Source organism: Hyalella azteca, unplaced genomic scaffold (genome assembly GCF_000764305.2).
Source record: "Hyalella azteca isolate HAZT.00-mixed unplaced genomic scaffold, Hazt_2.0.2 contig16309, whole genome shotgun sequence".
Taxonomy (NCBI): domain Eukaryota; kingdom Metazoa; phylum Arthropoda; class Malacostraca; order Amphipoda; family Hyalellidae; genus Hyalella; species Hyalella azteca.
Window position 1 is genome coordinate 3,123 of NW_025946133.1, and position 54,106 is coordinate 57,228.

General features: G+C 35.3%; 2 protein-coding genes across 2 annotated transcripts; both read right to left on the reverse strand.

The window, feature by feature from the left end:
• Positions 1–19,616: 19,616 nt before the first annotated feature.
• Positions 19,617–34,970, reverse strand: LOC108669590 (insulin gene enhancer protein ISL-1). Its single transcript, XM_018156967.2, has 7 exons — positions 34,759–34,970; positions 29,804–29,902; positions 29,334–29,485; positions 28,714–28,807; positions 27,748–27,823; positions 20,764–21,048; positions 19,617–19,778 (listed from the first exon to the last, which is right to left on the reverse strand). The coding sequence occupies exons 1-7, from the start codon at positions 34,968–34,970 to the stop codon at positions 19,617–19,619; spliced, it is 1,080 nt and encodes a 359-aa protein (XP_018012456.2).
• Positions 34,971–46,150: 11,180 nt separating this feature from the next.
• LOC108669591 (pyridoxal kinase) lies at positions 46,151–50,994 on the reverse strand. The gene is made up of 7 exons (XM_018156968.2): positions 50,853–50,994; positions 50,139–50,238; positions 49,460–49,609; positions 49,003–49,123; positions 48,160–48,311; positions 47,537–47,658; positions 46,151–47,185 (listed from the first exon to the last, which is right to left on the reverse strand). The coding sequence occupies exons 1-7, from the start codon at positions 50,955–50,957 to the stop codon at positions 46,997–46,999; spliced, it is 939 nt and encodes a 312-aa protein (XP_018012457.1). The 5' UTR covers positions 50,958–50,994; the 3' UTR covers positions 46,151–46,996.
• Between the last annotated feature and the right edge of the window lie 3,112 nt (positions 50,995–54,106).

Consider the following 54,106-nt stretch of genomic DNA (forward strand, 5'->3'; position numbering starts at 1 on the left):
CCCTCTCACCACACTCAGCCCTCTCACCACACTCAGCCCTCTCACCACACTCAGCCCTCTCACCACACCCTCTCACCACACTCAGCCCTCTCACCACACCCTCTCACCACACTCAGCCCTCTCACCACACTCGCCTTATCTTATCTCCCCCTGTACACCGCCGATAAGAAGGCATCGCTGCCGCTCTTCTCTGCATCCTTCAAAAGAAATTTATGAATTTTTTAGGACTTGTTGGTACCCGCAAAATGCCTTAGCCCGTAGAAATTGTACTTGTATTGTTAAACACAATTTTTAATCGGTTTTACTCCTCATAAGTTTTGATTAGCTGTGCCCGAAAGTGTTATAAATTTTCACATTACTCATAAATTTGAATATTTTAATTGCCAAGTGTAAGCAGTTTCATCATAATTAGAATATAAACATATTTTTTTGACGAATTTAAACAATATAAGTAAATAATATCTCAGCGATATGTCATGATTATTCGCTTCTTTTTTATTCCGTAACTGTACTTACACCTTCGCAAAATATATGAACGCGATAACGAAGCTTTTTATTCCGTAACTGTACTTACACCGTTGCAAAATATAGGAAACACGATAACGCCGCGGAAATGAGTGTAAACAATGAATAATGTGCTGTGTTATCTGTGTTTTGGCTCTCCTAAAGCTGCGTTTGGGAAGTAACACAAAAATACAAAAAATACGAGCGAGCGGCGCGTGAAGGGAAAACTTTGTATGGCTCAAGTGGACCTGGCGCTGAGATAACTTATCCTGTATACTGCCCCTGCTCCTGTGTGGCCAACTGTGTGTCCTACTGTGTGTTGTTGTACGGTCCATACAAACCTCTGAAGGTGTGCAACTTGTTTGTGCTGCATGGTCGGAGCACCTGTTGAAACTTTTCTTTATATGTTATAAATGTTATACTTTATATGTCATGTTATATATGTTAACTTTACATGTTGTATTTTTTCTTTATATAGTACAGTTCATACATCGCTCTGTATGTACTGAATAATCTTCTATCTGTTGCACGGTCCATATGCACGCAATGGTATGTTTTATAATCGCTTCATACACGCTTCATACACGCATCCGTGTGTAGTAAAGTCTACAATGTTTTGCCCAGTTCAGGAGCGAATCCCCATTTTGGGAAAATTTTTTGAGTAAAACTCCATAAAATCCTTTGCATCTTTTTCATTGAAACTGTGAAAAAATTGTATTGCTTCTATATCTTCATTAATTTGCGATTAGGGCAATCAAAAATGCTTAATCCTGATTATACCCCTGGGGCCATACTTTCAAAATTCGCTAAGTGAACGTAAGTACTTACGCTCTATTTTCTTGTCTATGATTGGTGGATTTGGCTTGAAAGGCCGTCAATGATTGGCTGATGAACTTACGATCTCTTTTTTTGAAAGTATAGGCCCTGTATTATAGCATAAATTTGGATAACTCAATAACTTGGCGTAGTCTACGTTAAAGCTTATTCAGTGTATCAGTATCTTAGTTACTGGTTAACTCTTGTCTAGTGAGTTCTAGGATAAGGTTTTCATAAAGGGTCTTTCTTCCATCGACGTTTCCTGTACGTCTTAGAGTAGCGCTTTAGTGAGTCCCGCTATTATTTGTTGGTTTTGGGAAAATTGTAGTTCGTATGCGGTGTAGATAAAAAATTTACGAAGATCCTACAATACATATCTTAAGAAAATTGTTAATGAATGAAATGCTGTAACAGTTGTTGGTTTTCATAGTGTTCACAGGCACTGTGTTTAAAAGGAATTGCTAAAAAACTTATTTGAAAAAGTTTTTGGTGTAAGAATTGTATATATTTGTATGAAGATCATTTATTTTGTTGGTATACGTTGTTTGAGAACTGTATATATGTTGTCTTTTCTACGTATATTGCACGCGTAATTTTTTCTTAAATTTGTGTTATAATGTTTAAGTTACTCTTCGATTTTTTCTCTCTGTTTTATTCTCATCCGGTGTCGGTCTATAGCACTTTCAATTAATCAAACCTTTTTTTTAAACAACAGTAAAACGATATCATAAAACAGTTTTTGTTTGTACAGAAAATTGCCCAATTTCAATGTGTAGGAAGTGGGTTGTTTGGCGGAAGACGTGTCGCTCTCGCGTAAGTTCCGGACTGCGCCGGCACTTGAGTTTTTCCGGCGCATTGGCGTCCACCGATTTTCCGCCAATTCTCCGCCGATTCACCGCCGATTCACCACCGATTCACCGCCGATATTTCGCCGCGGTGTCTCAAGGACCAGACACTCGAGGTGTTGTGAACACTCTGTGGTTTAGTAGGCAGCGAGAGCGACCACTTGAAAATACCGTTGTTCCGGCCTCTTGGAACACGGACAACGAAACTATTGCTGACCAGCAGCCAGGCTGTAAAATACGAGAGCTTATATCATTAGTTTGCGTAAATTAGTTCACCAAGAATTTAAAAAGCAATGAAAACAGCAAGTAAATTCACCATATCATCTTGGAAAACATTTTCTATGATGATATAGTGAATTTACGTCTTGAATTTACAATGATGATTTGATGAATTTACGTCTTGGATTTACAATGATGATATAGTGAGCTTATTTGCGTTTTTTCCTTTTTAAATTCATGCTAAATACGATAATTCTGATTTTTTTGTAACTTAGCCGATAAATCCCAGCGAAATAATTGTTTACAATGTTATAATCTCAAGCCTAGTATTGTTATAACGTCTATCAGGGTTGTAATTATTAACTCTCTTATTATTATAACTCCTGTCACGGTTATCGACAAAAAAAGAGTTTTGTGTATTTTAATTTTTTTTGCGTCTTTGCAGACATTAGTTAAAATAACCTAAAAGATAGTTACACCTCCAAATTTTGCATTGAATATTGAATATACAATAAAATATACAATAAAACAATAAATTGCATTGAATACACAATAAAAATATTAAAAATGTGGGAACGATGTAGATCAAAATTGTTGAGATTTTGATCTGTTGCTTCTAATGGAAGCATATTTAAATTATGTTTCATGTCTTATTGCGAATAAATTGGTCAGAAATTACTGTATAATTTAAAAATATGTATATAAGTGACTATACTAATTACTTAAAAATTACTGTATCTTAATTGGTGATTGATTAGTATTTTTACCAGACATGAATTTAAAGTCATAATCAAATAAATGGATAGCCCGGGACAGTGTAAGATATATGGCTGCAGCATTTATGGCTGCAGCATTTATGACTGCAGCATATATGGCTGCAGCATTTATGGCTGCAGCATACGCATATGGCTGCAGCATTTATGAATGCAGCATATATGGCTGCAGCATACGTATACGGCTGCAGCATTTATGAATGCTGCATATATGGCTGCAGCATACGTATACGGCTGCAGCATTTATGAATGCAGCATATATGGCTGCAGCATACGTATACGGCTGCAGCATTTATGAATGCTGCATATATGGCAGCAGCATATATGTCCTCGTCGTCTCATCAGGCGAAGTGCTGCTCTGGCATCACAGCGTTTGATCTCCGCCTGTCTTTATGACTCCATGTTCTGTACTGAATTTATCGTACAGCTGTACGAACAGTTTCGTACAACTCTGCGAACAGTTTCGTACAACTCTACGAACAGTTTCGTACAACTCTACGAACAGTTTCGTTTCGTACAACTCTACGAACAGTTTCGTACAGCTGTACGAACAGTTTCGTCCTTCCTGCAAACATTTTGTTCATATGCCAAGAGTGCAAGGTTAGATGTTCCTGAAATGAAATTAATAAAAAACTTTTGAATTCAACTTAAAAATTCCCCAAAACCTAGAAATTCATTCACTTCAAAACTGCACAAATACTGTTAAAATTTCACGAATATCAGTTAAGCCATATCTGAAAGAGAATTAGAATAAATGACTTTTCAACTTCAACTTTAGCCGTTCCCGTCCAGCCGTTTCTTAAATGCACTTCCAGTTAAAACTTTAAGGATTCAACATCAACATCACCTCGAGGATTTCATTCGCTTTTCAACTGTGCAGTTGCTGCATGCACATTGCACGACTGTACGGCTTTTACTACACGCCTGTACAGCCTGTAATGTACGGATCTATGTCCTTTACTGCACGATTGTACAGCATTTATTATACATCCTGTACAGCCGATACTGTGCGTCTGTATATAGTCTATACTGCATAGCTGTACAGCCTGTAATATACGGCCTGTAGAGCATTTTATGCATTTCAGAACAAGAATTGTGTTTAGTGAGTCAGTTCCATCATGTGTAGTTTTACAAATACTCGACTTAAAACTTGATATTTGTGGCTGATGTTGCTAAGTGGACGTATATATTGCAGATTTTGAAGTTCCCATTTTCGTTCCGTCTACTGCTAAAGAAGCTCCGCAGAACTGCACTCATAAAAATTAGTGATGTTCTGTCCATATAGCGATACACTTTTTGGCCTTGTATGGGTCATCTTGGCTCAGTTTAGCCGACGGAAGGGCGTACCAGTTTTACGTCCGCTTTCTGCTGGTGCAGTGGGTAGGAATTTGCTTTTAAAATTTTAGTTAATTTGCGATTGGGGCAATCATATGAGCCTAATACTTATTTTCATCTGATTTGGATAATATGATGAATTAAATTTTCTGAGTGATGAGAGACACCGCTGAGCGAGGTGTGAGCTTCACTTGTGGCTTGACTGGTGAGATTAGAACCTTCCGTGGGCAACAGGGGGCTCTTGTGGGAGGTCTATGTAGGGAGGTCTATATGGCAACAGGGGGCGGTTGTGGGAGGTCTATGTAGGGAGGTCTATATGGCCAGTAGCGCGCGTCGCGGTGCCGGTAATAGCACTTTGGGGCGCTATATCTGGCCCCAGGAAACTTTATATAGCTCTAACCTTCATATACAATAATGATAGGCTTTATAAAACACTTCTCACTCTCTGTTAGAACTCAGAAAAGTAACGGGACATATTGTCCAAATCTCGACTCACTTTCTGCACGTGGCCCTGTTATGCATGTATGCAAACTTCGCCAGGTTGATCAACACGAAGGCCATATATGCACCAAGGCCATATATGCATGATCAACACAAAGGCCATATATGCACCGTTTAGTGAAGATAATCTTCGTAATTTCTCTAAATGCGTGCGCTTAGTAACCTGCTTTACCCAGTATATTCGTCACGAGACTTCGTAATGTGTTTGGAGAGCTCAGGGGCCATACTTTCAAAATTTGCTAAGAGAAGGTAAGTACTTACGCTTTATTTTCTTGTCTATGATTGGTGGATTTTGCTTGAAAGGCCGTCAATGATTGGCTGATGAACTTACGATCTCTCAACTTCTTTGAAAGTATAGGCCTGGAGCTGAAATATACTATTGACTGAGTAGCTGATACTCGTATGCTTTATGGTCCTTATCTGTACACCTGGCTCTGTTGATGCATTTTTGATGGAAATTATTAACACAGACTGGCTTTTTATTGCATTTTTGAAGAAAAGCATGTCATTTTTTAAGAAAGGCATTTTTAGAGCGAATGGCATGCAATTCGCTGAATTAATGGAATGTTATGTTTAAATTCCCCGGACTTTTGATATTTCATTAGCAGTATTTAGTTTTGAAATTCTTTGAAATGAATCAGCATAAAATATCATTCATTAAGTGTGACTAATTAATTCGCTCATTTAAAACTTCTGACATTCAATAATTACATTCATTAACTACGAAAAGTAATTTTACCTTGATTCAACTAGCACCAGTCGTTTATCTTACAAGTTTTTTTGCTGGCAAAGACAGTACAAATATAAGTGCGATTATCGATCTGTGGCAAGACTGGACCTATACTTTCAAAAAAGTTAAGAGAGCGTAAGTTCATCAGCCAATCATTGACGGCCTTTCAAGCAAAATCCACCAATCATAGACAAGAAAATAGAGCGTAAGTACTTACGTTCACTATACTTTCAAAAAAAAGTTAAGAGATCGTAAGTTCATCAGCCAATCATCGACGACCTTTCAAGCAAAATCCACCAATCATAGACGAGAAAATAGAGCGTAAGTACTTACGTTCACTTAGCGAGTATCGACCAGTGGCAAGACTGGTCAAGAGTTACGATGATATTACCATGAATCGTCCTCCACGTACCTCCGGTATTTGCCTTGGCGTAATAAAACTCTCATTGATCCTGGAATGATTGAGACATCCCGGTGCAGACCTGCAATTGAACCCAGGAGAGGTAATAGGGAAATAAGGGGAGCGGCCAAATGGGTCCATTACGGGCAAATTCTGGATTTTCGGCTATTTTCGTGGATTTATTGAGATTTGAATGTATATTCGTATTGATGAATATTCTATGTTAGTAAATGTTTTATTAATTTATTAATACCGGCTGGAGTAGGTAAATGGATCCATTACGGGTAAATTCTGTATTTTCGGCTATTTTCGTGTATTTATTGAGATTTGAATGTATATTCGTATTGATGAATATTCTATGTTAGTAAATGTTTTATTAATTTATTAATACCGGCTGGAGTAGATTTAAATTTTCCCTTATTTATGAAACCATTTAATAAGTTTTTCCAGCGTAATAAAAAAACACATTACAGTTACTCCTACAAATAGAAGAATTCAACGCGTTTGCGTTCACTTTTCTCGACATTCACCAAGTAATTTATGCGTATAGGCATAAGCATCGCTCAGCCTCGACGTCATCAAGAATGCAAAGCTTTTAATTGAACTAACAGGCGAGAGCTTGAATGTTGCGCTGCATCTCTCCATATTAGATGGTTCTTAATTAGCGCTCGCTTCCTGCATGCGTGCTGACACGTGGCATTACCGAGACAGCTCGAGAATCATCGATGAATTTCTCAACCCTTTAGCGACGGACAGCTCGAGAATCATCGATGAATTTCTCAACCCTTTAGCGACGGACTTTCTTAGTAAATTACACTACATTACATCCGATGAATTTCTCAACCCTTAATTTAGCGACGGACTTTCTTACAGTGTAAATTACCACATTGCATCCGATGAAACCCTTTAGCGACGGACTTTCTTCACAGTGTAAAATACACTACATTGCATCCGATGAAGCTCTCAACCCTTTAGCGACAGACTTTCTTGCAGTGTAAATTACCACATTGCATCCGATGAAGCTCTCAACCCTTAAGCGACAGACTTTCTTACAGTGTAAATTACCACATTGCATCCGATGAATTTCTCAACCCTTTAGCGACGGACTTTCTTTACAGTGTAAATTACCACATTGCATCCATACAACGAGTACATTACGCGTACATTTTTTTGCCTAAGTAACGTCAGAGTATCGCCTTAACTTTTAAGCCAAAACTCCCTTTTCTGAACTTTCTTAGAATTAGCATAGATAGGTGGTAAATAGCCTATTTTCGTTAACTCAATATAAGCAGCGCTCTTCAGCTTCATTAACTATTTCAAGTTTTACGACTTTTTTTCGTAATTTGTGTTTGTTCATTCAAAAAATATTCTTTCTGTTATGAGCTAAACCAAAAATTTTTTCTAATGATTGGGATAAATCATCAGAGTATTTTAATCCATATTTGAGAGTAACAGCCCATTATTAAAAAAATATTCTTTCCGTTAAGCAACATTTTTTCATAATGATTGGAATAAATCATGAGAGTATTTTTAATCCACATTTGAAAGCAACAGCCCATTATTAAAAAAATATTATTTCGGTATAAGCTTAAGCAACATTTTTCATAATGATTGTAATACATCATGAGAGTATTTATAATCCATATTTGAAAGCAACAGCCCATTATTTTATACAACTTGAAGCATAAACACGCTGTTATGACACGTTGTTGTCACATATTCTCTCTCGCCAGCATCAACGAAGTATCAAACAGGAAACCATTAAATTCACAAGCAAATATCAAGAATAAAAAAAAGTCAAGTAATTAATATATTTTTATTTACAATTTTTCGAAGGCCAGCTCCGTCGTCCGTTCAAAACATCAAAAATTTGTTTTACTATATCATCCATTGATATAATTGAATTAAACCCTACCAATGGTATGAGAAAAATATTATTAACAAAAATACGAGTTCATTTGTTTCTTGTGAATGATTTAGAAGAAAGTGTATATAAATCCTGTGTTTTGCATCCTTATTATTTTCAAATAATTATTTTCTGCATCTTTATTATTTTATAATAATTAACCAGCATGAAATAGAACATTTATATGGCCTATACTGCAACGCAATGCACGACTCACTGCAGCTAATGTAGACAGCCTGCTTCGAAGACACTAACGCACAAACGTATATGCGTTTAAATCATTTAACTCTAGCTTAAAATTACAGTACTCGAAACTCATTTGCAACACCGCGGCCATGAGCCAGGATTGGCCAGCTGTTTGCGGTCTCGTGTGAGAGAATTGCAGACGCGTTCCCAGGGTGCGAATTATCGGCGTGACCAATGGTCTTATATGACACTCTCATGCGGCCCCCAGAACAGCTACCGGCAGCATATACACTCTGAGAAGAAGTGATAATCTTTCTCCAAAAAGTGCACTTCTCGCCTTTGTTTGGGCCATCCTGACCCAGTTTTGCCTGGCAAAAGACCGGATGTATCAATGCTATAAGCAGAATGTGTGTTACTATATGGACAATACGACTCGTTAATTTTTGTGCGTGTAGCGGCCGCCGGCGCAGTGCCGTGAGCCGGCGCCGTCACGGCGCAGCGGACGACCGTGTGGATCTCGTGGCGCGGCCGACATTCCTGCCCTGATTTATGGAGAAGACGGCGATGATTGTGACGCGTTTTTAATGATGCGCATCATGCGAGCTTATGTTAAATTATGCTTGAATTGCAGTGGAATAAGATGTTTACGCGCCCGCTTAAGAACTCACGAAGAATGTTAGAAACTTAAGAAACTTAGAGAAAGAAAAAGAAAAGAAAAGAAACTTGAAGAAAGTGGGTGAAGAACTTTTGAAGAAAGTAAGAAACGTAAGAAACTTAAAGAAAGAAAAAGAAAAGAAACTTGAAGAAAGTGGGTGAAGAACTTTTGAAGAAAGTAAGAAACTTAAAGAAAGAAAAGAACTTAAATAAAGTGGGTGCGTAAATAAAATATTTACGCGCCCGCTTAAAAACTGACGAAGAAAAAATTTTTAAGGTATAAAAAAACTTTTTTTTAAGACGTAAAAAGAAAAAGATTCGAGAATCGAAATGCAATGTTAATATAAGTTTATTAAAACATTAATTCAGAAGCACCGAATTCACTCAAGTACGGTCGGATTTTCATTCACAGCAAGAATACAAATATCTCAAATGAAAGTAATTAGCGTTAAAACAAATTACGATAGTAGTAATATTCATAATTGATTCAGCATTTTCACGACCGAATTTTGAGACTTGACGAAATCGTTATAACAATTTCTTATCAAATTCAGTTTGTATATGTAAAGTTTGGTTTAGCAATGGGCAAATCAAATGATACATGCAATAAAATTATGGAAACTCTATAAAAAGATGCATGAAAGCCTTCTATAATTTTTAGACCACGAACAAAAATTTTTTTGAGACAATATTTTGGGAAACAAAGCAAAATTAAAAATGTTCAGATGGCATGATATTATATACTAGACACGATTTAATCTCGATTAATAAACGCCATCAGTATGATATAATATAAAAAGGTTTTTAAATCACTAAACTGAACAATAAGAAATAACTTTTAATAATTAGTCCATGGAATGTTGACAAAAGCAGGCTGATCAAATAACAATAATTTAGCGGACAATTAGTTAACAATTATTCAATTTTAACAGTGAGCCTCTCAATAGCAGGTGACTAGTATTTCAACACTCTATAAAGAAACATATTAGATTTTTTAGAAATTATATAAAATGAGAAGCACTTCCGCGGCTGCATTACAAAAATAACAATTTTAGTCGTAAAACATCCGATCGATGGACCTTGATCTCTTCTTGGTCATGTGTTGATTGACGAGGGAAGTTGACTTACAGGCACTCACAGAAATAAATCCAATTTTGTCCAAATAGCGAAGCATTTTCAGCCTTTACGTGTGTCATAATGACCCAGTTTGGCCCGGAAAAAGGGCGTACCAGTATATAACGTACGTTCTCGGCTTGTGCTGCTAGGAACAAAGTGTCAATATAAGTAAATTTATTGCTCACTATTTTAACCCATTTATCTTTCTGAGTGAGCACCATGGCTTCCAGAAGCCTGGAAAGAGCAGCAGTATTGCTGATATATTCCTCATAAAGAATAGTCTTTGATGAAGTATATTCCTCATAAAGAATATTCTTTGATGAAGAAGTCGTCAAGTCTTTGATGAAGCAGAGAGAATGGATCAAAGACTGCCTCCACAATTGCGCTTCACTGATCACTGCATAAGCGAAGCTCTTGGTCGCGCTCGCCAATTTCAATGAACGAGGGTGTAAAGTGTACGAGGGTCTACACTTGTGCATTTATGAATATTATTTATTCAAAAACATATATTCGTTATGCAAAGATACAAATATTATATATGAAAAGATATATATATATATATATATATAAGAGATACAAAGATATTCAGTATATCACGTTTGCAAGTATACATTGCTCCTGCAAAAATAAAACTTTCTTATGCACAGGGATATTTCACATGTACAATTGTGCATCTAGAAATATTATTCGGGCAAAAACATCATAGTTTTGTAAAAATATAAATTACCTAAGCAAAGATATATATTACAAATGCAAAGATATACATATAGATACAAAGATATATATCGTAAATGAAAAGATATATTACTACTGCGAAAATAAAAATTTCTTATGCAAAGACATATATCTCTTGTACAAAGATGAATTAGTTAATATATATTCTTATTTATAGACAAGGATACCACAGACTTGCAATTGCTTCCCTCGACGATCCTCGGGCATCGAAAAATATTTTCACAATTTCTATAATTTCATTTGCAGTGCAGATATCAGGATTATTAAAATCCAGAAAACCGTAATTATCGTATATTTCACTATGAACGCAAACATCATAGGTTTAGTATAATGGGTAATGATAAAATGATTTACTCATTGTGTTTAGCACAATTAATGGATGATATAAACTGTAGCACATGGAATTATCCTTTACCTTATCTGCGATTAAATTTACTTTGAAATTGAGGGATGTTCTTGTTTTTTTTTTCTTCTTCAAGAAAATAAAGGATGATACTCCGTCCACTTCGTAGGATCCATGCAATGCCTAAATTTGACACAATTTTTTGTTGATCAGCAAATGGTAGCTGAGTGATGCACGAAAATAATGATTGTTTTCAGTTTATAACAGAATTTGAGAGATTTATTTAGACAAGTTAAGATATGGCTGTGAAATGTACTTTCACTCTCTATTTAAGGCATTCAGTACCGTATCGAAATTGATTATATTAAGTCTTATTCTTTATGCGCCAAGCGTTTGACGTCACAATGGAACTTTTCATGGAGAAGAGTCCAGCGTCTCGCCGTTGTTGATGTTACATTGAATAGCGTGCCGACACTAATGGAAAATTTTGGCTGAATTATGAGTGGCCACTGAAATGATTATACAAGTCATGGATAATATGCATTTGATTTTATGTAAGCATTCTACGGGACTGTGCTAGCCGAGGCTGGCGAGAAGCATAACACTATTGTGCGGTGTCGGCTAATCCGATGTTATCTCATCTAATCCTTTGCCCAAGCGGGCCGGGCATGGAGAGAACCTGTTCCTAAATAACCTCGATTGCTTGTAACAATTGCCTTCTTTTCTGAATTATCAACAACAATTTTACAATTTATTTTCTTGGACTAATACGTCATTCCCTCCTTTATTTTATAAGGACTAATTAAACTTTTTGTATGTCCTTAGCTTAATAATTACCGATGATTTCTTTGAATTATCAACAATTTTACAATTAATTTTTTTGGAATAATACGTCATTTCCTCCTTTATTTTTTAAGGAATAATTAAACTTTTTGTATGTCCTTAGCTTAATAATTACCGCTGATTTCTTTGAATTATCGACAACAATTTTAAAATTCATTTTGTTGGACTAATACGTCATTCCCTCCATCATTTTATCAAGATTAATTACACTTTTTGTATGTACTCAGTTTAATAATTACCGATTATTTCTTATCAAACTTTTGTTCTTTGGTAGCTTGCACATTAATCATTTTGTCGGGCTTATCGTTTGAATTAAAATTTGAGGTAAAACAGGTCAATATAAAAAATATGAACGAAAATCATGGCATGTCTTGAGAAATTTCATTTCATTTCCTATATTTCATTACACATTTCTTTCATTGACAATATAATTATTTTTTATGGAATAAGCGAACACATTAAAATTATGACTTTCATGTGTGACATCTCTTATCCGCTTCCTACATGTAGGTTAGAGGAGGTAGGGTCAACCTTAATAATAAGTGTGGGGAATTCATCGTAGGCCTTTTGATCATTGAACGTGTAGGAGGTCCGGCTTGAACTGTTTTGCATCCTAGAGGTTGAGTGCTACCCTAGACATATGGAGGTTACAGGCAGTTGTTAAGTGAACGTGTAGGAGGTCAATTTTTACGCTCAAATGGCTGAATCAACATCATTCAAGCACACGGATTGTTTACCAAGATAAAAGTTTAAATCAGAATCTCATTTAACACCAAAAGGTACACCGTAGACTAAGGTATTTTACCGAGTCGCACAATTATGCTTTATGTGCTGCTGTCAAATTTTTGGACAGTCATTGCGTGAGGAGGGACAGTGAAGCTGTCATATTCATTCACAAGTTGACGGGTCACTGGCAGGTGCCTGACGCATTTATAATCTTCATTATTGCCGGGGCATTGATTTGATGACTTAAGGCTTTTTCGCTTAGTATAATTTCTGAAAGGAGTTTTACATTTTTAGCGCATTTTCTCATTTATGAAAAAAATGCACTATTGTACTCGTCATGTCCGTCTGTCTGTCCGTCTGTCTGTCTGTCTGTCCGTCCGTCCGTCTGTCCGTCTGTCCGTCCGTCCGTGACTTCACGTTTTCGTCGACGAGAAAATGCGCTCTCTGTCACTCACTGCAGTGAGTACTGAGACATATTTTTAAGGATTTACTATTCGAAAAAAATTGTCACAGATAAGGAAAGTGTTGTAAAATAATTACTTTGAGAATTCGTAAAACTTGTGTTCATTTTTAATAGGAAAACATCATTCCCGAGTTCGATGGAGACTGTAATTGTTTTCAATCCAATTCTAAAAAATATAACTCAGTACTCACTGCAGTGAGTGACAGAGAGCGCATTTTCTCGTCGACGAAAACATGAAGTCACGGACGGACAGACAGACAGACGGACAGACAGAAAGACGGACAGACAGACGGACAGACAGACAGACGGACAGACGGACAGTCAGACAGACAGACGGACAGACAGACGGACAGACAGGCGGACAGACAGATGGACGGAAAGACGGACGGACAGACAGACAGACGGACGGACAGACGGACGGACGGACAGATGGACGGACAGACGCACAGACGGACAGACAGACGGACATGGCGAGCCCAATAGTGCATTTTTTCCATAAATGAGAAAATGCGCTAAACAGGCCGTGTCTGTCAGTTTTACGTCCGCTCTCAACTTGTGCTGTGGGTAGGAAAGTGTGAGAATGCTTGGACAATGTTACCCATTCATTATTCTGAGCGTTCTTATATGATATTCTTGCCTGATAATCTCTTTTGATCGCGGCATCCAAATCACAGAAATCTCCTCTAAAACTTCACAGCTTCTATGAAACTTCTTCTAAACTTCACAGCTTCTATGAAACTCTTCGTTGATAATCGTGGGTAGACTTATTCCGCACTCCCATTGATAACCGTCAGAGATGACTTTGGCGATCCCAATATTCAAACTGTATAATAATACAAACTAATGCAAGAGATAACTTTTCAACAAGATCTGGATTCTTTACCGCAGGTGACGATGTATGAATGTTTGCAGAGAACGTAGCATCTATTTTTTATTTTTAGAGAGCTTAACCAATCCGCTGTTCATTTTGTCCTAAACCCATTTTACTTCAGTGTGCTGGTAATCGATGCGATTCTAATTTCGAACATTTACTCCATTCATTAATTATAATTATCAAGGAATTTTAAATGAAGAATTCAAGAGTAGGTATAAATAACCAGCGCTCGGTAAATTCATTAATTCTTTTGAACAACCACAAGCGCTACTAACCACAAGGGCTTTTTACACTTTTCAGACAATATATATCATTTATTTTTTGAGTGTAATTACTACGCTAGTACTTGGAATCTACGGCGCAGAGATGGGTAGTGTTAAGAAGGCTTCGAAATTTTTCGATAATTTATTGTAATTAGATCATCTGATGTATAAAATTAGATTTATGTACATTTAAAATTCAAGTTAAAATGAAATCAGTTCATAAATTTGAGAGTCCAATGTTTGATAAAAAAATCATTTCACGATTTTCGGATTTTTATTTTTTATTTTTTCAAAAAATCGAAAACAAGAAGCGAAGCTAAATAACAGGCATTAAAATAAAGCATGTGAATGGCCATGGTATATTTCACCACGCATAACAATGTGAGGTAAATGTACAGATATTATTCATCACATTAACATGGAGCTTACATATAAGTATAATCTATACACCACCACCTCAGTATAGGAGCTGTATAATTTGTTTGATTTGATTGTAAGGTCTCATTAGCTTATTCATTATTCAGGGTTGTATGAAATAGATATGAAGTCTGTATTAAAGGAGCTAATGAGGAACTTTAATGGGGATAATCTTGTCCACTTTAATCAGTTATTAATTATCAGCCTGGTAATTAATCACTGTAATCGAGTGATGATGATGATTATGGCAACCGTACATCGATTAGTTACTGTTATTCATTCTTCGTTTGATGAGAAGGGATGAGAAAGCAATGGCAAGTAATCAAAGGCTATGAACATTTGACATGAATGACATGAAAGTTGCGTCTAGGTTAGCACATTTTATACATTAACATTGAAGCAAAACTGAGGGATATTCACTCAGCGAAATAAGTTAGCCATTGTCCGAATATTGATACACTTTCTGGCCTAGTGTGGGTCGTCCTGAGCCAGTTTATTTCGCTGGCAAAAGAGCATATATCAGTTCTAATTTAGCTCTCTGCTCGTACTGTTGATAAGAAAGTGAGTCACTATATGGACACCATTACCCATTAATTTTCCTGGGTAGAGCAATACAAAAAGCACGCATGAAGAAATAAAACCAGAAAGATAAGAAGATAACAAAATGGTCAAGATAATGTAATAATGTTGGATCTAACAAACATAAAGCAAGTAACATTCTGCTGACACAGCACTAACAGATTAAGTACATTTACAAACTATGTACAAATATGCATATTACATGTACATTATTATCACACGTTAAACACATCATAGAAAATCCTTCTATTACAAATATTCAGAAGATTAAATATCGCTGTTTTTAAAATATTAAATGTTACACCCATAATATCTAACCGTACACTCATGCTTTATCTTGATTAACGTTTCGAAGTTAAATTTATGTTTGCGTTTAGTAATAAAATATCGCTCGAGCTCGCAATAAAGATTTTAAAAAAAGAAAATTATTTAAAGAAGAATTCAATCCGATACAATCGTGATCGAGTTATTCTCACCAAGATTGTGTTCAATTTGATGTGACTCGTCGTTATCGTGGAGCATTTGAATGGTGTTATCCAGGCAGCAAAAGATTAGCATTTAACCTTGCTAATTCCATGCAGTCCCATCAACGGGTTTACTGATAACAGCTCCACGATAAGACTCATATTACCAATGAAACTTGAAATTCTTGAAGCAAATGTTTATGTATCATAAAAGGAATTTTAATCGAGTTTTTTGGAACTATACACATTTTTTCTTCCATTTTAGATACAATGGCCCTTGTAAATGTTCAATTTGAACATTGAATAATCTTTAAAATAAAATTAATTTCGATCAATCAAGGTAGTTACACTTTGTGCAACTTACCTTGAGTCCTCGTATAAAAATTGCACGCGGTTCTGCCTTTTCAGAATGCATACTAAGTAATTTTTTCTAAAAATCAACTTCACTAATAATGTAACATTTTGTGTTTTCAAGTCAAATCATTAATAGAACTAAAAATTATGAAAAATTTCTTAGAATTTGAAAAGAACGGTGATGATTGAAAAGAGATGGATACTGAAATTTCACAGCAATACAATTACTTGTATATTCTTCACATATTCCATCAATATCTTTCCGTTCCCTCAAAATTTATATTCTTCACATAAATCATCCAGCTACACATCGCTTAAAAATTTACACGTAATCATTCATTCATATGCCACATTTTACGGTATATAGCCAGGGGGAAATGAAATTTTTAGCCAAGCCCCGCTATTAAAACAACAATTCTTTCATTAACCAACCATTTTACATGATCTTTGTCAGCAGACCACGAGCAAAATTATAATTTAAAATTAACCTACCATTTTACCGACAATTTTTCGCAGAATTTAGACCATTCCATTAGTAGCACATTCTCTAACTTTTACTTAACCAGTAACCTTCGCTCTCTCCTACCAATACTCTAACATGACACAAATAAAACAAGACTATAGCCAGTAATTTGCCATGTACCCAACCATTTCATTAGTACCCACCCTTCAAATTTTAGTTTGACCATTTACCTACCTTTCAATCAGTAAAGTACCATTCATAAAAAAGTTCAGTCAGTAACCAACGTTTCATACAATACTTACGCCAGCAACATGCCTTTCATACAATATTTCCACCAGGAACATGCCTTTCATACAATATTTCATTCCGTAAGCTACCTTTCATAAAATATTTCATTCAGTAAGCTACCTTTCACACAATATTTCAACCAGTAACATACCTTTCATACAATATTTCACTAAGCAACCTACCTTTTCATACAATATTTCAACCAGTAACATACCTTTCATACAATGTTTCAACCAGTAGCATACCTTTCATACAATATTTCTACCAGCAACATGCATTTCATGCAATATCTAAACCTGGTTAAGATAAGTCATACAGAAACTCAACCAGTGACTAGGTTGTATTCATCCAGTGGTTTCAGTGAATTAATATTCAACTTCAATAAAACATGGCCAAATATGTAAGCTCTCAAAAAATCAGACAAATACACACTTGTCATAATAGACCAAAAATGTTTAAATGGTAAAGTTAAAATATAATTTAATAAAAGTTAAGTAGTTATTTATGACATTTTATAATATGCTAATGCCGTGGAAAGGATGTTTCCTATTTATTTTTAATGTCAATTATATATCATTATTATTCAAACTTTATAATTTGACTATCATCTCTTCAAAAGACTGAATTAGTCGACCTAATAAACATTTTTGTTCCTTTGAACACAAAACCTGTTCATGTTCAAGTTCGGATTAAATATTATTAATGTTCATTAAATTAATGTTCGTTAATTAATGTTCATTATTATTTAATTATTTATTTATTTCATTATTTAATGTTCATTAATTAATTAATTTAATTTTGTTCATTAATTAATGTTCAAGTTCGGATTATACATAATTTTGAAAAAATAATATTCGAGACACGATGAAACCAAATTCTATTTGCATTGAAATCGTTAAATTATAAATACAGAGCATTCATATCAACTCGTCGAATGCAGAGAAAACCAAGGTTAGAAAACCACCAATAAATAAGTAATTATTTAGGGATGATATAATTAAATAATGGAGATTCACAGCCTGAACGATAATAATATTCATAACCATGGTTGCATAAAACATCAGAAATTACTTAGAAATTACATCAGAAATTACTTAGGACTTTAATTTTGAAAATAAAGATATTGAATGCATTGACTGTAATTATTAAATTAAGTTACTGAATGAATTTATATTGTTTGAATGTCCTGGAAGAGATTTGACTAAATTTCCATTCAGTTACTACTACAAATAATTAACGTCTGTAGATTTGATGAAAACGCAAAGAAAAATTTGTAGTTATAATTGATCCTGTAATCATTTTACCCCTACATTTATAGGTTTCAAAAACTTTTCTAGAAAATCCGAATAGATTTGTAACACTATAACAACTTAAGCGTTTCAAATAATCATGTTTCGGCACATTACATGAAAACGATGTAAGAAAAACTTGTTTAAATCTAAAATATAGTTTCAAAATAAATGAAGAATTGGATCTGCATCACGCTAAATAAAATCAGTTCGCCTTCAATTTAATCTAACCATTTTTTAAAATATTGTTCACAACGATATTGTTAAGCTCAATGACCGAAAAAATACAGAGGATGCCCTAATAACCTGCTTATGATTTCAGAAAAATATGGAATTAAACGATGACATCAGAAATTAATTTTACATTGGTAATAAATTGCTTAATTTCTTATGTATTTTACACGATGATCGATATACAAGTTACAATCTAGTGTGGATACCACACACATTCATTTAGCTCATCAATTGAAAGGAGAAGTCAAATTGTATCCTGTAAGGATAATCTTACCGGTTAACTCATAAGCATCGTGGTAAAAAAATCAATTAAACGATCTCAACTACAATGTTATGGAGAAATGAAATTCAGATCTCGCTCCACTTAGAAAGTATGTCGAGCAAAACCAACATTAAAACACTTAACAACAAAAATATAAGCATGTTTTTCACTCACCTTCTTCCTTGTTCCGCCCATCATAGTTCTTCGAAGTTTAGTTTAAATGAACAACAACGCAAAGTAAAGAACAACGGAAATGTACACAAAACTCTTGTAAACTTGGTTTCGTTAAAATCTATACCTCCAAAGTCTGTTAAAAAACAACAGAAATGAGAATTGATTGCCTTCTGTCGCCCACCAACCGGAATTAAAAAATACTTCACTCTCAAAGCACGATTCAAAGAACATTAAGTACGTGAAGTGCTTAAATTAGTGATGCTATTCCTATTAATTATTCGACTTGAATAGAAAGAACGACTTGGTTCGACTTTATAATCAGGGCCTGTGTATGGACCTCGATGGCTTATGTTGAAGGTCAGGAAAGTGTTTATTCTTGGTCGATGTTGCTACAATTGTACACGCAAGACATTTCTGCGCGTCTAAACTGCTCTGTTTAATAATGCGCGTCTAAACTGCTCTGTTTAATATTAAAATTTCAAATTCTCTCACGACAATTCCATCGTTCACTCCAAAACTATAACATCGAAATGACCGCTGCCTAAACAAAAACAATAAGTGCCTCAACGGAACAAGTTACTTATGTAACTACAAGAACACACGGGATTACATAACGCATAATAAGTTGAAGTTATGAGCGAGCCTGCATCAGGGGCTAGTGCTCCACAGATCTACATGACATAAGTTGAAGTTATGCTCGTGCCAGCATCATGCAGGAGCAGGCTCTCATAGAGGTCTACATGACAGAGAAGTTGAAGTTACAAGCGTGCCTGCATCAGGGCTGGTGCTCACACAGGTCTACATGACAGATAACAAGTTGAAGTTATGCTCGTGCCTGCATCAGGGACTGGTGCTGGCGCTCATAGTCTACATGACAGATAACAAGTTGAAGTTATGCTCGTGCCAGCATCATGCAACGGAGGTTGGGGAGGTTGTTGGGGGTGCAAGTGGGTTACCAGGGGATGGCTCGGCTGGCACAGTATCTCAGAAGCTGGGATCATCTCCGTACCAAAACCGTGCATCTGAAGACGAGAAGAATTTCTTCCTTATGAAAATCGTTCTTTGTGCTTCTATATATTTATATATATAATATTTCTGGGAAAAGAGGTGGTCCCAGAAAGTGACATCTTTGCCTTCTTTGAAATCTAATTAATATAGCAATGCAAGTTGATAAAAATCATAGCATAATTTTTCTCAGTTGGTCATTAGTTTATCTAAAGCTCCCTGCTTATCTAATAATATCGCGAATATCATGAATTCTAAAAAAATCCCTAACCGTAGGTCTTCGAACAACTGCGTTTCATATGAATTCTATGATTGGAGTTCATTGGCACCATAGATCACAAACCATGCATATAAAACATATAGCCTCTATACATATAAGCAGACCATCTATATATTCCAGTAGTCAGCATCGATGTATGAAACATATAGCCTCTGTACATATATGCAGCCCTCCTATGTATATAAGCAGTCAGCATCGATGTATGAAACAGATAGGCTCTATACATATAAGCAGTCCTCCTATATATATAAGCAGTCAGCTCCCGTCAGTATTTGCCATCAGTAACTCTAAACTACTCGGTCGGCTTGCCGTGTTAGCTCGGTAAAGATATTCTGGAAACATTATCTCCCTCAGCCTCGCTTGCCTAGTAAACAACCTCACACGAACTGTCCCAGCTCACATGTCCTCGACCTTTCCCTTCTACACGCACACATTTCTGGAAAAGTCCTCTCTAACCGTGTGTTTTCATTTGTAAAAATGAGGATTTTGTACAGGCACGGTTTGTCTGTATCGGTGATTGCACATCATATTTCTACATGAATCTTTGAAATTTTGGAATCAATCAAAACAAAAAGTATCAATATTATTGAATTATCTGGCTATACGCGAACACTTGTTAAACTGGATTATTTTACAACGTCATAACCGTACTGAATTCAAATATAGTTTTACTAATGAAATTCAACGCGGAATAATTATACCACAATTCAGCTGGTACGTACCTGCGACATGAGTTGTTGATACTGCTGGTGTATCAAAGGATCAATTCTGTCGGGGTCATGAGCATGAGCGAACTCCGTGAGTGCTTTCCATGGCGGGTGATACCCTGTAACATCAACAGGGCCTGACACTCCTGCAAGAGGGCCTCCGTCGTGTCGCTGGGGGGAAGAAGCGACCATAGGCACTCCTGATAAACCTTGCAGTACCATCTGTTTCTCCTGCAGAGTAAGGCGAGCGCAGAGGTGTTCGTGGTTGACAAAGGGCGTTGTCGTGTTTTGGGATGGGGTTCAAACCGTGGCGGTAGACAGTTGCATAGTTATGACAGGGTTGATTTCGAGGAGGCATCAATAGTTATGTTGATTGTACAGGGTTGATTTCGAGGAGGCAATAATGGTTGTGTTGTTTTGACAGGGTTGAATTTGAGGCGGCATCAATAGTTGTGTTGATTGGAGATTCATTTCGAGGAGGCATCAATGGTTGTGTTGTTTTGACAGGGTTGATTTCGAGGAGGCAATAATGGTTGTGTTGATTGGACAGGGTAGATTTCCAGGCGGCCTCAATGGTTGTGTTGTTTTGACAGGGTTGATTTCGAGGAGGCAATAATGGTTGTGTTATGACAAGGTTGATTTCGAGGAGGCAATAATAGTTGTGTTGTTTGGACAGGGTTGAATTTAAGGCGGCAATAATGGTTGTGCCGTTTTGGCAGAGTTAAATTCGAGTTGTCAAAAGGGTTTGTGTCGTTTGAAAAGGTTGAATTCGCATTGGTTGTTAATATTATTGTGTTGTTTTGACGTGGTTGATTCCATTTTAGCAGATGCAGGTTGGTCATGTTATAACGCGTTAGTTGGATGAGGAAGGTGACGACGAATTGAGTCGAGGTTGAAGTGGGAGACCCAAATCAATCCATATGATCCAGTTGTCGATTTTTGCCCAATTTCGTGAAGCGTGAGAACGGTGAAAAAAGCAAAAATATTATTAAGGAAATAACAAGTTAATGGCTGCAGGAAGTTTGTCAATTAAACTTGAACTCAGGCTAACCTACTTAGAATCATAATTCTTGAACTTTCAATTATGGATGTTCATTAATTAAATTTGACTCGTATTTAAAATTTGTGTTAAATTTTAATATTCAATCTGAATCGTAGGTTCAACTTATCGCGGTGCAGGAAACTCCTAAATTCTACAATAAGCGTAGAATAATCTTTCCTCCAAACTATGTGCTAATTATATACGTATAACAACGTATATACGTTTTAAGTCTAAATAGGCACAGTCCTAAATATTTGTGAGAATTTTAATTATAATTGAATAGATATTTTTAAAAATCAGTAGCAAATAGTGTTAGTATTTAGAATTAACGTAAACCTTTATTCGTATTTGAACCCTTTTATTATTTTAATTAGCACTCACTAGTAAATATAAAAATAGTAAGTTTTAATATTACCGAAATTAAATAATGTAAATATTACAATTTACGAAGAAGTGGCATGTAAGTAAACAATTTAAATAAACATTCGTTCAAGTAAAACCGAAACCAGAAACAAAAAAAAAAGAAACTCTATAGAAGAAAAAAAGTGGAATGGAAAATCAAGTTTACTGGTGAGCACAAACATGGCCTCTGAGATATGAAGCACCCTATAGGCAATCAGACTCAAATTACTGTGGGACCGACCGTCTATATACGTATATAGGCTCGCTGCGCCCGCGCGAGACACTATAGTGTCTCATGGTCATGAGACACTAAAGAGATGTTCATGAGACACTAGAGTGTCTCATGAACATCTCGAGTGAGATAACTCCTGAGACACCGTGTCCATTTAATTATTATACGTCAATGTTATGTAAATTTCAGCATGTTAAACCAATTGTGGTAAATATATATTCAATGATTTAAATGTTGCGAATTCTGCACTCCGATTTGAATTAGACCGGAAAAAGTATTTCAGTTATGCAAATCGAAGTTGAAGTACGAAACTATATATACTGCGGCCGGTTGGGTCGTGTATTGAATCAAGGGGAGTGTTTACACTCATTACACACGAGATGGTGTGTTAGATCAAGACGGTACACACCCTGAGTGCTCGGTAAACACACACACGCTTGGTGTACATACTAGACGGTACACACGCTCCAACTCCACCCATCACCTTCACACCCCTCCTCTCTGTCTCTATCTCTTCTTTGTCTGTTCTGATCTTCCTGAACCATCCTTTACAAACTCTTACATCAGTTTTCTTTCCCACCTAACTCCCCCAACCCCACCATCTCTCATGTATACCTCCCCTTTCTGGATTAAAAACCTCTCATCAGTCATTCCCTGTGACGTCCCGCTGCTACGAGACTTTTATTCTATATGGTCTTTGTGTTACTTTTAGTTCAGACTTTTTTAACTACCGTATCTTCGGCAAGAAAAGCAATACCAGAAATATTTGTTAATTAACGTTTACTTTAAACCTACATTTACTCGCTGTTATAAGTAAAAGAATAGTAGATAGAACAAACGGGATGAAAGTTTATGCCTTAATAACCTTCATAAGAGGTGATGATTTGTAGACGATGAGATCTTGATTGCTACCGAAATATCCACTTAAATAACCAATCGATAATGAAACCTGGTTTTACAGTGACAGATAGCCCGCTGAAAATTTTCAGATTTCCTGAAAATTGTACCCTGCAGATAAACTTTATCTAGATGACATTTTTTATCCAAAATTAAATTCTCTTTCAATCACATTTAGTTCGGCCATTTTATTTTTGTAGGTAGAGTCATCATAATAAATCAGATTGATTTAAAATGATTTTTCATTCACCCCTTTTTTTCAAAAAAGGATATGTACGAATATGCATTTTACTGTGACATCTTTTATAGGCTCATATTCAGCTGGATTAAAAACGAGTGCTAAAAGAAACAAAATCACCCAGAATTCACTACCTTTACCAACAAGTTCCAATCCGTTTTTTCCCATCCCTATCCTCCCTTTGGTCGTTTACTGATCTTATATACACTATATTTCACTATATCTCCCAGAAATCACCACTTACCAAGTTCCTAGCTATTATCTCCGGTTTCTATCCATTTCTGAAAGTTAACTGATCTGATATACACTATATCAGTCAAAATTTACCAACTACCACCTAGTTCCAAGCAATTATCTCCAGTCTCAATCAATCTTAGGTCATTTACCTATCTTATATACGCTATATACACCATATTATATACACTATATTGTCAAAAAATTACCAACTCCAGTCTCTATCCATCTTAAGTCATTTACCTATATCTTATATACACTATCACTCCCAATTCACCAACTCCAGTCTCTATCCATCCCACCGGTATTTTCCCCCGATATTCCCGAGCCAGCTCATTTCAACCGCACCCGCCCCATCGAGTGCCTTTATCCCGGCGCAGGCATCGCCCCACAGAGCGAGTAATTCAATAGCGCATCCCGGACAACAGACGTGATACTTTGTCTCTCAGTTTGAAAAGGTAAACAAAATGGAGAGTTTGGTCACCATTCCATGGGTGCTTTATATGGTCACAGGAATCCTATTTGTTCTGGGACTGTACGTGGAGGAACCAAGAGCTTGTGTACGTGTGTGATGTACGCGAAACGTTCTCAGTAACGTACATGCGCAATCGTGCAAAAATAGTTTACAATAGTTTGGAAAATCTAAATTAAAAAATTATTTCGAATGCAGCGTCCTGGTATCGTAATTTAGTGGCATTACGAAAATGAAAGTTAAATTCATTTATTTTTAGAAGTGAAAGAATTCGTTCACTTGGACGAGATGGAAAAATTTGATTCTTAATAGTAAAAAATAATTCATTATCAACTAATCCGCGTGAGATTTATTTAAAGTAAATAAAATTCTACATAGTTACTATATGTTCCCATGTGTAGAAATATTCATAGTAACGGAGTAACATGTCCTAAGATCGGGTCAAAAAACACCCATGCTCAAATTTATACACTAATTTGTGTAGAAATATTCACAGTAACGGAGTAAATGTCCTAAGATCAGGTCAAAAAACACCCATGCTGAAATTTATACACTAATTTGTATGGAAATGTGTTCGGAATATTCATAGTAACGGAGCAATATGTCCCTAGATCGGGTTAAGAAATACCCATGCTCTAATTTATACACTAATTTGTATGGAAATATGTTCGAAACATTCAGAGTGACGTCGTAACATGTCCTTAGATCATATAAAAAAATCACCCATGTCCAAATGTATAAAGTTATTCGCAACAATTTCGATTTGAAGCATTTGTAGTTAAGGCCTAACATACAGTATGATAGGTATGAGGGGCAAATAACATCCTAGCCCTAATTCAAACACTGATTTGTGGGAAATGCGTTTGAAACATTCGTAATATAACGACGTGTCATGTCCAATGATCGAGTCAAAATACACCAATGCTCAAGTTAACACAATTATTTGTACTGAAATTTGTCTGAAACATTCAAAGTAACGTCCTAAACAGCCAGATTTGCGTTAAAGATCGAACAGCCAAGTTCGATCTTTAAATCGATCGTTAAAGTTCGAACATTTCATTCAGTATATTGTATGAAGATCTGTGTAAGAAATCTACATATTAAGGGTACCGAAACTGGGTCAAAGCATCTAGACTCAATTTCATCCTAAACCTTGCAGGGGAATCTGCAAGAAATATCACATTAGCAGTCGTTTAATAAAGCCAGAAACTGTAAGAAACAAGAAAGCCCAGTTAACCTCAAAATTTTCTGTCATGGAAATCTCGTGACTGAGAAACTTCGAGCTCAAAGCTCCGCGCCTACTTTTTTTAAAATTCTTAGAACTATAATAATAAAAAATAATTCATGATGACACTGGAGCTTTTTTCTTGTCTATAAATTCATGTTGAACTAAAGACATGCATGGTGTTGAAAAATTTTATGGAACCACAGCGAATAATCTCTGAGCGATTTAATTAAATTCCTCATTGCCTCTTCACTTACAATTTTCAAGAGGCTCACCAAAATTTTTCAGCCTCAAAATTGCAAACAAATCTAAAAAAAACTCTAAATGTTTTTATCAAATTATGCTAAATCTATTAACCATTACGAATGGTTAATAAATGTCTCCTTGAGAATGTTAAAATTACTTACAAAAGCTCCAAAACAGTGCATTTTATCATATAGTTATCGAAAATATACCAAATGTATTGACGAATTGGCTCTAAAACTTCGATAAAAATAATAAAACTTTCACTATGAACAAGCGAGTATTTCAATCAAATTCACATTACTAACCAAAACATTGAGACAATTCTCACATATACGTTCATAAGCTCATTTTTATGTAATATTACTTGTACATTTTCCAACATGACTCCAATTACCTATACACAGAATCATTACCTATTCATCGCTGAAACCCGGTCTTACAATGAGTCAGTAATAACTATAACGATCATAAGGCACAAGTTTATACAGACTGGAATAGCTAGCTAGACTGGAGTGAGCTGGAATTTCAAGTTAAGGCTTATCTCAAGTTCTAGGTAGGCCCAGCGATTGGGCCTATACAGCAAGAAGAAAGCTGCTCAAGCATACGACGTCAAAAACCTGAATAACTCCCCAAGCAAACATCACCAGATTGTCACACGTTTCTTTTCTTGTCTTAAACATTCGCGTATGAGGGCACTTTCATGTGCACATTTGCGAAATGATCCTAAAATTATCCTATCATTAAACAATTGTAATCCTATTATCAACCCGTCTTTATCCTACAATCATCCTATTGTCATCCAATAAGCATCCTATAATCATCCTATAACCTTGAACCTACAACATCTTCAACTTCAATTTCTTGCAGTCGTTCAATTTCTTTCTTCAATTTCTTGCAGTAATAGTATCCAAAAACACAACGCCAATAAAAATGTCCATTTCTGTATTCCAAATAAAAGTGTAAACCTCATTTCCCGGAACCGGGTAGCTTTTAGGTGTCTTTTTTTATATATCACACTATATTACTGGACAAGACAGTATAAGATCTTCATGGAATTAATATCAAGACACCTTCAAATACATGGAAACGTAATCCATAGCTACGATGAACAGGGGATTCAACGATTTTCATTTACATATTTCACTCTGACAGTGAAGCAAGTTTAGGGAACTCTAGTCAAACGTATCATGGATATCACAAAATTAAGTTATGAGTATAGTTCTATGTTACTGAGTATTACGAAACCGTATAAAGTAGAAAAATAATAACACGAGGCAAATACATGGAAAATTAGTAACAGATGAGATAATGATAGGCTTCCAGTTCCAGAACAAGCGATGCTCGGCGCAGAAGAGGCGAGTTAGTTAAGTCCTAATTGCACAAAATAAACACAATTTATAAAATGCGTAATGAATGACATCTGCGGAATGAATGTTCCGCGATTAAAACTTATGCAGCGGTCAACCTTTACCGCCAATTTAACTCATATTTAAGAAGAAATTAGTATAATGAATAAAATATGAAATCTTATAAAATAAAATATGAACTTATACGAAGATTTTCAGGAGTGGCAGACTGTAACGGGGCAAGTACACGAATGAGCCGAGATTTTTTTTCACTGTACCTACAGAGTATGGAACCAAGAGTACTAATGCACTTCGCTTGATATACAGTAATGATATAAATACCGTAGTAAATTACTGTGAGAGCCTTCAATTCCTGACATAAACAACACATTTTTTCCGTGTTGATAGGTCAGGAATTGGGTGCTTGCGAATGGTCTTAATACTTTATTTGCTGTCACACTGACACTCAAGTTTAAACAGGAGTGATTTACGTTAAAACTCCTTTCACATGGAAATCTCAGAGAGGGTTAAACTTTAGTTTTTGAAAATAAGATTCAACTTTACGAATTAAAATTTCTCATAGAAATGCCCAGGGGCTGTTCAAATATATTCGCTATTTCATTTGGCTTGAAGTGATAATATTTTAGTGCAGTTTGGTCCCATACCTGCGGTCTCAGAGCCCTCTGCTGCTCTATCCTAGCTCGCCTCTTGTCCTTGAAGCGCTTGTTCTGGTACCAGACTCTGACGACACGCATCGACAGATATTCTTTTCTTCCTTTTTAGTCCTTAAATTCCGATATTTCTTTATCTAGTCGGTATTATGCGCTGTAGGACCACCAACTAAACGGTTTGTTTTAAAAATAATTTGTGGTTACTGTGTGATTATTACCTAGATATTGATGCTAGGATTCCGAAATAAGAAATTATCTGTGATAGAGTTGTTTTCAAGTGTCATTCAAATTATCGAGGAACGAGACCACAGCTGTATTCAAGTTTTTAAATGACCACAGTTGTATTCAAGTTCAGTAATTTTAAGAAATTTGCTTTTCAAATCAAACAAAAGCAAGTGATTGCTCTAATTTTTTGAGGAAATTTTATTGTTTACATTAAAACAAAAATAGCCTCCGTTCATTTTGAGACATATAACGACTTATGCTCTCAGTTAATCGTAGATTTGGTGTGAATGTTGACACAAATGTATATTCTATCGACACGTCTGTATGATTGAATTAAAACGAATGCACTTTCTTTAATTCCAGATGATGAAATGAAAATGTTGACCACACTGTAGGTATATTGTAACTACACATATCATCTACTATCGTTAATTCCAGATGATGATGAAATGAAAATGTTGACAAAACTGTAGATATATTGTAACGACACATATCATTTACTATCACTAATTCCAGATGATGATGAAGTGTAAATGTTGACACAACTGTAGGTATATTGTAACGACACATATCATCTACTATCATTAATTCCAGATGATGATGAAGTGTAAATATTGACACAACTGTAGGTATATTGTAACGACACATATCATCTACTATCACTAATTCATATGATTACTGCATAATTTCACATGGGCATAATTGCAACTGTATTGTACCCAGACAATCCCTCACCTGAGGGTCTGAAGCTGCTTCTCGTTCAGCACGGTCCTTACCCTCGTTGTCTTGCCCTCTCGTCTCTCCTTGCGCAGCGGTTTACTCTCCGTTGCTGCACAGTTTGAAAATTCCCAGTGTTAATACAACCTCGTACTTGCATTTCATCTTCATTGAAATAAAATAAAGCAAAATTAGAGTGTCCTTTTGAGAATTTAAATTATTTGACGAAATTTATCATTGAGATTAAATTTGGATTTTTAGTGCAGAAGGTCGACACATCGCACTTAATTTATACCAGCACCTCATCCAACACGGAGTGTGTGATTATAAATTAATTTTTCTGACAAATACGCCCACATTTGTATGATATTTATTTAAATAAGTGTACCTATATATAATTCCATCGCAAGCATGTCAGCTTATTTGTCCACATTAATTGACATAAAAACGTGCTTTTATAATTAGGCATAAAACGGATCACATCATAATTATATGGCAGTCAATATGTTAACTTCTTTAAATAGGCATGTAACGAATCATAATATAATAATTAATAGTATGGTAGGCTATATGTCACATTTCTTTTAATTATGCAGGCAACGAATTACATTATTTATATAGTATAGGTGATATGTTACCTTTGACTTCATTGTGGTTGATGTTGGTGGTGTTGTTGTTCTCGGCATTAGCTTTCTTCTCGATGGCGTCGAAGTCTTGTTTGCAGTACAAGCCATCGTCTCGTAACGCGAACTCGTCGCCGGGGAGCAGTTGTTTTCCGCACGCCACGCATCTGAGTCAAAACTTACGCTACTCAGCATCAATCTAAAACATCAGCTGACTACGGGACAAAAAAATTTCTACACGTTCAATTTTTCCACTTATTGACCAGAATATTATTTTTAGCGAGTTAGTAAAATATTTTTCTATCGTAAATGGATTTGGTAACCAAACTTTCACATCAGTAAGAATTCATGTCGACTTGGATGCATCTTCGAGCCAGGGATTCACGTGAAAAAAAGGCATGAAAAAACAATAATAGTGAGTTATATCTTTAATTAACTTGCATAAAAAACACAAGCGTCATATTAAACCGGAACTTTCCATTTACCTGAAACAGTCGAGGTGATATATTTTAGATCGCGCCCTCATCACGAGATCTTTCCGATCGAACATCTGCACACACTTGTCGCACTTGGCACCGAACAGTCTGCATGAAAGGGAGACGTATTGGGTTTAGAACATGCAACATCCAAGGGCCAGTGTTAAAATTTAAACATGGGTATCAGCATCAATAGTTGTTCATCTTGCGAATTACAAATTTACAGTGAAACAAAAGCTGTAAAGGAGTTATTGGAAGAAATGCAATTCTAAGAAAAACATGCATTCGATAATTCAATTCCTCTCAACGCAATAGCGAAATTTAGTTATCGAGCTCTGTATGACACTCAATCAAAAAATACAGTGAAAAAGACTAAATTAACAAAAAGTATAAATAAATACGAACGTGAGAAAGAAAGAACGAATGGAAAGCTGGTTGCCATTATAGAAAATATAGACAAAAAGTTTAAAGACGAAGAAGCATAGAAGACGGAAAGAAAAGCAAGAAAAACGCGAACGTATATACAGGCAGCAATTTTCGAAGCCTGCCAACGGTTGTTCAGAGTTCTTTGTTCAGCAGATCTCAAGTAGGATGAACAAAGGCAGCTTTGAGGATCTTTCCGAAGTATCCTTCGGCTGTCGCACAAGACACCTTTGTTGTAATGCATGCACTTGTTCTACAGCTGTGTGAGTGTACGGCTGTGTAAGTGTGGCAGCTGTGTGAGTGTGACAGCTGTGTGAGTGTGACAGCTGTGTGAGTGTGACAGCTGTGTGAGTGTGACAGCTGTGTGAGTGTGACAGCTGTGTGAGTATGACAGCTGTGTGAGTGTGACAGTCACGTGAGTGTGACAGCTGTGTGACCATGACAGCTGTGTGATCATGACAGCTGTCTGAGTATGACAGCTGTGTGAGTAAAACAGCTGTATGAGTGTAACAGCTTTACATACTTAAACTAAGGCCTGCATGCATAAGCATGTGGGCTTATTGCATTCTAATTGCTGCATTCCTACATCGTCATTCCTGTTGCTGCGTTAATATACAGCTGAGTTTCTGCTGCTGCGTTTAATCAGCTTCGTTCGATCGTTTCGGGCTTATTCGATCGTTTCTGAATCAGCTTTCAGGCTTTTACGTCCGTTTCTGTAAGTCGTGCTACGCTGGTCAAAGTTCAACTTTCAGCGAAGTTCTTTCACCATCCCTTAGGTGTACCGATCTTGCGGAAAAACTATTCTAACCTACTTGGATATTTTATTACATATTTTTTCACGTTATAATGATAAATATTGATTTGCTACAATATAAAATACTGAATTATTACAGTTGCGTGCCATTGGACGCGTAGCAGAAGCTACTCGGGTAAAAAAATTTTTTTAGACTTTAACATACATCCAACTTAGAGGTTACGCGGCATATAGTTTTGCTTTCTGTAAGTAGGAAAAATCAGCAAATTATACGTGCCACGGCTTCAATGGTCATACTTTCAAAAAAGTTAAGAAATCGTAAGTTCATCAGCCAATCATTGACGACATTTCAAGCAAAATCCACCAATCATAGACAAGAAGATAGAGCGTAAGTATTTACGTTAACTTAGCGAGTTTTGAAAGTATATATGGCCCTGGGGACTCAAAACCTTAAAGAAATTTGCTAGAAAAAATTAATTGATTTATTCATAAATTGACCGTTAAGTCAATGAGCTAACGAGTTGACGAGTTACACAATTAAGGCGGGTTTCTTTTTGAACAAGGAATAGAAAATATTGATTTTATTGTTGACGAGATATTAGAAAATCAATTAATTTTTCTTTATTTTTCTAGCAAATTTTTAAGGTTTTGAGTCCTCAAGCTCATTCTTCACGACATCGAAGGTCGTATACTCGAGACGTCACCGCGCAGCATGTACGTGTGATGAACCGCGTCCGCAAGACCTGCGCGAGTGTAAGACTCATATTCTCGAGACCATAACAAACAATGGAGTCGCGCTTCCAATTTGTTATATCCTCAAATAGCTCCTCAACTTTTAGCGTCGTCGGCACTTAGACTCTTAACCCTTCACTGCCCCATGGCTTATGAATTCTTGTTACTTTTGGTGGTTTAGGTACAAGTGAGACGTATAGGTCATGATTGGCTTTACTTTCAAAACTCGCAAAAATGCACGTATAGCGGTCGATTTCTCGTCAGTTATTAATTAATTAGTGGGTTTAGCTTGAAAAGCCGCCAGCTAGTGATCGACTGATGATGTTACAATCTTGTAACTATTTTAGAACAGCTGTAACTATTTCAGAACAGCTGTAACTATACAGCTGAACAGCTGGCTTGGTCACAAACGCAGCGAGCGTTATATTATTTTCTGAGGATAGATTCTGCAAATAATTCAGAGTAATGCCCATTGTTTGCTTACCTCAAAAAGACCGTTGGTTGCATTATATATAAATCAAAATTCATGCATTATGATTAAAATTTACATATTAAATTAAATATTAATTTAATACTTAAATTTAATAAATAATTAGTTAAACCTGAAAATATTATTTATTTTAAGAATAATAAGGTTATTTTGGTTTCAATAATGAAGGGATTGATGAAGCGAAATGGAATGGCTATGGAAAATTGTAATTATTGATCTGTATATCAACAAATAAAACCAAGGCTTATAAATCTAACTTACGACTATATGCTAGGTGACTAGCTACGTACCTAACATAGTCACGCTTGCAGTAGGTACGACCCTCCCTGACGAAGCAGGTGCAATACTCGTCCAGGAACATGTGACAGTCGGCACACTTGAGACACGCGGCGTGCCACTCCATGTCCGGCGCCACGCGTAGGATGTATTGGTCGTTGATGACCACATCGCAGCCACGGCACACGGACAACCGGCCTGTCCGCTCCGCTGTCGCAACATACATCTCAGCGTCAGCTCAGAGTTACATATTATTATAATTGCTACTTAATATAAGAAACATACATCTCCACATCAGCTTCGAGTTACATATTATGATAATTGTTACTTAATGTAAGAATAACTTTGATGTGAAAATCAAATATTTTATGGTTTTGAAAGGTACATGGACAGCAAGCCTGTTCGCTCCGCTGTCGCAACACACATCTCAGCGTCAGCTCCGATTTATATGATATGATAATTGCTATTTAATGTAAGAATTCAGATGTAAAAAAACGAGTTATATGTTGTGATAATTGCTACTTAATATAAGAATAATTTTGATGTCACAATCAAATATTTTATCGGTTTGATAGTACACAGACAGCCGGCCTGTCCGCTCCGCTGTCGCAATGCATACATCTCAGCATCAGCTCCGATAAATCAATATGAAATATGAATATGAAACCCACTAGTTAAAATAGGAAGAATTATCTGTTAAAACAGATAATTCTTCTGTTATCATAAATGGTTATCAAATTTCACCATTAAGTATGTATCATCTCAATAACGTATACGTTATTGAGATGATACATATTTAGTGGTGAAATTTATGACAACCATTCTTGCGTAAAGTACGGACGGGTCTCCATACATGGCATAATCACATCGCACAAACGTTAGCTCGCAAGCCAATTCAAATAAAATTGCTTAGAAATGATTTGTGATGGAATTATTGGAATAACACAAACAAGCATAATATTCAAGTTCAAAGCTTCAGTAGTCACCTAGCGTAACCGGGAGTAAGCTGCTAAGATTAAATATAGAGATATCTCCAATTTTTTCAATAATTTAAAAAAATATTCACCGCCAAAACGTAAACATCGACCTTAATGCCCAACATTGTTATTTTTGAATAAAGACAAGACCCGATCATTTGAATAGTAAAATTTCGAGAGCAATAACAAAATTATGCAGGGAATTGGGCCACTGGACGTTGAATGAACTGAAACATGAAGTAAAATACGATGAATGCGTTAACCGATGAAACACGTTAGTAGAAAATTACCAATTCTCCTTAATAAGGTATAAGGATTCGAAATGTTATACCCATGGCCACATGTGTTTAAAACGGTAAAGTTCTTAAAGGTAATTTAAATCACACCTTGGTTTCATAAAGGTAATATTAATTCAGTTGGTATTATATTATCAAAATATTGGTATTCTCATATTAATTAATCATATTATTTGTAATTAGTTTGGTTAGTTTTATTTGCAATACTCGGTCAATTCTATCCATATGTTAAACTCGTATCTACGCTGCCACTTACAGAGGATTCTATTCACATGCCAAATTTACTAAACTCTAACAGGTTACATATCACCAATGAAATAAGCGTCAGAGCTATAAAATCGCTATGAACACATGTTCATGTCGAGAACATTTGCTGCCGACATGCTCACGTTCATACCACATCACTCAGATAAATTAATGGGTTGTTGTTGACTAAATATTGATACACTTTCTGTTTAAACCACTGATACGATCTTTTACCGAGCTAAACTATATATAAGTCGTACGTGCGATAACCCGCAAATGGGCAAAAAATTCATCGTCGTTTGAACAAAGTTTCAATCATTAATCTGAGCACATATATATTCTCAACATGTTCATGTCAATTCTTTTGTAATTTCAAAATTTGAAATTATTTTTAGCTGGACGAGTCAGTGCTTTGCTCATTTATGTAAAATTAAAATAATAATATAATATGTAAAATTAAATGCCATTGTCACAAAAGCTTCAACATTTTTAAAGCTAGAAATGTAATCAAATAAATTCCATTATTTTTATTAATTATACTGGAAATTGTACAGTGTTAAACAAAATTTTACTTTAAATGAATAATTTATAACATTATTTACCACCCATACTTGCACAAACTAAAAATTAAGTGGTAATTATTTCTTCTCTCAGATGTTTCGTAGTTTCAAACTTTTCCTAAAGTTGAATGATTTTAAAAAATATCACCAAATAAAATCAAGACTTATAAATCTAACTTAAGACTAAATGCTAGGTGACTAGCTACGTACCTAACATAGTCACGCTTGCAGTAGGTACGACCCTCCCTGACGAAGCAGGTGCAATACTCGTCCAGGAACATGTGACAGTCGGCACACTTGAGACACGCGGCGTGCCACTCCATGTCCGGCGCCACGCGTAGGATGTATTGGTCGTTGATGACCACATCGCAGCCACGGCACACGGACAGACGGCCTGTCCGTTCCGCTGTAGCAACATACATCTCAGCATCACCTCAGAGTTATTTGTTATGATAATTGCTATTTAATATACGAACAATTATGAGATGTACTGGTCGTTGATGACCACATCGCAGCCACGGCACACGGACAGCCGGCCTGTCCGCTCCGCTGTCGCAACACACATCTCAGCGTCAGCTCAGAGTTATATGTTATGATAATTGCTATTTAATGTAAGAATTCAGATGTAAAAAAAAACGAGTTATATGTTATGATAATTGTTATTTAATATAATAACAATCCTGATGCACCAATTAAATAATTATTGTTTGACGGTAAATGGACAGCCGGCCTGTCCGCTCCGCTGTCGCAATACACATCTCATCATCAGCTTAAAGTTACATATTATTATAATTGCTACTTAATATACGAACAATTATAATGTGAAAATTTAATATTTTATTGTTTTGAGGGTTTATGGGTAGCCGGCCTGTCCGCACCGCTGTCGCAACACACATCTCCGCATCAGCTCCGAGAAATCAATATGAAATATGAATTTGAAACCCCCCAGGTTAATAAGAATAATTATCTATTACGTTATTGGGATGATACATATGTAGTGCTGAAATTAATGATAACCATTCTGATGTAAAGTTCCGACGGGTCTCCATACATGGCATATTCGCATCGAAAAAACGTTAGCTCACGAGCCAATTCAAATAAAATTGCTTATATAAATGATTTGTGATGGAATTATTGGAATAACACAAACCAGCATAATATTCAAGTTAAAAGCTTCAGTAATCACTGAGCGTAACCGGGAGTAAGCTGCTGATACTACATATGGAGATATATCAAATTTTTCAATAATTTAAAAAAATATTCACCGCCAAAACGTAAGCATCGACCTTAATGCCCATCATTGTTATTTTTTAATAACGACAAGACCCGATCATTTGAATAGTAAAATTTCGAGGGCAATAACAAAATTTTGCAGGGAATTGGGCCACTGGACGTTGAATGAACTGAAACATGACTAACAGGTTACATATCACCAATGAAATAAGCGTCAGAGCTATAAAATCGCTATGAACACATGTTCATGTCGAGAACATTTGCTGCCGACATGCTCACGTTCATACCACATCACTCAGATAAATTAATGGGTTGTTGTTGACTAAATATTGATACACTTTCTGTTTAAACCACTGATACGATCTTTTACCGAGCTAAACTATATATAAGTCGTACGTGCGATAACCCGCAAATGGGCAAAAAATTCATCGTCGTTTGAACAAAGTTTCAATCATTAATCTGAGCACATATATATTCTCAACATGTTCATGTCAATTCTTTTGTAATTTCAAAATTTGAAATTATTTTTAGCTGGACGAGTCAGTGCTTTGCTCATTTATGTAAAATTAAAATAATAATATAATATGTAAAATTAAATGCCATTGTCACAAAAGCTTCAACATTTTTAAAGCTAGAAATGTAATCAAATAAATTCCATTATTTTTATTAATTATACTGGAAATTGTACAGTGTTAAACAAAATTTTACTTTAAATGAATAATTTATAACATTATTTACCACCCATACTTGCACAAACTAAAAATTAAGTGGTAATTATTTCTTCTCTCAGATGTTTCGTAGTTTCAAACTTTTCCTAAAGTTGAATGATTTTAAAACCTAAAATCTTTAACGTACACGCACACTGCAGCAGCGTCATGTCGGGCTTTCTTTTTCCGTCAATCACTACCTTTTCAACGTATTAGAATTATGAAACTATAATAATAGCTTTGCTGCAACAAACATAACTTCCACTTTGTCATAGAATATGCTTAGTCATCCTTTTTCAGAAGTGAAGCTCAGTCCGTAATATAAAAATTCTACGCATTTACATATTCGTCTGGTAAACTATTGTTGGAATAACTAGACCAGTACGTGTTATAATTACACAGAGCACAGCTGTTGATGGCCGGACGTGACTTCAAGTGGAACACATTTACGATCAATTCTTCAGATAAATTCCAAAAACATTGCGTTGCCCTCAATGGTTATCTAAAATTACCATTTTAAACACATGCTTAAGATTAAACACATCTGATTCTTTTACTTTATATTCTAAACACTTCCAAACAAATTTTCAAATAAAATTTATATGAATATAAACTCGAAAGGTTCAATATCAAAGCATTTCAGAACCAGAAAAAAAACTTTAATCTGAATCAAGTAACTATATTACAAGTTACCGAAAGAACGGATTTCATATTAATATTAACAAGTTAACCACTACATCAAGATAATTAATACTGTAAAATTAGCTTTAATCTAATATTATCATCACATATAATCATACTCATTCAATCTAATAGACGTTACAGTTAATAGTCACAAATAATAATGCAATAATTTAGTTAGGCCGATTCTTTGTTCGACAATACTACTAAGAAACTGGTTTTGAATCCACAGTCCTGTTTGCATTATATTCAAGTTTCGAAACTATGAAATAAATTCAATGCATGATACACTGCGAAAAATTTAGGAGGCATTCCGAAATGTAATAATATAAAATACATGTAACAATATAGATAATATGTATATATATTATGTAATAATATATAATATAATAATTCTTGGGCAACGTTTAAATAAATCTACGTGATGTGCTGCGTTAAATTTCAGTGAAATGTTGAAGTAAATCTGAATGGTATGCCGAATTGCTATTCAATAGTTGCTATTAATATGAGTGATATACTGAAATTAAAACGAGAGGTATACTGAGATGAATTTTGCTAAATGGATTCGTATTATGCATGCAAAAATTAATTCATTTATTATTGTTGGTGAATTGAAGCCGCAAGCGACACGATGAAGTGAGATTCAGAAGGCATGAAGAAAAATGAATACTGGACACAGACGATGAAAGACATTCTGAGTAAAATGATTTACATTTATTCAAAATTTTTATACGAATTGATGAAACACATATCATGTTGCACAAAACTCAATTAATCCTATTCCTACAAAGGAAAGTTAATTATAGATGAAATAAGTTAAAATGTTGTTCTACGGTATTAGCACGTTGACTACGTATTGGTACATATGCGTACCACAAAATGTATTTCTCCAGGACGTAGTGGTACATAATTCAGGTTGCCTAAAACCGGCCAAATCCGAGAACAAAAAAAGGCCAAAAAAGGCCGATAATTCAATGTATACTAGTTTATTTGTAGGTTCCGCTATAAAAATTCCATTTATTTTCTTTTTTGCAGTATTTAAAATTTAATTAGGAAGTACCCTTATCATAAATTTTAGCCGGCCAACGCAATTGAGAAAAACTAAATCACGGAATTTGTCCGGAAAAAATGATCGACTGGCAACCCTGTTTAAAAAAAGTGCAAAAAATGAAATAATTGTACAAGATGAAGCAATCGTAGTCAACGTGTTAAAAATAATTCATTTAAACAATTCAGCCAACATAAAATATGGACGCCGGTAAGGTCAATATATAATTTCATGAACAATACTTCACATATGTTTTAATGTAACAAGTATTAGCATAGAAAAAAATGCGTTAGAAAAAATTTTAATTTGATGTTGGTTGTTTCTTAATTGGTTTCAATTATGGTGACATTTTTTCAAATTAAAAAAAATGCAAAAGAAAAAATAAAATTTTGCAAATTTTCAATTATGACGCCATAAAGCGTATAATGAAGCAAATTTTTAATTTAGACTCTATAAAACTCATAATAAAAAATTTGTAATAAGACGCTATAAAAATCTTATTAACGGAATTGTTCTGCAAGGCGGAAACATGCCTCCCCGACTGTGTTGTAGTTGAGTTTGATAACGTTGTTCAAGCTAAGATATTTGACATAGTTGTACCTCAAAAGTATTTAACGGTGTGCAATATCACATATGTTGTCAGAGAAATTCAAGACATTCAATTTCTACTTGAGTACATTTCCTTCTGTATCGTAATTTTCCAGGAAACTTATGATATGCGGCTAATTATTAACATTTTAAATTTTAATTTGATACTTTAAATTTGAATTTCAAATTTCAAATTTGAATTAAAAATTTCAAATTCGAATTTAACATTTCAAATTTGAATTTTACATTTTAAATTTGAATTTAACATTTTTAATTTGAACTGAACTTTTAAATTTGAAATGAACGTTTAAATTTCAATTTTACATTATAAATTTAAATTCAAAATTTACATTTGAACGTCAATTTTTTTAAATTTGATATGTCAATTTAACTGCGCACGGTCTACTTTCGTGAATGTCAAAATTCATTATCAATGTCATTTAAACATTGATTTTCATAATGTTTTATACACGTTCAATGCGATGACGTCGATCGCACTAATACTGAATAAATCAGATAGCAAACAATTTTTACTGCTTACATATTCGAACGGAAATGATGCAAAATAATTATAAATTTTGGATGATATTTAAAGAGGTTGGAACTCAAATGCAACAATTCCGGAGGCCATAGATTAATTATGTTTTAGTTAAATTAATGATTTTCAGCCGATAAATTACATCGCATGTTCGCTACCCTACCCCTACACGGGCTACACCTAATATGATACCCTAATTGTGTACGTATTCCAGAACCTTACAATTTATCATTTCGAGAATTTTTGGAAAAAAAACTAGTAATTCCTGGGCGTGGCCAAACACATAATTAATAATGCACAATACCAATGTGGGCTCCTGTTTATATGCATGATCGATGCACATGCCACTATGAATCACCTTTCTTTGGTGTAACAATTGTCAGTGTAACAAGAATCCAAACAGACTGTGAATTCTGTTGTATATTTATTATATAAAGCAACTATATATAGTTGCTTTTACACTCATTTTGATGATGGCAAAGTTCAGCCATCACTTATGTCTTAGAATAATGGTGATAACGAAGTTCCGTCATCATTCATAGAAATAATAACAAAATTCATTCATCTCTCATAGTTGATAACAAAGTTCCGTCATCATTTCTATAGTAATGATAAAAAAGTTCATTCATCTCTCATAATAGCGATAACGAAGTTCCGCCATCATTCATAATGATTAAGTGTATTCATTCATGGATTAAATTTTATCAAGTTCTATATAAGAATAACAATTTCTAAAGTGGTTAATCGGAGCTTGCTGATACGTTACTGACAATTGAATTTGATGAACGGCGTTCAAAACTTCATGCATGCAGCCAATATAATCAATAATAGGGTAATGAATGAATATGGTGATATCATATCAATAAAGGATAAACAAGTAAAAAACACAGAAAATGTCATTTATCCTACATCTACATCATCTATACAATGGAATTACATAGCTATATAACAGAGAGTTAATCAATCAATTGAATCAATATACTATATATACCCAACGAAGCATAAATTGTCAGTATGTTTAACATCAATGGCAATTAGTACACTGTTACGGTACTGTTAGTACCGTAGACATGATAAGGTTAATCATGCTTCATCACTTAACGAAGATAAAACACATTGCATAATTAGCTCGTGGTGCTATAAACTATTTAGATAACGTCTATGTGACTGACATTAGATAGTCAATTAAACTGTTTAGTGTGGAGATTCTTGGACAGTCTTACAACAGATCACATTTGTTACTCTAGTAAAAGTGACAAGTTATAAAACTAAACGATATCCTTGCAATATTCTATATATATTCGTAGAATTATAAAGAAATAGAGTTTAAACACTGTGAATTAATGGAGTTCGTCCTTCCCAAGTATATGTGCGCACGAATAAATGAATAAAGTATGAATAAAGTATGTGAATAAAGTATGTGAATAAAGTATGTGCGCACGAATAAATACTTTCGAGACGAAATTAAGTGGTCAGATATTTCATAGTCAGCTAAGTTCCAATTTTAAATTATCACGAATTTTGAATAGTCTCCGGATTGTGGTTTTCACTTCAACAAATATTTTGAGATAATTGATAAATGGTATATGAATGTGTAGCATATATACGTCTAAATAATACATTTCGATAATATCGCTTGTCGATCGTTGTGCCTAATTTTATTTAGTCGAATAACACGTTTTACCATCGAATATTAATATTCAAAGGAAAACGTGCTATTCGACTAAATATTCTAAATTCAGACCAGAACAATCAATCAATTAATTTCAAATGAGATCAACAGAATTACTTTCTATGTTGGAATCCGTGCTATCGTCTTAGCCCTCATATACATGACAAAAATACAAGATTCAAACAAATAAAGTGATTCTATCCCTATACCCCTATACCCCTATCCTAATATATAGATATTAACAGATTTAGCATTGCCACGATTTTACTATTGCCGATAGGCAACGCTTACCACCCTACTTTTATACACAATTCATTTCACAACTAGCGCCCATTATAATACGATTAAAAAAATTAAAATCAAATCTCGCTACCTTTGATACCGTCGGCCATGTCGGTCTCCTGGTACCACAGTTGGACTCTGCGCTCGACGAGCTCCAGCTTCCCGAGCTGTTGCGGCAGTTGCCGCTACTAACTTCTAAAATAAATAAGGATTACCCCGAGAAATGTGCTGGAAATTCGCTACTCCTCTGTAGCGAGACCACGCTAGTTTCCGACACTCGTTCAGGGTATAGTTGATCCAGTGTCTTTATCGGGGTTTACTTTATCCACTCAAAAAACTTGCTTCGAAATTTTAAAAGTGCTATTAGAGAAAATTTTCATTTTGAATAGCGTAATTTATCACATGTTTGACAACACTTTTCCTTCCATTGACCTCTAATGATAATAGTTTTTTCGTGAATATATTCGGGTAAATTATAAACAAATAGGTCGCGCGAGCTCTTAATAAAGCAAAAGGCCAAGTTATCTAAAGCAAACTATCGCACGTTCACCGCAACTTAGTCCAATGGAAAGAACACTGAACAACGTGCGGACGAGAACCCTCTGAAATACAGACCCCGCCTTATTCACGGTGAAACCTAAAGTCTCATTGGCAGAACAAGGTGCTGTGTAGGTTCAACGCCCGCCTGAATATCGAGCGGTCCGAGAACTCGATTGGTAGACAGACCGAGTTCTCCTCCTGTCTGTACCGCGTCACGAGCGAATCACAGACAGGCATGCGCAGATCATGGCAAACAAGAACCCCTGCAGTTTCATAGGCGAGTCCCAGCCAACAGAAAACGCAGCATTGCCGCTACTCGACCATTCAAGAAGAAGACTCCCATGAAGGGCATCCAATGAAAGGTCTGTAATGGAGGTAGCGTAAGTGCAACAGTTTTTCAACAACAGGCTATGCTCAGACCCCGAAGTCCCGTGTTTGTAAATGCTGCTTGCTCAACACCCGTATGGTGACGCGATCGCATCGTGGATACCAAAGCAGATCCCATGCACTCGCAACTCTTCTGGTGAAGCGAGCTTGTCCGGTTCAATGTAACTGGTCTATTGGACTGCAAATAAAATTTGCGATTATAATCGAGTTTGATTCGCAGAATTTGCTCATGTAAGACGTTTGCTTCTCAGTTCGCATGACAAGCCCGTTTTTCCCGTAATGTTATGGCTTTGTGAACGAAAAAAATTCACAGAAATTGAATTTGCTGCCAATATGAATAACCTTAAATTTGAATTCCATGCTACAGGTGCTAAAGCGTTATGTTTAGTTTGAACAACCAATATTGGCCCACGGACGAACGAACCACTTTTTAAAGACCAAAAATAACATTAACTTGACCATAAAATTTCCGATACAAGATTCAAAGTTGATTATAGAGAAATTAAATCTTAAAAATTTTATAGCAGCCTGCTTTTCATGTTAAACAACACCGTAGTAAAAAACGGACATTGATCGACGACTTGACTAAATCAACGAAATGTTCAACTGATTGATTTTATGTCCAAGTTCAGGATATGGTGGGAAAATATCAAATAAAAGAATTATCGTCATATGGGAGATATATAAATAGGAGAATTACCATCAAATGAGGTAATATCGTCAAATGGGTAAACATCGTTAAATGAGGGAACATCTTTAAATGGGTAATCATAGTCAAATGGGGGAAATACCATCAAATGAGAGAAACATTGTCAAATGGGGAAAACATCACTCATCAAATAGGGGAAAATCATAAAATTGGGGAAACCTCGTAAAACGAATGGAAACAATATCAAATGGGGGGGGGGAACATCGTTAAATCGGAGAACCGTCATCAAATTGGGAAGTTTCCTCAAATGGGGGAAACATCAAATGAGGGAAATATCAAATTGGGGGAACATCATCAACATATAGGAGGGGCATAATCAACTATACGGAGATCATCAACATGCGATGCGCACCAGCCATTAACTGGGGATCTTGCACAACAAAGATGAACATAATCATTTCAGTTTTCACAGAAATTTCATCATAAATTCTACGCAAAATCTTATCAGTACACGTTTACACCTTCTGAGTGGTAAAAATTAGATTGGAAATTTTGGTTAGCATTTCGAAAAAAGAAAATATATAAACGACGACAACCCAAAATGCAGGCGAAACTGAAATACTTACATTTTTTGCTGCGTTGGACGAGTCGTGTTGTTTCGTTCATCGTAACAATATACTGCGAATCGACGCTGGTCTGAAACCATTCAAATTTTCGCCGACGTAAAAGTATAAATATATAGACAACGCTGTCCGTACCCGATATACGATGGGTGTTCAGGAGGTTATATGTATTTACCGGCGCTCTGACAATATTAAATTAGCTTCATTTTATTAATAACATAAATTATCTTCAGTTTAGTAATTGTTATAGTTTGAGACTCTATAGTAACGCTGAAGTAAAAACTTCTTTTATTCGAGTAGTCTTCATACAGAATCTCGTTTATACGGACAGCCCCAACCGAACAGGACCTTTCCAGCAATAACTATACGTACAATATTAATTAAGGCTATTATAATATTTTTATTTCATTTGATTCAGTCAAAATTGGATCAATGCAATCTGTATATATACCATCATTTCCAATTAAGGAGTTATCTAACTTTATCTCCATGACATCAAGACACCGAAATTATTTTCATATCGTGAGATTCAGCCCAACAACATTTACTGCCTTCAATCTATAAATATTTTAGAATGACTATAAATTAACGTATTGTTGCAAACCGAAATTATTTTAAAATTATCAGAGACAGTCCGACAACAATTACTGCCTAGAATCTATCATTATTTTGGGATGATTATAAATTAATGTAGTGTTGCAATGCATTCAAGTCACCGGGTAGCGCGCATAATACCAATGTTCACACCAGCACGTCTGTCGCCGCACTAGTCTGTAGGTGTACGAGCAGACGGGTAACTTGCCTGGCAACATGGTCTTCGTCCTAAGAAAACCACGATTTTCTTATAGAGTCTTCGTTGTTTTAGACCGGTTGAAGGTGAATTAGAAGCCACGATATTATTTTATTTGTTTTGAGACTTGAAGTGTCAGAAGCACCTCCCAGACCTGTCTCTATGAAGGACCGAACTTAATTGAATTCTAGTATTTATGCTTAATATACACCACAATTGAACTGTTATCCATTGATTTTTCAATGTATATGAATTTGGTGTCATGAATATTTTCCGTATAAGCAGACCTGGGCAGCACTACTTTGAAATGTAGCGGCCCCTACCGCTACATGCTCTAAATGCAGCGGGCGCTACAGCTACCGCTACAATTGCTTAAATGTAGCGCCGCTACCGCTTCTGAAAATGTAGCGGCCGCTACATGTAGCGCGCTACTACCCACCTCTGCGTATAAATACGGCGATTATACTTGGCACATTCTTTGCTGTTAAGTTGTTAGTTAATGTGCGATCCAATCATACTAATAATTTTAACAATTGCTTTTCAATTTTTAGTCGATAAACAATAGTGATGTAAAATCTCAATTTTATTATTCCGACCATAAACTAGAATTACGTATTATTTTATTAGATCTCATGCACAGCGAAATCCTTCGTTTATAGATACTAAACAAATTAGTTCCTTCGAACTAAAAAAATATAGATATTTTTGGGGTCTACTATAAGACCACTAATTCTTGTGCTTAATTCGATGCCGGCGGAAGGCTTAAAGATTTACTTATCGTCCAAGAAATAGACACGATTATTATTATTAAATAGATACAATGATTGCCTAGGGTCGAGTCTAATTAATACGAGTTCACTGTTCATTTAAACAGCTTGCAGCGTCTAATTTTTACGCGCAATGGTAATCGTTGAACGGAATTCCGAGGTAGAGATATCATCGAGCGGAATATCAAGATATCATCGAGCGGAATATCAAGATATCATCGAGCGGAATATAACGTTTGTTATTTTTTGAGCGATGTGATTATTATTTTTAATTTTACGTTTGTTATTTTTTGAGCGATATGATTATTATTTTTAATTTTACGTTTGTTATTTTTTGAGCGATGTGATTATTATTTTTAATTTTACGTTTGTTATTTTTTGAGCGATATGATTATAATTTTTAATTTTACGTTTGTTATTTTTTGAGCGATAACATATTACTGTTATAGGAGCGAATTGATCAAAAGAAAAACGCAAAGAAGGCAAGAAGTGCAAAAAGTTTAGAAAAAATTGATCACATTTTAATAATGGACTCAAATGATATGATTCACATTTCATACATCACTCAACAAGACACAAAAAAATTTTGACATTACTCAAACTGTAAAAACGAAGTTCATTTTCTGCAATACGGTACTAAAATTGAAGCTAAAAATTAATGACAGAAACATTAAATATCCAATGAATAATATTTCAGCAAAAGGTGAGCGAATGATATTTTAACAGTGTTTCAATAGCTCGTAATCGGAATCAACTTCATACAAATATAAAATACAAATAAAACTATTAGCAGTAAACCGGAACACGAGCATTTAAATTTATAAATAAATATAAAATTTTACCACTGGCGACTCAAAAGAAAAAAAAAACACAAAGGCCGGAGAAGAGAGCAAAATATTGTCACTGTTTTATTCTCTTGCTCCGCATCACGCAAGAAACTAAACTATCGATATAAAATTCAATAAATACAGACTCGCAGCACCACACATTTGAAGGCAGATTCCACATGAACGAAAAAAAATCTAACAAGCGATAGTATAAGAACGCAATAAATATTTCCCCGCTAACTTTAACAACAACAAATTTCAATAAAAACAACCCTTGTATTCAATTCATTTTGGCACTGAAATGTAAATTATAAAACAAATAAGCCAGCTAAGTCCAGTAACTAATTTTCGAGCGACTGGTGACGTTTAAAAATTTAATTTGAATTGCTTTAAAGAAATAAAGCAACACCGAATGATGCTTCAAAAGTTGATATAATAAATGAATGTTTGCTTGATTACATTCAAAGAAATTTGTAATTGTACGGTGAAAAACTGAACAGTTGAGTTAATAAATCTTATAGCAGCTAGCAGGCAAGGACCTTGCAAAGATTCTCAATTGTAAGCATAAAAAAAACATAACAAACGAACCTAATAGGATTCTGACCACGCAGTCACCAAACTCGCTACTACCAACAGATAAAATAATTTCTTACATATATAAGTCTATGGAATCTATGGAAGACCTGAGTACCATGATCTATATATACACATAATCAATCAATGCTAACTCATAATCACGTATGACCATTTAACTACTAGGAAAAGCAGACTAAGATGCTATCGGTTTCACTGGCTCTTTGAGATCTGAATGTCATGCTAGTGGTAATTGACACAGCCCGTAATTCAAACACAACCATTTTCACGCGTTTTCTCCTACAGAGTTAACAACAGGCGGTGATAGAACACGAGCAATTGACCGTGTAAATTAGACAGTCGCTCTCGCGACATCGAAAAAAAATCACTCAATATCCACAATCCTGCCTCGATCTTGGAAATGGGAACTGCTAATATCCATTCCACGAACGACCCTGGGATACTCTCTCTAGTCCGTCTCCCAAACCAACCCCAGGGTATGCCTGAGTGTCAATGCAACAAACAATAATACCGTCCGCTCCATTATATCCGAGTGGCCTTTATCACAACTCGAGGCTCTCTGATGCAGTCGAGGCTCTGCACGAGACGAAGTTCCAGGCTGGCGGGCGTTAACTTTTTGTCGCCTGCTGCGTCGCTGGAGGTGGCGACAGCGTGTGCGTACGTCGCTGTTAGGATGCTCTGCATGGTCGCCACTGTGTTCTCCACTGACATCTGTAAGTATTCAGTATTCAAAAATGACTAAATTCCAGGTAGGGCAATACATTTTTTGCATCACCGCATACAACGGAACAATATGAATCTTTGTCGGCATCCATAGAAAGTTAGAGAAGTTACGAGCACAGAGAGTGCTTATAAAGGTTGAGAAGATGGAAGTTAAGATAGGTACTGTAGCCTGTGCAAATAATGAAAAGCCACATTTTATTTTCCCACTAAAACATTAACACAATCAACAGCCACTTTTTAGCGTTCAGTTCAAACAGAAACTTGCCCATGACAGAAATCAGCTATGAACTTTTGATAAAAACTACAAGCTTAATTACTCCTGCAGCGAGTTGCTCTTACCTTTAGGTCATGACCAGAACGGAAGAGCCACCCCAGCAGGAGTGCCGCAAACAAGTCTCCTGTGCCTGTAAAGTTCACTGGCAAACGTGGCATGGCGATGCGTAGGCGAGTGCAGCTTCCCTCTGAACATCATGAACATTATTAAGACAGATGAAGGACACAAGGACAAATAAAATACAAAGTAATACCTCATCATTAAACCATAATGAAACTTAATCATAAAATATGTTCCAGAAATTAATATGGGGAAAACGTTGTTGGCAAATGGAGATCATTGGTAATTATGAAATTTAATGATCAAGACTCTCTTTGAATCGATATTATTGAATTCCTCAAAGAAGTATATTAATGCTTGGGGAGGTAGGAGCTGAAGTCTATCATTAGACACATCAGTAAAAATAGAACATTGAAATTTAATAGGCATTGATAACGCTAAAATAGAAGCATTTAGCATCAAAAATTCGAAAATCTTCCCCAAAAAGTCCAGCCTTAACTGCCCTTTAGGTAATCACAGCAGCGAACCTATAGGTATATGAAAGCAATTTTTGGTATCCCATTTGCATTATTTGGTTCCTAAACATCACAAATTCTTAAATATGTAAAACAATGCTGTACAAACGCACCATCCTCTTTGGTGGAGGCAATGCCAATAAGCTGCTCAGCGTTGCCCAGATCTGTGCTGGAGAGCACGACCGTCTTGACGCCCTTGTCGTGGAACCAGTCCAGCACTGCTGCCACGTCAGCCTCGGTCTCTATCTTCTTCTCACTCAGCAGTCTGAAGTGAACAGCTTCTTTGTTTTTTTCGTTTTCATCGCAATTCAATCAAATGATTACGAAATCTTTTGGGAAGAGATATTATCACAATATTCATTCAGTAATAGTCCACAACAACAGAGCCAAGCACGGTTGCTATAAAGTAGGTAACATATATAATAACTGAACAAATGATACAAATAATGTCAGCTTTAACAAATGTGTAGAAGCCTTCTTTATTTTTGTTCACTGTTGAAATTTAGACTGTAAAATGTATCCATTACAAGCTGCAATTTGAATATACTAATCAGATTCTAACTTCATAATTCCTACAGATTTCAGAACTAAACATTATAGTAAGCATGATTGTTGGATCAAGAGAGACACTTTGCTGTGCATTGATCATACATTTTGATAAAAAAATAGTGCATGGCTACAGCTGTACAGGAATTTACCTAGTTAATCCAACAGTACCCTGATCAAAATATTGCTCATTGATGTGAAATACTCAAATGATGGAACAAAATATTGCATCACATACCAACAAATTCTACACTAAATTGAGTAAATTCATACTATTCAATGAAATAACAAAGGTTCTCTCTCCCTTCTTATTTTTCAATGAACAGCTCATAGAAGCATAACTTCATTAAGAGAAAGAAAATACGTATAAGAAATTAACCATTAAAGAAAAAGTATGAGGTTAGTCTCACTCAGCCTCATATTGGTTGGGCGTGATAATATCTGCCAGAGGCACAATCGTCTCTCGGTAGATGGGCAGAAGCTCAGCAGGAACGTACATGGCACCGTTATCCCCCATCACGGGATCACAAACTGAAATAATTAACTGTTTTATTGGATCACAAACTGAAATAGTCAACTGTTTTATTGTTATAATAATTATTTTAAGTTATAACATGATTTTAGACAGAATTATATTTACTTGCTGTGAGTGCAAGTCTAAGCTTTAACTAATATTTTCCATGCCAAAGTGGCTGAGCATAAAATTGAAATAAAATTTCATCAGATGATGATGGTCATAACTATGAAAAAACCAACTAGTTTTTAAAACAATTAATTAGATTTTAAGTTTAGTTGCAATTCATCTTTGCACTATTTCACAAACTAAATAAATTATTATTTAATTGTATTAACTGCTTTAATAATTACCATAAGTCATTCCTGGGTTATCTTGCTTGAGAACCTGCACAGATTTTCCAACCGCTTTCAGGAATGACTCGGATCCAATATAACCTGTCAGCAAATGACTATATTTACCCACACTCAGACCATTCAGGTGGAGCCCTTCCAGCAGCTCATCTGAAATAACGTGAGCAAGTTAAACAAAATAAAAATGTCTTGCCTTCAATAAATTTTCTTAATTTTAAAGTTTAAATAATTATTCAAGTAATACCAGTAAAAAAAACTTGCTTAGGAATTTGATGATTTGACATCAGTAAAGAGATCTCAAATGTATATACATAGGGTACATAGAAACCAATTATGTTTCAAGGATGAAACAAAAATGTTAAAAACAATCATTTGATTCTTGTATATTGAAGTATTGATTGCTTAATATCTCAACCTAGTTGTGGATTGGACCACGTAAAATATTACATGAATTATCAAGATTGATTGTAATAATTCTATGTACAAAAAATCAAAGTTTCTGGGGAGATTTCCATTTTGATATATTATCTACTCAATTTGACAATCATTCAAAAAATATTCATAAATATAAAAGAAAACTATGATAAAAATGTTATCAGCAAAATGCTATAGCATTTTAATATTGTCGTTGTATTATAATGTACTGTGTCATAAAATAATATTGCACTAATAAACTGACCAAGCTCTTGAGCATTCATGACTTGTCCTTTGAAGTGGGCATATCCAGTGTGGTTAGAAAACTGTACTGAGTTTATGGCATCAACTTCAAGACCCAGAACCTGAAATGAATAATAGTACCTGGCATTGGCAATACTGGCATGAAAGAAAACAAAAAATACTGAAGAATACTGAAATAAAACAGCAAGAAATTTAACTAGTATTATCAAGGCTTCTGAAGGGCAATTGGATATTGTTTGTCTCAAATAAAATGGAAATTACAAGCTTGCATTTGAATAGAATGAAAAGCTTGAATGATGATTGTTCAAGTAAACTTTTATAGAATGTACTATTCAAAAAAGGAGAATAAAGTCAAAAGATTATGGTACAAAACAGTCAAGATAGGTCAAAAATACTTTTTTTACTACAAAAAAACTTTAGATAAAAACTAGTTCAACTAACTACCATCAGTAACATTAAAGTTGGACTTGCAGCTTTTGATATAGAATTTTCCATCCTGCCATGAAAACTAAAAATGTATTTAAAAAAATAAATAAAATTATATATTTTACACATATTAAATTATGTCCTATCTAATTTTCACACAAGGGCATAATCAAGTTGTAAGATTCAATAGCTATTGAAATTGTTATTATTTCATGCAGCAGAACCAAACCACAAGATTTCATTAATAGCTAGGAATTTCCTTTGATCAACACGAGCCCAAAAAACGCACCTGTAAAGGAAATGTTGCACTCTTGTTCCCCACATAGCCTGAAACAACATGGCTCTGAAGGGATAATACTCTGCCATCACTTTTCATCACATCCATAACTAACATTAACTTATTTAGGAAAAATGGAAATAAAATAGATCTGGAAAACAAACATTTACATCAGGCATAATTTAGTGTCATATACTCATCCTGTCATTACTATAAGACATTATCATAGGACATACAGGATGGGGTAAAATTTGAAAATAGTTTTACTATATTTATGTATATTTGTATAAATAATTTATTTATTCTCATTTCTAACATATAAGAAAGATGGCTATGGTAGTCATTCATCAGGTATACCTATTCAATTACAAATTCAATGGTTCTCAACTTCTTAAATGTTTTGTCAACTTCAACATAATTCTAACCAGGTAACTTTACTTACTACTAAGTAACGTCAAATGGGGTAATAAGGGACAGGCGGGGTAAATCAAGACAGTCATCCAACATTTCCATATTGTAGAAATGTTGTAGCAGCTAAACTAATCAAAATAATGTAAAACTAAAAATAGTGGTGCAAAGTTCATCCTTTTTACTATCTATGTAGCATAAAGCAAGTTAAGAAATCATACATTTACTACCTCTAAAAAATCCCTGAATAAAAAGTGTAACACATGAGATTTTGGAGAGGTAGGCCCTAGCTACCTCTGCTAAAGTCAATAGCAAAAAAAAATTTGCCAATCAAAAAATTTTACTTGCATAAAAGCTGCAAACTGGTGTTGGCCTAAAACATGATTACCAGAATTCGCATGTCTTGTTCCAAAAAAAATGCAGCCATTTCTGCAAGACAGGGTAATATGGGACACCCCATAAAAAGTAAAAATGCATTTACAGTAGAACCTCAATTATAGCAAAAGCTACAGTTAACAAAAAAAAAAATTAATTCACAACAAAAATTTTGATTATATTATTTATTTAGTACCTTGCTCAGCAAAAAGTTTCATGTAATGAAAAATTAATGCATCATCGGTCATCACAAAATTGAGCAGAAAATGTCATAGATAGAACTGTGCACCAGGCAACATAGAATGAAAAGTAATTAACCTAAACTATGATTTATTTTTCCAAAAAATATTATGGTTGTCTCTAGAATATTCCTTTCTGTTTCAGGTACCATATGTTTTTTATGATATATTATTTGCTTATAGTGAATTCACTTGACCAAATTAGAATGGTGTGAAATTACATGCCGTCCTGCAAGCTTACAGATACAGAAAAGTGCCATACAGCTGCTGATTAGTGATATGAAGCTTGCAGTGGACAAGGTTGTTGTAAATGCTCAATGGCATGTTCATGGTCAGGACATATGGTAATATCTATATCATTAATTTCATTACCATATCAGTAAAGGAAAAACAGGTAATAATCACAGAAAATGTCATTTATTCTACATCTACATCATCTACAAAGGAAAAGGAGGAGTTCAGATTACTGATTCCTGTTAATAATAGATGAGTTCACCCTACATGCTTCAAAGTTCAAACTGTTTTAAAATGAAATCTTATTTAAAGTGTAGGGTAAACGCGGTATATTCCAACATCGTGGGTAATTCCGTCACCTCTCTAGTTTTTCCTTTATATTAAGCTTTTTTTTAATTTTATGCATTCGTTGATGGTTGAAATGGTGACGTCATACATTTGTGCGTCAAACTACTGTCAAAACACTAGGTCTTGGCCATCTAGCGGGAAAATATTGAGATCCAAAGAGAGACAATGCACGCTACCCAGTGAGATCATCGAAAAATGTGCCAAATTTGACAGTTGACCTTGCTCTACCAAATAGTGAATAACTGTTTGTATAGGAAGAATATTATGGTTTGAGACTTTTATGGCCGGGATTGCGCGAACACGTGCGCGAAGATAATCAATTTTCATTACATTGCGCCAACTGTGCACAGCAATAGCTTGAAAAAAGTGAAAATGCACGGGAAAATTCACCGAAAACATACATCATCCTGAGTGTGGCAGCCTCCCAGGGGTAATTTGGGTTTGGGATGCTCTTAGCTATTTTGCATCTGGCACCTTACTGCTTACAGTCACAGAAAGCATATGGAATTTTTTGAAGATGCCACAGGCGGACAGACCCACGCCCCACAGCCGTACAATAGACCTCGCAGAGCTATAAAATTAAAATGAGCCTAAATTTGTTAATGGAATGTTTCATGGTAAAAAGTTCTTAAAAAAAGCTTTAAACTGTCCCATACTACCCCACTTGATGGTACTTTGATCACCTACTAGATCTATAATCTAAAAATATCAAATTAGTTATGTAAGAGAAATCCATCATCCAGTGATTATGAAATACCAGATAGGTACCTTACTACACCTCTCAAATTAAACCAAGGAGAAGGACTGGAGACCCACTGCCCGATTGCAGGCTGGCCCAGCAAACAAGCCAACTAGCTGAACTAGGAATAGGATAGTAGTCTGTTCTCTGTTGGGACTTTGGGGGGCGCCGGGCGGGGGCCTGGACTGAAAGACAGTAATTATTACATTCGGCATATAGGTAGCCTAATATCGTAATATGGTTGTCAGCTTGTCACTTGTGTTGACTTATGGCCAACAACAAAAACTAGTGTTGCTCTGTGTTGGATTAGGTCATGTTGGCCACTGGCCTAGTCTGACCAGTATAGTTATTTTAATTTAAATATTAAACCTTACTGATTTTCATCAGAATTTTCACCATCAGTTGGTCAGCAGTCAGCGCGCACCCCCATTTCAATCCATTCTCACGACTCTCCCGGTGCTTGCTCTCCCCAGGTGACAGGTCGACACTCGACAGCAGTTTCAATTGTCTCATGATGATGATGATGATGATTTGAATTTGAAGGCTTCGAGTGCTAATGCACTGCCCAGCCTGATCTCAGTCATTAGTTGGGGGCAACAAAAGAAAGCTTGGGCCCAGCCACAAGCCAGAGCACTCCAGGCAGGGAAGTGTCATCAACTAGTACCGGACACTTGTCACATGCTTCAGAATGTAGAAGAAAAAAAAAATAATAATAATAAGTATAAAAAAAATAAGATGGAGCATGCAAGATGGTGCAACATGCCTCTTTGCAGCGACGTAGAGTAGCATCATGACATCATGGTGCTGCATGCAAAACTAGACCAACCAATAGAAGATATGTAGACATGCAAGATTGGAGTCAGTGAAAAAAAAAAATAAAATAAAAATAATAATAAAACTAAATAAATAAAACAAACTAGGTT

Excerpts from the sequence above, each read along its gene's own strand:
- LOC108669591 (XM_018156968.2), bottom strand. The coding sequence starts at position 50,957 with ATGTTAGTTATGGATGTGATGAAAAGTGATGGCAGAGTATTATCCCTT. Across the intron at positions 49,610-50,138 it reads CATGAATGCTCAAGAGCTTG|ATGAGCTGCTGGAAGGGCTC; the intron begins GTCAGTTTATTA and ends ACGTTATTTCAG. Across the intron at positions 49,124-49,459 it reads TAACCCAGGAATGACTTATG|TTTGTGATCCCGTGATGGGG; the intron begins GTAATTATTAAA and ends TAATTATTTCAG.
- LOC108669590 (XM_018156967.2), bottom strand. The coding sequence starts at position 34,970 with ATGTATGTTGCTACAGCGGAACGGACAGGCCGTCTGTCCGTGTGCCGT. Across the intron at positions 29,486-29,803 it reads TATCACCTCGACTGTTTCAG|ATGCGTGGCGTGCGGAAAAC; the intron begins GTAAATGGAAAG and ends GTTTTGACTCAG. Across the intron at positions 28,808-29,333 it reads CAACCACAATGAAGTCAAAG|CAACGGAGAGTAAACCGCTG; the intron begins GTAACATATCAC and ends CAAACTGTGCAG.